The 72,089-nt window shown below is 41.2% G+C and overlaps 1 protein-coding gene across 1 annotated transcript; it reads right to left on the reverse strand.

Moving 5' to 3' along the window:
• Window positions 1-1,488: 1,488 nt before the first annotated feature.
• SH3BGRL2 (SH3 domain binding glutamate rich protein like 2) lies at window positions 1,489-49,910 on the reverse strand. The gene is made up of 4 exons (XM_024194662.3): window positions 49,655-49,910; window positions 24,917-25,102; window positions 4,559-4,639; window positions 1,489-3,025 (listed from the first exon to the last, which is right to left on the reverse strand). The coding sequence occupies exons 1-4, from the start codon at window positions 49,697-49,699 to the stop codon at window positions 3,011-3,013; spliced, it is 327 nt and encodes a 108-aa protein (XP_024050430.2). The 5' UTR covers window positions 49,700-49,910; the 3' UTR covers window positions 1,489-3,010.
• Between the last annotated feature and the right edge of the window lie 22,179 nt (window positions 49,911-72,089).

A 72,089-nucleotide genomic window follows, 5' to 3' on the forward strand; every position in this document is an offset into this window, starting at 1 on the left:
CGGGTCAGATTCTAGCCCATTGTTTCTTTGATGTAACTTTTTATGCTATTTTAAAAAATTAATAACTTGGCATTTGTTTCAGCTACTGCATCTACCTTCAACAAAGCTTTCCAGTTAAAACTAATTAGTTTTTTAACAAATTTCATAACTATAAAACCGGTTAAAAAGAAATCCAGGTCAATTTTTGTAACAAACTAAAAGGCTACATAATAATTAAAAAAAATAAGGCTGTTAATCAATGAAAAAACTCAAATTCAAGCAACTTATAGCTTTAAAAAAGATCAAAAGAAAATTTCTTCTCTAAATGGATTTATAATGCCAATCTGTGCAAGCAAAATGGACATTTTTGGAGTTATTCTTGTCTTCCAGATAAACAGTGTCCACAACTAATCTTTTTAAAGAAGCCCTTTTACCTAACAGTAATAATGATACTGGTTTTCTGTTCAATTATAATTTTAGACCTAAAACCTGTGGACATTTAAACGCAGAAGGAGTTCTGTTAAACTCAATGAGTGAAATTCTCGCCTCAGTGAAATCAACAGAAGTTTTGTCATTGACTTTAATGGGGCTGGGATTTCACCCAATGATGTTAATCATATGCATAAACTTCCTCAGAATTGGGACCTTGGGTAATTCTCTAAATGTACAACAAATCAAGTATGTGCTTAATCCAGGATGGCTTCTCTCTGTTTTACTGTGTAACTATGTAAATTTCATTTACTTAACATTGCAAGGGGATGAAAATTTCTTGCACTCAGATTAACAGTTGTCCAGAATTTTGTTAACTTTAACAAAATGGATCTCTGGCTCAGATCCGATTTGCCAAATCCATTTGTACAGTGAAGTTAAGACCCCATAAAATATGTGATTATAAAACTATGAACACAACTTTTATCATAGGCAACATATTACTATTTTAAAAAATATATTTCTATTTGAACATCTTGGCTACAGCACCCCCAGGAGAGGAATCCAGAGCAGGGGCTGATGAAAATAAAGACAGAACCAAATTGTGCTCAGTGTATGCGTGTGGCTCCTTTTACTTCAATAGGAGCAGCATGAGAAGATCAAAAGCAGAATTCGGTTCACAAAATTCCTCTCATGTAATTTTTAGCATTTTCTTTTTAATACAAACACGGCCAGCAGAGTTCTCAGTGGAGTATGTGTAAATGGAGACAATGCTAATGAAGTGAAGGGAAACCACCTCTCTTCACAAAGCAGTAACAGTTGACAGAGCTATGGATGTCAGTCCTGCAGAACTATCCCTGTGCCTCTTTATTCGCATCTGACCTGAGTCAGCAATCTTCCAATTTCACAAACTACTGCACTTGTTATTGTAGCATATGGAAATTGTCACACGTAGGAGAGTCACTATATCGAGAGTGGGTCACCTTTGTGCTCACTTGCATGCTTACAAGCAAAAACAGTCTTCCAGCACACAGGTATCTGACAGGCGTCTTAGCCACTACCAAATATAGCCCAGGTGACTGCAGGAAAGCTGCCCTCCACACTTAGCGGCCATATGCCATTTGCCCAGCAAAGCCAGAATACTTACTGGAATAGCACAGTCAAATGACCATCAAATTGTTTTGGAAGAAAGCTCCCACAGTTGAGCAGAAGCTACATTTATGAAGTTCAATAGCTGTTATTTTAACAGGGCAAAGGGTTTCCCATTGCTAAACGCAATTAGACTAGATTACAGACAATCCATTTGCTAAGCAGTCTACTCTCAAATTTCAATTTTTTAAAAATGGTTAAGTCATACATGGCCAAACTGGGCTCTGCTACATCAGGGTAATCCCCAGGGGCAGTTTCTGCTTCCCTTATTCACATTGAATAGTAACTGATGCTTCTTTGATCCTGCAAGGGGTCAGATACTGTGGCCTTATCCAGCAAAGCATTTATACACAAGCTTTACTTTAAGCATGTGAGCAATCCCATTGTCTAACAGATTTCACCTTCAAATCATGAGGACAACTGCTGTGTTTAAGTTATTTGCAAGATCGAGCCCTACCTCTAGAAGTAGTTCTACCAACATCAATGGGGCTAATGGTGGAGTTGAATTCTATTGAAAGTGATTAAGGGAAGCAGAATTAGCCCCATAACTTTGGAAATCTTTTAAAACAGCCAAATGATGAGCTCTAAAATTTGAGGTGGAAAGTCATACCCAAATAACAGATATTATGTAATGGCTTTGTATGATGTCTTTTCAACTGCTATACGCGCGAGTTTGACACGCACCTCACATGTTAAAGTGTACTTGCCAACAAAACAATTGTTTTCAAACACATCAACAGACCAATTTTATTGCAGTGTATGTGGGGGGAGGGGGGACCCATGGATGTCAAGACAGCATCAGTTTGAGTTCTCTCCCCTCCCCATTAACCACTGTTTTTTAACAGCCAATCGTAATGTGATTTTTTTATGAGAGAGCTTAGTAGCCCACATATATTGCAATAAACATGTTCTAGCATAGACAGCACAGTAAATATACTGAGCAGAAATCTGCAGTTTTTGGCATAAACCAAGTTCTTCATGCTGTTTTTCATCTTCTGTATCGTAACTAGCACCACTTTCTATTAACCATCAAAACTATAACTGTCATGATAAACTAATTTTATCCAGACTGCAGTAGCTGAAGACTTATAAAGGATTCACATTCTTGCCAGATCCCCTTCCATGACCATACAGATTTTACACTTCCATTCCTCAACATCCTGGAGTTAAATAGATTATTTGCTAGAATACCAAAGCCAGTGAAAATGTAATCGATAGACAAATGTGAAACATCAAGAGTGGGCATTTTTTTAAAAAAAGGAGTATCATCTCACCCTTTATCCCATTTTGTGTACACATTAATTTCACACCTTTGGAAAGCACCTCTTCCATGGCAAGCAAAATATTGATGATTCGCATTGGCTTTTTATCACAGTGATCCATTAGGAAAGCAGTCATGTGCTGAACAAGGTTTTTCATCCAGATGTGCTTGTTGAATCTTCAAAGAATTTTTCTAGGGTTCTGACTCCTGTTTAAAAGAGGGAGGGGGGGGCAAAAATCAACTAACTGTGTAGTTCTTTATTCTTCTTTGGGTCTGGGGATACTTATTACAGCTTGAACTCATATTTGTTCATACAAGTATAACTGGATGAACAAATATACCTTCCAAATATAAAGTTAGAGGACTGTGCATTTGCAATTACAACTGAAATTTTCCACACCAAATACAGTACCTGAACATTCCCATGCAATATCTAAGGGACAGCAACAACTGGAAGATCACACTTCTGTCTGAAATCGTTACCCACTTTTATTATAAGTAACACCCAAGATCACTGTATAACTGCAAGAACCTAGCAACACCATAACATTAATGTTCGGTTACTTTGTGTGCTTGCCAGCCTGTCTGGTCATTTTAAAAGTTTAGTCGATGGCCAGCTGCACTTCTTGCCTCACGTTTTAAAACTAGATCATTCCCATACTGTTCGGGGACAATTCACATGCACACTCTTCTCCAGGCCTGCAACAGGGTGCTTTCCAATAACACAGCAACAAGCAGCTGCTGTTTCTGATTTGGGGGCCAGAAGGGAATCTTTTTCCTGGGACCCTGGCTTGAAGGTAGAGAGCAAGGAAAAGGAAAGAGGTGGCTGCCAGAGGAATCTCCTTCTGCACGTCCTCACCCCCTGCACAGTGCACAGTATTCAGGAATAACAAGTCTCTAGAAGAAAGGAATCCTCCTTTATGGAGATTTATTTATTCATAGAAAGCCATGGGCCAGGATTTGGCCCTGACATAGCACTTGTGGCAAGAGGATAATAAATTCAAAGGATCCGAGGGGGAAAGAAACTTGCCCAGCAGTTTGGCCCATTGCACAAAGGATCCTCATACAGTGAGACAATGAGATAGTCCAGGATCACAACAGGTAAAGCAGTACTATATCAGGAATTATATTGTCTATTCAATAGAGAAGCTAACTGCAACTGACTGGTGCCTGCTACATACATACTTCCTCCAAGTTTTAACTGTCCCATAAGGAATTGCTATAATCAAGTGGTTTCACCAACATCCTGAATCAGTTAAGTGATTTTTTTAAACACCTACTGACCAAATGTTGACCAATGTTAGCTATTTTCCCAGACTAATATTTCCAAAGCAAGACAAAGATGTTTTTGCATCCTTAACTGCACTTACGTCATTGATTAAGGGCCAAGTTCTGCTGATACACCAGTGTAAATCCAGAACAGCCCCTCTGAAATCAATGGAGTCACTTTGGATTTACACTGGCGTAACAACAGCAGAATTTTGCCCTTAATGTGCAATTGGCAGAAGATAATTATAGCTTCTATTATATATCAGAAATTAAAACAGGTAAGATTTTGTTTGGTCTAAAATGCTTTTCTGTTTATTGTTCCAATTTCACATAGCTCACTAGTATAATATTGGCAAGGAAAGAGAGAGAGGAGCATCAGCATGAACATGCTGACCTCTCAACTTCTCTCAAAGCAAATTCAAGCTGAAGATCGCAAGAGGAGTCATAAAGGTCTGTAAATGCAATATTCACCTTTGATGCCAACGTAGGTTTCAGCCCTAGAAAGGAGAAGACCGTGTTGCTTTCCTTTGCTTCAAAAAAGCAATCATAATCCTAGAGAAAAGAGAGGAGAAAAGATTAATTAACATTTCAAAAGGTGTTTTTCCACATTATATTTTTATATTCTATGCTATCAAAGCTCTGGTTGATATGTAGCTATGCTTGGGAAAACAGTCAAATACTTGCTCATGTTCTGCTGTATAATCTTGACAATTATTCTAAATGTAATTAGAATTCCAGACCCAGTGGAAGAGTTCAATTTCTCATTTAGGTTCTCTGTAGTTTTCCATTTCCTTCAGATATCAACTAAAGCCTCCAGCATCTGAATGGCCAAATGAATGATCCATCCAGTGCAGTATCCTGCCTCTGACAGTGGACAGTACCAGATGTTTCAGAGGGAATGAACAGAAAGGCGTAATTTTGAGTGATCCATTCCTGTAGTCCAGTCCCAATTTCTGGCATTTGGAGGTTTAGGGACACCTGGAGCATGGGGTTGCATTCCTGACTATCTTGGCTAATAGCCATTGATGGACCTATCCTCCATGAAAGGATCAAATTCTTTTTTGAACCCATTTATGATTTATGCTTTTGGACTTCAAACATCCCCTGGCAACAAGATCCACAGGCTGACTCTGTGTTATGTGAAGAAGTACTTCCTTATGTTTGTTTGTTTTTTAAAATCAGTATTAATTTGCATATACAAGAAATGTCTGAAAGGTTCTTGGGGCCAGCTTTTTAAAGATATATAAGCACCTAAAGATGCTGATAGGTTCCTAGTGGGATTTTCAATCTGCATCTTGAGGCACCTAAATCCTTTTAAAAATTGGCCCTTACTGAGTTTCATATTTATCAGCTCAACTCCTTGAACAATCCTTTTCTCATGGAACAAATACCTCTACCCTTTGAAACCAGCAATCATTAGCCAGTAATTTAGACAGTATGAAATTACTGTATCCTTTTAGAAAAATAAGTGATAACATATTTTCAGACTTGGCCAGTGAACAAGTTTCTACTATAGCACAGATCTATTCCTTAGGTCATTATGGTTTTCCCTATGTACAAGTTGAAACTACAGGGGAACCATTCATGAACTGTCTTGTGGTGCCTTTGATCTTGTTTAGGTTAAATATCTTGTTTAGGCAATAGAACAAAGACAGATCTGAAGAACAGTAAGTAGGGTTGCCAACAGTCCCTTATTACAAGGGATGTCCCTTATTTTTTCATTTCTATACAAGATCTGGAGTTGCTGAGTGCTGCAAAAAGCAGCAAGAAATAGCCCTGGCAAACGTGGGCGAGTACTAATTATTATTAATAATAAATGATAACATCAGGAGCAGGAGTGGAGCGGGGTTGCTAAGGAAACAGTCCCTTATTTTTGAAATACAATGTTGGCAACCCTAGCAATAAGTAAAGAGCCAGGGGATTTAAAGCAGACTTACAAAGACAACTGTGCTGATTTAAAATGGTTCTGCAGATTTATGAAAATTGAAGTTATGGGTGTGTGATAAATCAACACGTGGTGTATAACTCACTCTTTAACCTATTAAGTTAAATTAATTTTTTAGTAGGTCAAAGGCCGAGCACTTCTTGAGCTCCTGATGAATGCACAGCTCTCCACTCTTGTCTATCCACCACTTAGCTCTTGCCCTCACCTTAAAAGCTGTGGGTGGTCTAGCTAACAGATTTGGCACAAGACTGGGAGTCAGGAAGTTCTGTGGCTCTGTTCCGGAGCTGCAGTGTGACCGAGGGCAATCAACATAATATCTTGTACAGCTTCCTTCCCTCCCACCTAAATCTAGAAAATGGGAATACCAATGTTTATCTAACGACTTATGAGTTGGACACAAGGCTGGTAGAATACCTAATGTCTATACATCCATCATATTTCAAAAATAAAGCACAATGCATGCGCCAAGAAGAATTTACTATTAATTCTCATATTTCTTAGCTACCAATTACTCCAAAAATCAAAAGTATAAACACAGTAGGAGTTGGGATAAATCCCTTTATGATACTGAATGATCACAAATACACACTGCATTGTTTACTTAGCTCAGCTTTGAAGGATTCTCCAAAAACTTCTCAGCCCAGATAAAAAAAAATCTACTAGCCCACCTCTAACACCGAATGCTAACATGCACAGCATCCATGTCTCCATACACCCACGTCTCAGCCACTCAACATACTCATCTTCAGTTCTCTCACTTGAGCACCATATTCATCACTTCTCTTCACCCTGAGGGGTGGATGTGGCCCAGAGGCACCTATTACATGGGTGCATCAAGTCTGTTCCGACATTGGACTCTTGGCCCATCAAGCCCTTGCGGCTGCACAGAAACGGACCAAATGGCAAATGATCACTCCAGCCGACCATTCGGCTAATTGCTGAAGAAGACTCCTTCAGAACCCTTCTGACAGCATTCCACTGACTTTTTATAATCCTGTATTTATGAGCATCCAGTTAACCCCTTCCTTGCTTCACCATAGTAGCTGTTAATGTATCTTCCCCAGTTTCCTCCAACACCCCCAAAACAAATAAAGCAAACAAAGGTCAAACAAAAAACTTAAGTATTTTCACAGCAAGGCCAACAAAACAAATTTGGAGCTTTTAGGTCATCATCTGGAGATATTGGCCCTGATGCAGCAAAACATGAACATGCTTAGATTTAAACACATTGGTAGTCCAATTTATTTCAAAAAGCCTTCTCAGGTGCTTAGAGTTAAGCATGTGCTTGAATGCTTTGCTGGATTGCAACCATTATGAGCCAAACTATGTCACATTTCTCCCAAAAGAGAACTTCACCTCAATTTTCAAGACACCCTAACTTTAAAATTCCATTTCTGATTTTTACAAAACTTCCCATATAGATTGCCTGGGATGAGGGCATGCAAAATTCAATTATTTTTCAAGGAATTTAGATGGGGGGAGGTGTTAAAATCAGGTCCATAACAATTAGCTAGCTTCATCCTGAATTACAGATCAGCTAAGGCCACTGCATAACTTGTTTCTATTTTTTTTTCTACCAAATCTGTAGGCATCTAGGAGTCTGCTGTCTTCAGAGGGCAGCTGCCATTTTGTGAGATAGATTTGGGGAAGCATTTTAGAGGAAATGTAATTTGTTATCTCATGAAGACTTTACTTCTGCCATTTCTTGTTTGTTCTTTCCCTTCATCTAAAATAAAAATGTATTCTGACTGAACATATATAGCTACTGTTATATATAGATAGAGAGAGAGATAGAGAGAGAGAGAGAGAGAGAACATAACACCACTGAAGTTAATGGTCATTGTACAGCTGTGTGAAAGTGCAGAATTTTATCCAGATGCTCTCTGGTACAAGAGACTCGAACACATGACTGGTGTAGGCGGAAAGCTTTGGGCTGTGGTAAAGAATGTTTTCTGCAATGCTGTAGGCCGAGGTAATTCAATATTCTATAACTAAACTTTATGTCTAGTGACACTTTCCATTTATTCAGGATCCATGTAAGCATGCTTCTTTATTTCTACTCATCTCTCAATTCAATGTTTTTCTTTATTTGTGATGTACAATTTCTAATAAATTATTTCATTTAAGTTTGGCTAATGTGAAGTTATCTAGGACAGTTGTTTGCTTTCACCCTCAGGAGGAATTAAAGTACTAAAAGACAGCAAAGGAGTACTGTAAGATCAGGGATCGGCAACCTTTGGCAGGCGGCTCATCAGGGAATCTGCTGGCGGGCCAGGATGGTTTGTTTACCTGCAGCGTCCGCAGGTTTGGCCGATCACAGCTCCCACTGGCTGTGGTTCGCTGTTCCAGGCTAATGGGGGCTGCAGGAAGCGGCGCGGGCGAAGGGATGTGCTGGCCGCTGCTTCCCGCTGCTTCCCGCAGCCCCCATTGGTCTGAAATGGCGAACTGTGGCCAGTGGGAGCTGCGATTGGCCAAACCTGCGGATGCTGCAGGTAAATAAACCATCCCAGCCTGCCAGCGGATTTCCCTGATGGGCCATGTGTCAAAGGTTGCCGATCCCTGCTGTAGATAAACAGCTGGCCACTTGCTCTATGGCACAGAGGAAGATGTGTTCTCTCTCAAATAGTGCCACAAGTGCACTGCTGAGGACTTTTATGTGCACAGGGATTGCTTAAGCATCTATGGCACCAAGCACTGTTACAATTACGTTTTAAAATGATAGTGTGTTCAAAAACTACAATTTTCAGTTCTTTATTTTAGGGGTAGGACTAGTTTTACCTAATTTTGAAACAAAGTATATATCATAACTGAATGGCTCACCAAAATAAATTTTACAACTAACTTGGTTTTGAGACAAACCAATCTGAGGTAAGTAAACAATCTAGTTTTGGACCTAGTTACAAACTCATGGTCAATAGCCAAACTGGTGTATCTAAATAAAATTGATACATGTGGCACAGTAGAACATGGCAGAAATTGATTGTGCTTAAGGAAGTCATGTCAATATCCCTGATAGAAAGAGGATTGTTTAATAATTAATTATTTTTAGACTTAAACATCCAAAGGGAAAAGAAATTGTACAGCAGTTTCACATATGGATATAAGCCATTGAGTTCTGAGAGCTTGATTGGAGAATCTACATAAAATCGGCTATAGGTTCAGCTTGGCTGTATTAAACAGATAAACTATAAGTATTTTGTTTTGTTTTTTTTGAAAGGGTGGCTTATTACCAATATCCACATCCCTATTACTTCAGTAGAAAACATTTCCAGGACTGGCTTTGAGACCACTATCGTGTTATATTACTTGTCTTGCTTTCCTCCTACTTCAGCAGGAAAGTGTAGGTTGATCCAGGAGTCAGAGTCTGTGAATGGAATTCAGAACAACAGGGGTTTACTCCCACCTCTGACTAACTTGCTGTGTAACCTTGGGAAAGTCACTTAACTTTTGTAAAGTGCTTTGACATCTTCAGATCAAAAAGCATTCTTTAAGTGCTAATTATTATAAAATGACCCAGGGCTGATTTAATATGTTGCCACCCCTTGCCCTGCAGAAGAATTTGGAATTATCCATTTTGGTTCTGAAAAGTATTTTCCAGGTTAAAAACAATGGGCAAGACCAAACTAGCAGATGTTTGAAAGAAAATAAAATCAGCTTACATAGTTAACTAGTTATTCATCTAACACAGGGCAAAACACTTTGAGCCATGAAAAATAATTAGCCAACGACATGCTTCTCACTATATAATTACGTTAAAAGCTATAAAGATGCTATGACACTTTTATACTGAGTTGAAGAAATCGTCATTGCTTAATAACAGAGCTGGTCAAAAAAATTCGGAAAGACAAGTTTTGTTGGAAAATGCAGGAAAGTTTTAAATCTGATTTCGTTCTAATTTGGGATGAAAGAAATTTTGAAGTATCAGATTTTGAGTTTTGACCAGTTCTATTTAATAGTATACAAGTGGTAACTTTGTAAACTACTGCTGACCATAAATACATTTAAAAGGATATTATCGAGGTTGACAAAATTTGGCCTGCCTAAATAAATAAATATAACCCCATAATAATTATTTTGTGTGCACAAAAATAATATAAAGTATGTTATATGTGCCTCTACAATATTAACATTACTAATATGAGAAGACCAATGCAGTTTTGGGTTGCTTACACAAAGGTATCACATAATAGACCAGGGAAGGGATAATCCTGTCTAGATAACACTGAGGGGACCACACTGTATGCATTGCATGTATAAATATAGCATTGATAATATCCCTTTCAATGTATTTATGTTCATTAGTATTTTACAAAGTTACTAATTATGTCCTGTTAATGCAGAAAATTCTGGAGACTTCAGTGGCAGGCAAATGTCAATAAAACTCAGTGAATAGAGAAGACCAACAAGAATGATCAATGAACTGAGCAGACTGACTTACGAAGAAAGACTTAAACAAAATATATGTAACATCTAAGGCGGCTAGGAAAACGGTCTACAAGTAACTGAAGAGGCAGGTCAGAGGAAAGAGTGATTGTTTAGGATGGTTTAAAGGGGATAAAAGAATAATGAGATGAAAGTAAGCTAAGGAAAAAGCAAATTCACTGTTGCAGGGGTAACATTTCCTAAATATGGAATGAATCTTCTTAAGCTCTGACTTTTTGCTACTGACTTCATTTAAAACTAGACTAGATGGAGCATTAAAAAATATGCGGTAGGAACAGTCAAGGAATGGACCAGATGACTTAATAATCTGTATCTCTCTCTGTTTTATTTTTAATATAAAAGAATGAAAACAGCTCTGAGGCTGCAGTAACTTGAACCCTGGCTGGCCTCAGAAAAGGAGAAGTACAGAGGCCTCATAAAGCCATATTTCCCCTACTGTCTACTTCTGTAGAGTGAGAGTGAGCCAGAATGGAGAAACAGGCCCTATCCAAAGAGATTGTCATATGCAGGGTCTCTGCAAATACTCCTCCATGGTTGTAATTAAATTAATGGAATGTCAGGGTAGGAAGGGACCTCAGGAGGTCATCTAGTCCAACCCCCTGCTCAAAGCAGGACCAATCCCCAGACAGATTTTTGCCCCAGATCCCTAAATGGTCCCCTCAAGGATTGAACTCACAACCCTGGGTTTAGCAGGCTAATGCTCAAACCCCGAGCTATCCCCCCACCCCTTTACAAATTGTTGGTTTGTAAGATCCACTGCAATGTGTAGTGACAGCTAAGTATCAATTATGTTAAAACCTGTTAATAGCCTCATTTTCACGGGTCTGAGCACTTGCAGTTCCCACTGAAGCCAATGGCTGCTGCGGTTGCCGCGCAGCGCATAAAAATAAAAATAATGCAATAAAGGCATGATAATTATATTAATGTTTACATTAGCCAGAAACTGCCAGAGTGTTATGAGAGGAAGCATGTTCTACCAGACTTGAGAAATGTGGGTTCAGTTCTTGGCTACACCACAGACTTCTTATGCCAGTTTCAGTACATCCGTGTACATCCTACCCCCACCCACTTCAACATGAGAACTGCTGACAATTGGGAGGTTGAAGGGTGACTTTGCCTCCTCTGTAAAGTCCCAATTCCATGGTTCCTCACTCAGTTACTTGTTTTTTTCTGCCACATACAACCACCACAGCTAGTATCCAGAGGGAGGTATGTACGAATGGGTGCTCTGAACTCTGATCCCAGTGCCAAGAGATGGGATCACAAATGATGTGATTATGAACACAGGCATAATTAATTTGCCTCGGCATTGTGTTAAGTCTTTGGAAGTGGGTACGCTGAAGTGCATTTAAATAGATATAACTTAGAGAATATTTTTTCACTTCAAGGTCCCAGAAGCAAAGACAAGGTTTTCATCTCAAGGCCAAAAGACCAAAAACATCAAGACATTTGATCACAGCCTTGGATAGACCAAGAGACTACCTACTTGACCAGAGCTTGGAGAGCTGAGAAGCGAGAACTGATTTTTCTCTGCACAAAAAGCTAAGCAGTATTGCAGTTCAGTGTCGTTAAAAATAGATGCTATGCAGCAAAAGACAAGTTACAGACGACCATTCACACATTTTATGGGCACCAGATCAAAGCAAACATTTTCAGTAGGTTCCATTTATGAATACCAACTAAATATGTGTCTGCTTATTAACAATAAATGTGTTATAAAGGGCACTGTAGAGGCTGTAAATTGTAGCTGTAAATAAGTTTTCCCAATATATTTATTTTAAAACAAAAATACATTTTTTATTTTTTGTTTTTTTGGTTTTTTCTTTGTAGTAAACAAAAGAAGCCCACTTACCATTTGATTAACAAATCTGCAGCAGTTATCTGGTGTTTAGCTTTACTTACCAGGATGCAAGAAAAGTTTTTTTAAAAAATCTAGCTTCCCCATGTATTATAATAGAGAGACTTAAAAAAACAGCATATGCATAATTATAAGAGCACTTAAAAGGGAAACCTATTCCAATGCCTTATTTTGTAAAGGGTCTCACTTTGGCAACCATTTATTTGCATTAAAAATGATTGTCATATCAGAACTCTAACAAAAGGGACAACGCAACTGATCTTACACAAATAGTAAAAGACAAAGGGGGGGGGGACTCTTAATTGAAATAAACCAAATCAGCAGTCTGCTTCTCACTGAGTTAATACTGTATGTCACTGAGAATGAGACATCAGCATCCTGACTGAAAGAGCAATTCAGTTCTGTGGGACAGATGACACACACATATTGATCTGATTAGGGTTACAATGGAAACTCTTATTCAGCACAGCTCTCTCAGGAGACTGAGTTGATATAAAAAAAAAAAGATTCTGTCTGTACAACACAGAGCAGTCTAAAAACAAGTCTCCAATTAGCCAACCTTCTGATAAGATCTCTAGGCTAGGATTCTTAAGAGATAATGTAACATAAGCAATCTACTACTCACACAAAGGTTAGACATTTTTCACTAATTTCCTTTATTTGGTAAGCTTCCCAAAACAAAGCCTTTATTAAATGCTTGGGGATAGATGTTAGAAATAACTCTGCTACATGGACAATAGATAACACACTCTGACTTAGGGTACATCTACACTACAAAATTATGTCGACATAAGTTACAGCAACTTACAGCCACTGCAGTAATTAAATGGCTTTTGCACATCCATGCTGTGCTTGTGTTGGGGTGCACGTCCTCACCAGGAGCACTTGCACCAATTTAACTGTCAGTGTGGGGCATTGTGGGACAGGTTCTGAAAGGCAGCAACAGTCGACGTAAGCAACACCTCTACACTGACACTGCGTTGACATAACTACGTCGGCATTGACACTACGCCTCTCGTGGAGATGGATTTATTAAATTGGTGTAGTGGGTAAGTTCATTGGCGGGAGTGACATTTTAGTGTAGACACTTACAGAGTTAGGTCAACGTAAGCTGTAGTCCTGTGGCACCTTATAGACTAACAGATGCATTGGAGCATGTGTCTGACAAAGTGGGTATTCACCCACGAAAACTTATGCTCCAATACATCTGTTAGTCTATAAGGTGCCACAGGACTCTTTGTTGCTTTTTACAGATCCAGACTAACACGGCTACCCCTCTGATACGTAAGCTGTAGTGTAGACCAGGCCTTACTGATGTCCACCAATAACATATTCAGCAACAACAAAACATTATCTAGCAGACTTCAAATATCACAGCACTTAATGACCAACGAAGAAGTATCATTATTCCCCATCTATAATATGGGGATCTGAAGCACAAAGAGGCTGTGCAAGATCAAACAATAAGGCCCCAATCTTGCAATGGATTCAGCACAGTGCCCCCCGTGACTTCAACGTGGGGCTCAGGAGGCCACTGATGCAGAATGTATTGCGGGCCTGCATCAGTGGAAGTGCCAGGAATACCATGGGTCTCTTGACTCCCAGCTCTCTGCAGCTCTCCAATGCATCCTGCTGCCACTTTAGGGAGAATTTGTTTTGATAAGATTATTACTGAATTAAAATTACAAGTGCAAAGCCTGTGTCTTTTGGGAAGGTGGTGGTTGTCTTGTTTTAAAGATAGGTGATGAATGACGAACTATGGTAACCTTCCTCTTACCCAAGACTGCTGTTAAAGATATGTTACCTATAGTACTAGCGTGTCTGCACACATTTGAAATGATGACTACTTCCCTAAAAGTATATAATTTGAATACACTAGCTGTAACTTTAAAAGAGATGAATTAAAAAAAAAAAAAAAAAAAAAACGTCACCACCAACAAAATCCAGACTTTTTCTTAGAACATTTTACCTAATATTGGTGTAAGTTACTTCAGAGCACTATAAAAGGAAAAGGGATTTTTTTCCAGTTTGTTTACTTTATGACTGATGGTTCCCCTGGATAATCTCTTCTCTGTTTGTGTGGGTCTTTCACACAGACACAGGGAAAGTATTTAAAGAATAGAAAAATGTGATTATAAAACCACAAAAACTGGCTAAGGAAATGAGGGGCAGGAATAGTACCTGAAACTGTATTAACTCCTTCATAATTTTTAAACAGAGTAGATCTCTTTGGTCTAGGATAACCCTTAGAAAATACTTTTTCCTCTTCTTGTCTTTACATTAAAGTAAACAGAAATGGAATTATGCTGTACTGAAATATGTAGGGCATACAGTGTACCATCTTCTAATAATTCCATCACTCTGACAGTGTTTTCTGGAAACTGATCAATGACTGCCATGGTTTCCTAGTATTATACTAGTACACTATTAGGCCCATATCTTGTGCAGTACTGAGTGTCCTCAATTGCCACTGTCATATAGTCAATGGGCTCATCCGTTCTAGCACTATACTGTACTCCCCTAAGATAATACTATGCCACTGAAGTAGTCATAACCCTGCAAGTATTTTTTTTTTTTGAAAGATGTATGGTCTTTTTTAAGCATCCTCTAGGGCAACGATTCCCAAACTGTATTGATTTATGTGCCACCTTCTTAAAAACTGTTGTGAAGTGCATTGATGGAACATCAAACATACACATACCACACTTTGGGAACCTCTGCCTTAGGGATACTGACAAGAATTTATTTTCCATTTAAGAAAAGAGAATCTGGGGCTCCTACCTGGAAAGTGCAGTGAACTGCTTGTAATTGGGTACTGAATATCCATTTACAGTTCTGGACTTTTGTGCTTAAGATGATATACTTGTGTTAAACATCAAAAATAATCTGAACAAGACAAAATCTAGATTAACAAACTAACAAATTATGCAAAATGTATTTTCAAATATACTACTTCAAATGATCTTTTGCAACTATATTTTAAAATAAAGAGCCTAAATTATTTCACATAGCACAGTGCCCTCATCTAAATATAAGAGCAGTATACAAGAGTTTCTCCTGCTTCTGTGTTTTTAATTCAACAGAATGTAAAGTTACTTCTGTAGGGACTCAATTCTTTTGCCAGAAGAAGCTGGTTTACGAGGTATAAAAAGCTAAGGAGCAGCAGAAAAACTCATTCCTTGATTTTGTGCTTTTGCTGAAGGAAGCAAAATGATGGAACTGAGCAATAGCAAACTGAGCCAGATTGCAAAAAATATAGCAGAGTCTATAGAGTAAAGCACATGCCATTTTCATCTCCAAACCACATGATTCACTACTGTTTATAAAAAAAACCCCTCTCTTCTCCCTCCCCCCACAAATAATGGCATTAAATTGGAATATATTTCCTGTATAAACATCCACATTAATACAATACTGATCTCAATAATAAGTGCTCTGGGGAAGGAAAAGTCCTCAGATTATTTTTGTAGCATTTTTCTGTTTAACTGATTTGTTGAAAGATTCTCTCTACTTTAAGGCCAGATATGTTGGTTGTCAAATAGTTCACTTAAGGGCCTGTGCTCCTCTCCATGAAACAGAAAGGGGAAACATGGGGCTGAAGGTCTCTGAAAGCAACCCATGGGCTGAGGGAGTAGCAGAGGGAAGGAATGTGATAGCTCCGTGGAGCCCACAGCTGCTCTCTCTGCACTCACCCCCGTTTTTGGAGCTCCAGGAGCTTTGGGGTGAATGGTATCCTGCCAGCATGGAGAAGAGGCAGAGCTGGGGAGCAGCTGCTTTGTGCAGCATTGTAGCGATGCTGGTTCTGGCGGGACCCAACTGAGAGTGCCAATTCAGGACAAATTGCTTAAAGCAGGACAGTTACAGCCCAAGGCTGGAGTTTTTCCACCTCTAAGGCAAACCAAACCAGCCAGACAAAGAGGACTTTGGTCTCACCCCACTGGCTAACCACAAGTCACACAAGCAATTCCCTTAGACACTCGTTTCCCAGTATCACCACCAGTGCCACTCATTATGAGGACGAATGGTTATGAAAACCAACACCCCAGTAAAAGAAAAAAGGTTCTCTCGATCCCAAAGGACCAAGCCCCAGACCCAGGTCAATATACAAATCAGATCTTACCCACAAAGCATGCTGTTGCCAATCCTTTAGAATCTAAAATCTAAAGGTTTATTCATAAAAGGAAAAAGATATAGAATTGGTTAAATGGAATCAATTACATACAGTAATGGCAAAGTTCTTGGTTCAGGCTTGCAGCAGTGATAGAATAAACTGCAGGTTCAAATCAAGTCTCTGGAGTACATCCACAGCTGGGATGGGTCATCAGTCCTTTGTGTAAAGCTTCCGTTTGTAGCCAAGTCCCTCCAGAGGTTACTGTATTAGATGAAATTTATTGTAGCCTTGAGGGCTGAGAACAGGGGTGGCTGTGGTGCTTTTATGGGTATATCTTAAGAAAGGACTGCTACTTGGAAGTTATGCTTCCCTACATTAACAGACAAGATGGAGATTTTCTGATTTTTATAATAATGCAAATTTAGATTGCAGTCCAAGGATAGTGGGTACTATGTGCCTCTCACACTAGCAAAAAGTAGTTAAAATGCAGATCTCCATTACCTGTTTTTTATCCTTTTAATCTGAAGTGTCCCATGCTTAGTCTCATGCCAGCAGTTTATGTCTGTTTTACTGAAAGCTAATTGTTAAATTTATTTTTGAATTATGGGAGACCATTTTTGCTTACCCTTAATTCAAAAGTGGCAGAACAAAAGAACTTCAGAGAATGCAGCTGGTTAGCCTCTCAGACAAAATGAGTTAGTTACGCATGAAAGATTAAAACCTGAAATGACTGTATGGCTTATTTTAATAGCTTTATTTTCAAGGATGGTCAGTGGGCATCTGCCATAACTTTAGCACTATCCAGTGAAACCTTTCCTTCTCTAGAACATTGTAAAGACTGCAGGATTAGTTACAAACTCTCCTTGTCTGGCCTGAAAGGGGCAGCGTGCTGCTGGCACAGCTTGCATAAGAGATTGTTCAATGAGACATTTACAAATAAAGTACTTAAAAAAAAAAAAAAGGGGGGGGGGGGGGGGGGCAAAAAAAGCCTTAGTCAACAATAGGAAAAGCATTGCAGGTTTTGATCCCACACAGAAAACTAATGTTGTGCCAATACTGAAAGAAATAAATGGGATGAGCTAGATAATTATAGACCTGACAGCCTGACATCAATCCCAAGATGATGCAGAAGCATTGTGAATCCCAGTGATTTTTCTAGGTGCCTAAAAGTTAGGCATGGCACCACTCAGCGTCACCACGCCTAAGTTCCCTTGTGAATTTAGCCCAAAGTCACATAGGAAGTCTGTGGTGGAGTGGGTAACCTGAAACTCCCAAGTCCCAGGCTAGTGCCCTAACCACTAGAACATCCTCCCACACCAGTTCCCGGGGCAGAGTGGCTCAGCAGAAGTGAGGAGGTGGTGCATAGACATATATGCAAAGACAGTCCTTCTCCTTGGATGCCCCGAGCTCTAAAGGGATGGAGCTTGCTTTCCTTGCAGATCTTCTAGCTCTGTAGGGTTTGACAATCTCATACCCTGTCTCCTATGCAAGTCCACTAATCTCAGTCCCTGTGGAAAGAAAAGGGCAAAAACTCTGAGGGGGATTCTTGAAGTTTTCCAAAGTCCTCTTTCCACCTCTGACATGTAACACCAACGCGGGTTTATTGATTTGGTTATTGAAATACTTCTAAATAAGGAAGAAAAACACAATTCTGACAGACAGAATTTATCTGTCAAATCTGTCTTAAACGTATGAAGCTTTCTAAGTTCATTCAAACATACCAAAATGAGATTTTCAAGTTAATAATGAGCTAGGAAGATTAGTGCCACAGTGATTGTTTGTGTCCTGACTGATTTCTCCTCTGGCAAATACTGTATTTTGGCAAATACTCTATTTTATTTCTTTCTCTAGTATAAATGTACACAGCCTGATGGAGCTGATTCTAGAGCTGGTCAAAACTCAGAATTTCTGGTTTGTGGAAAATTATGACATTTTGACATTTGTTTTTGGTCCTAATGATATTTAAAATAAAAATTGAATATTTCAACTACAATGTCAGTTTCAGCAGTAGCATAAAAAAATGTAAAAGAAAATATTTTAAAAAATTTCAAAACAAAATGTTGGAAATCCCCAAAATGAAGTCTTTCCAAGATGAAATATCTTTCATTTTGGGAAAAAAAAATCCGCAGATGTTGGTCAAAATTGACACTTTTCAAAATGTTTCAAATTTCAACAAAAGTGGTATTTTGTTGAAAAAACACATTTTGATGAAAAATTTCTGGCCAGGTCTAGCTGAAACTTATGTGATAAACTGAAGAGCCAGGTGATAAAAAAAATACATCCATTGACAATAGGACAAGAAGTAATGGGCTTAATTTGCAGCAAGAAAGATTTAGGTTAGATATTAGGCAAAAACTTTCTAACTCTAACGGTAGTTAAGCTCTGGAATAGGCTTCCAAGGGAGACAGTGGAATCTGCATTGTTGGCAGTTTTTAAGAACAGGTTGAACAAACAGCAGTTGGGGACAGGGCCGCCCAGAGGATTCAGGGGGCCTGGGGCAAAGCAATTTCGGGGGCCCTTCCATAAAAAAAAGTTGCAATACTATAGAATACTATATTCTCGTGGGGGCCCCTGTGGGGCCCGGGGCAATTTTCCCCACTTGCCCCCCCCTCTGGGCAGCCCTAGTTGGGGATGGCCTAGTTTTACTTGCCCTCAGGACAGGAGGCTGGATCCGATGACCTTTCAAGGTCCCATCCAGCCCTACATTTCTATGAATCTTTATCATGCATTTATGATTGCCTCCATTGCTCTCTGCCTGGCAATCATTTCCTCAGGACTTACTCCATACTAACCCTCCTCAGCAGCTTCCAAGAAACAACTCTGTTTGTTTGTTAGTTTTTTTAAAAGGAACAACCTGCCATAAAAACATTTCCTCCTCAGCTCCCACTCCCCCCAGGAAAAAGGAAAAGATGCTTCCACTTGAGACATACAACAAGCAAGATTCATTCCTGCACCAGTAACAGGTTTTCTGTACTGTACGTTAAAATGTCATTACTTCAAAGTTTTAATTTGCAGCCCTGCAGTTAGAAAATGGAGTTTTATTTCATTGGGAAAGGGAAGATGTCCAGCTTCCCAGTACAATCCAAAATTCTAGCCCTAAGAGGGCCTGGTGTCTGATTTTAAAGTCATGACATTTTTAGGTATAGAAGAGTAATTTTAGGTCATTTCTGGAGGTTTTTATGGCTCTCTATCAGCCCTGAACAGTTGGTTTCATGATAACCAAGGCTCCATTCCTACAATGAACTCTGCATAGATAGATCTCTCCACCCATAGGGAGTTCAAAGGACTGGGGAAGAAGACTGTACAGCAAGTGGGATAGATATAGATAGATATACTTTAAATTATTTAAATTGCTACCATAGCAGAATACCTGATAGTGTGGTATACAATAAAGGCTTACCAGCAATCATAACTACAAAGTGGTTTCACTTTTATACTACCACACCACAGCATTCCGTGTGTGTATATAATAGTGATACACACTATGAATTATAGAATCATGAAAGTTTTCTATAATCAATTAATTTTGTTTTGGAGCTCATGAACACTATATTCAACTTTCTGAATTTTTATCTTGCTGTTAAAACAACATTTTCTTCAGGAGATTTATTATCTTCCTGCACTGTCTTCTTACTCCACTGGAGCTCAGTAATGTTTGGAGACATTACAGGCATAACCTTAAAATGTGACATACTGAACAAGTAGATTTACGGAATCCTCTTGCCTTCACTTGGATCATCAGAACATTTGCTCCTTGAGCAGGCAGAAACAGAGAGCCCAGAAAAAATTGTGACGTCTTCTGTTGCACAGGTGTGTGCTGATAAATCAAGGACAGCCAAGTAACATGCTGACAGCCAATGGTAATGTTGGGGGCCTCTAGGCATAGCTACCAGGTAACTCGGGAGAGTGGAAGGCCAAAGTGTCGATGAAGCTCTTTTGCTCTGGGCCTATCTGAACCCCCAGACTCCATCTTGTGAACTCTCACCTACTTTTAGGCTAAACTGCTTACAGGCTGAAGTAGAAATGTAAGGGTCAGCTTTTCTAGCAGGCAGCTGCTGTAAACAGGCCTTGCAAGGCCGAAAGATAAGCAGGCGTATGGGAACTTTTCTAATTGTAACGGCTAAAGAAGGGAGGGGTGGGAGTAGTGAGAGGGAGTAATAGACAAAGGCTTACACAGAAACAGCTTGGGGTATAAAAGGCAAAAGTTATTTGTATTTGTTGCACTGGATTTGAGACATGCTGGTCTCCTAGTGTCATTTCAGAGCTCTGAAATAAACTTGGCTTGCTTTCTCCCCTCGGTGTCTTTATTGGTGCTAAGCACGCCGGGCCAACGGACCATTTGAAGTCCGCCTCAAGCCCCTCAGGCGGTAACAGTAAGAATAATGTAATTATACAGATCAGTATTTCAGGAGCCAACAGACTGGCAACTAAGGCCTGGCCCACTTAGCAGGAACATTTTATTGCTCAAATAAAAGCAACGCTGGTCTGTTTTAATCAGGGATTAAAATATGAAGCACCATTGAAGTTTTAAGTATTATAATCCTTGTTCTAAAACTTCTATATTGACCAATTTAGAGACTTGTCTCTGCGACTGATTTTTTGCTAAATGCAAAAAAGTTTATAGAATTGCTTTAAAAGGTGTTTTTAGTTACTTAACTTTCCCCCTAGAATGGTTGGGAGGGGGAGACAGGCACAGCGAGAAGTGTTCAAAGCCTGCTCTTCTTTAGGTAACCGAACACAGTGGAATTCCCTATTTTAAAATGTTTTTGTTTTGTTTTGTTTTTTTCAAAAAACCTAATCAGATCAATGAAAGTCTCATTTAAAGCATGAGCACTAGTGCTACATCAGACAAATGAGTAATCCTGAACACAAAAGGCTTTAGACTGGGTAGGTCATTTCCAGTCAACTGAATCCTGTTCACTCACCTACGTAAGCATTGAGCTGAAATTTAAAATGATCCTTCTAGCTCTGAAGTTCTCCCACTGATACCAAGCACCCCATCTGGGGAAAATGGCTGTATATTATTGCAACTGTGGTGCTCTACTCACCTTTCTTCCCTCAAATGTCTCTGTTTTTAACCTTTCTTTATGCAACATCAAACAGATTGTAAATTCCTTTGGGAAGGGACCATGTGCCAACTTCTCTCATTTACATGGTGTAAGCTAGAGTAACTACACTGAAGTAGTTACACATTTAAACCAGTGTAAATGAAAGGCGCTGGTCCTCATGTCTCTGTTTTGTCTCAAGTGCCACACACATTTATGATGCTATAATAATGTCCCTGGAACGAGGCAACACATTCCAATGGCATACAAATGACTACAATATTAAGAAGCACTGGCACCAAAATTGGACTGTTAAATTATTCATGTTGATGTGGGTTTGCGGATGCCGTCAGTCTGAGAATTTTACTTTCAGACTATAGGTACTGTTATTATTGCAACATCCCACTAATGGAGCTCACTACTGAGCAATTGTGAGGCAGAGATTGCAGAAAGACTGAAACAGCACTAGGCAGATCTATGAGGACATCTGCAGTTAAACTAGCTCAGACACAATTACCAGGGCTTGGAGTCTTCACACTTCAGGGCAGGAGCTAATCAGCAGGTGGTGGTACAGTAGTGTACTGCGCAATTAGGTGTGTTATGTTTGTTTTGCATCTTGTGAACCATTCAGCATTAGATATGGTTAGAGACAGCATACCAGAACAGATCATTCATTGGTTTGCTTCAGCCACTTTAATCTCCAAGCTATCAAATGTAAACACTGAATAATATTCCCTTTACAGAGCAATTATACTCTGAAAAGTGACTACTTCAAAAGCCACCTTCCTACTTAGCAGGTCTAGTTCCAGTGTGTATTCACAGGTTTCAGAGTAGCAGCCGTGTTAGTCTGTATCTGTAAAAACGAACAGGAGTACTTGTGGCACCAAATTTGTTAGTCTCTAAGGTGCCACAAGTACTCCTTTTGTGTATTCATAGTCGTATCTGCTGATTTTTACCAAGGGGCGGGGGGTGGGGGGGAAGCCTTCATTACTTTTTACTAATTATCACTATAGAACCTACACTTCTATGCAAGTGACCTTGTGTCTATAGTGGCTTATACATCAGCAGTTGGATCCAATTGTAGGACCGTGCCCACCTGTGCAACCCTAGTGAATCAATCTAAAAAAAACCTGCATCTGGTTAGCTTTTTTCCTCTCACCCAAATGCATAAAGAAAAAAGACAATCCAAGGAATCAGATAAGAGGGTTGCACAGCTAACCACAAGCAGATCTGGCCTATATAGTTTTTATTGCTGGTGATAATGCCTAAGCTAGAGGAAAAAATACCCAGGTTAGCTTCCTGATGCCATGTTGAATTTGCAGACCTGGCAGTTGGAAAAATAAGCAGACCTTTGTAAGCTGAGCACATTGGATTTAGAAATCACGATGACACAAAAAACACTGAACCCTACACACTGCCATTTTCACTAAGACTTTGTCTTCACTGACATTAAAGTGTGTGTGTTTTGACAGCAAGAAAACTAAACACACAACAGCTAGCTCACTATAAAATCCCAAGTGGAGAAAGACACTTATAGTGTTTACTGGGAAGTTGCTAGGCAAGGTCAGCACTATACACGTCCCTTCCCCCCCACCCCTTGATCTTGCCTACTTTATCTCCCCGTAAAACTAAAGTGGCTTGTCTCCATTATGTTTTTACAGCAGCATTGCTAATGTGTGTTAGTTATCTTATGATGTAAACATCTTTTTGTCAGGAAAGACATAGTCCAAGTCTCTTTTCAAAGTAAAGCCGCTCTTTAAAGCTGTTCACAGATTGTGCAGTCTAGCAACAGTAACAGAATTAGGTCTCCTCAATCAAAACAGATATCAACTGCACAGATATAGTAACAAGATGATTTTCGTGACACATGGGAGACTCTTTCCATCTAGTTAAACACAACTTGTGTTTGGAATTAGCTAGTTATTATAAAACATGCTTAAATGCACTAATAAAAGGAACCCAAAAAAAGATGCAAAATTGGCATCCCCAAAAATTTCAGATCCCTTCCCCAAATTAACCAAATTTTGTACACTTGTGGAAGTTCCACTGTACATAAGTGAGAGGGCCACAAGTATCCCCTCATGTCTTAGGAACATGCTTATCCCATCCAATGGACCTGTTGCACACCGCACTGCTTGGACACAATTCGCACAGTTGGGATTAGAGCTACCCCACTGCAAATAAATAGGAACAGACAACGAGCCACACATGGTATGGCTGAAGAGCAACTGCTGTTACCCTTCTTCCCCATACAATAAAACTCACCCATCTATCAACTGCAACAAACCTTTCCACCACCCCATCTGTTAGATTAAGGGTTGAATCATCTCCCAGATACTGTACAGACCCGCTTGTTACCCACCTCCACCAGACAGCCACCTGCCTTAACCCATTGCACGCTATAAACAAGACATCAACTCCAACCTATCCACCCATCTCACCTTCCTGCTGCATCAACCCATAAACACAACCCCTGTCTGCCTCCAGTTATGTTCCTGGGGCATGTCATCCAACAGTCAAACCTACTGATCTCCCAACCAGCCAATATGCACACCCCATCTCCCAAAGGATTCACTGGTCAAGGGATTGAAGAAGCAAGAGATGAAGAGCTGCTATATTATATATATAAACAAGCCCCAACTCTCCACTTTTTGAACTAGTTTGATACTGATGACTTTGTATTTCAATGGTAGGGTTACCATATTCAAACATTTAAAAAAGAGGACACTCCACGGGGCCCCGGCCCCGCCCCTGCCCCAACTCCGCCCCTTCCCCGCCCCCGGCCCCAACCCCACCCCTTCTCCGCCCCCATTCCAACCCCTTCCCCAAAGTCCCTGCCCCAACTCTGCCCCCTCCTCTGAGCACCCCGCATTCCCCCTCCTCCCTCCCGCTCTGATCTTGGTTGGGGGTTGCTAAGTGCTTCCCTGCTCCCCACTCGCCCTGCAGCCCCTATGCCCATGCCTGCCCTGCTCCGCCTCACCCTGCAGCCTCTGCGCCCCCCCGCCTCTGCAGCCTCTGCTCCCCCCCGCCTGCCCTGCCCCTGCAGCCTCTGCACACACACCCCCGCCTGCCCCCCTCCCCTGCTCACCCGGCAGAGGGAGAACTGTGAGCTCCACGTGGATTCCAACACTGCCGGCTGCTCTGTGGGGGAGGAAGGGGAGGGAGCGGGGGAAGGGGAGGGACTCTGGCTGCTAGAGGCCCTAGTGGCTGCGAGCGGCTTTCCATCAGGCCAGGCGTCCAATCAGCCGCGCCGCACTCCGCAGGAGGGGAAATCCCGGACATTTCTACTTAATTAGAAATCCCCCCCCGGACGGCCATTTAAGGCTGAAAAACCCGGACATGTCCGGGGAAACCCAGACGGATGGTAACCCTATTCAATGGTCAACACTAACTTAATGTAACCAGTCTGGACCTCAAAGCTACTTACTCCACAGTACTGATCATCATTAAATATCTGGGGTGGCAGTGGATTGCCCTGTGCAGGCTGTCTTTCCTCAGGAATATTTTTATACATCCATTGTCTTTGTTCCTCCGACATTGTGATATCCACCTCTTCAAAATCTATCCTGTTGGCTTCCAGAAATCGTACCACATCTTGCTGCCTCTTCTTTATCTGAGAGAGAGACAGAGAGAAAGAAAGAAATACATCACAGCTAGCCCATCATTACTAAAGATATGTTTACAAGCCTGAATATGCTTGTCTATTTTTTACTCAAAGCTCAAAAAGTTCAATAAGAACATCAAATATTTCTAAGTTAAAATTATGTGACTTAACACTGCAGTTTCTTTATGTACAAGTTACGAAAGTCTACAAACTTCTGCCTCATTTCTAGGCGGTTGGCTGTTGTTTTTTGGGGAGGGGGTAGTTTTGGGTTTGTTTTTTTCTTTAAAAAGATGCCTGTGATAGAGGAACACCTGGCTTGTACTCCAAATAAGTCAAAGATAAAAGGGTAGCTGGTTTGCAGATTCACCATGCATTACTGGCCACATTTTAAAGGTATTTAGGCACCTAAAGATGCAGATAGGCACCTAGTAAGATTTTCCAAAGTGTCTACCTTTTAAAATGTGGCTGTGAGTTTCCTGAACACAGTTTATACATTTCTTAGGTTCATACAGAACGTGTGCACGTGCTCTGAGATGGGGATGGTCTTGTCTCACACCAGCTTTGTCTTCACTGAAAAAAAGGGGGGAGGTGCATTGTGGGGGGCTTGTTTTGGGGGGGGAGGGTTTAATAGAACTTGTTATCTTGACATAAATTCCTAGCAGAAACAGCACACAGGTAGTTTTTACCCTGATGTAGCTAGTCAAAGTCAACTCTATACCACCGCGCACACACTCCTCCCAGTGTTTACCTTGACTAGTTACATTGGGGTTAAAAACCTGCCTGTGCCCTGTCTTCACTAGGCATTTTGTATAAAAGGGATAACTGTAAAAACACACCTTTTTGCAGTGAAGACATAGCCATAGAGTCTTCGAGATTGAGGGAAAGCCTCGGGCTTACTAATTCGGCCAGGATCGGTTCTGCAATACAACCCGCTTCACGCTATTTCTAGCACGTCCCAGATCCTTCTACTAAGGCACATTCCACCTAAAAGGGGCTACACACTGTGTTCACTATGACTACTCAAACATGTTTCCCAGCCATACTGTTTGGAGATAAACTTATATTTAAGAATTTTACAGTATAAAAATACTGTGGAACAAGATCTATCCACTTGCCCATTGGTTTAAATTACGGGTGGATGGATGTTACCTTTGGGTATCATAGGACCCAGACAGTATTTAAAAACCATTAGTTTTTCAAGTGCGTGTACTAGCTGTATTTGTCACACCACTCTTCATATTGGATCCATTTGATACATCAGATCACAAAAATAATAATCTCCAGTGACATTTATTACAGATTACAGTAAAAATTCATATTCAGATGACTTCCAATGGTGAAATAATTATGTCCTCTTTGAAACAAAGACCATGGATATCTCCAAGAGGGTTTGGTCCAATTTCTGCAAAACAACGTAGTTCTAAAATGTCTGAACATTTATGTGCTCTGCTGCAGAAGGAAACTGATTGGCTCTTAAATGTGTATTCCTTGTAACTTAACCAGTTATTCAATAAATTTGTGTTTCTTTCAGTGGTTGGTTCCTTCTTTTACGTATGCCATACTGATTTTTCAAACAATGCACATTATGAAAGATCAATCACTCTCATACCAAATTTATCTTCTAAAACTGTATGCAGAAAATACAAGTAGTAGCTCAATTACCATCATTACCACCATTTTTCTGCTAATCAAAGCACAATGCTGAAAGTAAAATGACTTCTTGTACTAGGACATTAAACTCATAAAGGAATCATATTGTGATTGTAGAAGTGAGAGAAACAGTTCTTATCCTCAGTAACTTACAACAGAAGATGAGAGACAACTTCAATCTGAAATGGAGATTGAGATTTTCTTAATACTGGCCATTTTATTAAATATTTGTTCAAGTAAAGATGTGCAGACTAGGATGATATTGCAGGAGGGTTTTCCTTGGAAATTCTGCATGTGCAATGGAAGATTTTTAAAAATAAAATTCCTTCCCATTCCACAATGTTCATTCTGCCTGACAATTTCCATTAGTCTTGGATGCTGGCCTGTTAGACTACTGACAATTGCAACTTAGATTTAATCAGATCCTCAACTGCTGTATTGATCACACAAAGTGAAAATTCTTGGATTTCCTTTACCTTTTATGTAGCATGATCCTAATCTGCCTTTAACATAGTAAAAAAGTCATCACAATTTAATACGGTATTAATCTTTAGAGCTCAGTGCTTGACTCCTATATTATACATGCTGATCATTTAGAACATATGCACTTTGTCTTTGGTTTTATTGTTAATCCATACTGCAAGTCACAAAAATAAAACTGAAAAACAGAAATCCCCATCTACACCAGATGTAGACTTCATTTTTGGAGCTGGTCTCCCTATCAGGGTTACAAAACAGCAACAAACAGTGTGTCATGTAAATATGTACAGAACTGCTGTAATTATGTAGTTTGTCACTCATCTGTTGGTGAAATTGCTCATCTGATAGATGGGGCTTTTGCAATGGGGAATTGAAACATCAAGATTCTTATTTCTTGTTCATGTTTTTTATCGATTTACTCCAGCAAATGAGAAGGCATCCACTGCTAAATCACATGTACTGTTTCTAAAAGATACTTCAAAGAGGGTCTAACAAAATGAATATGTACAAGCTATTTAGATCCATGTGAAAGTTTCGTTAACCCAAAACACGGTCAGATTCACCCAATGATTCAGCAAAACCCAACAAGAACCAGGCTAGGTCACCCCCGTCCTCACAGGAACTTGTCATTTCCAACAAGTCCAGCCTATCCTCTACTTTGCCCTCCCCTGTGTTTACTGAAATGGGAATGGAGAAAGATGGCCTAGTGACTTGGCTCCTATTGTCTTCAGTGGAATGGATGGCTTGTTCCCACCTCCGGATTTCCAGGAGGCAGAGAACTTACCTCCTTTCCTTATTCTGATTTTGTAGGATAAAGGAGAGTTAACTGGGTTAGCAGGGAATACATGTAGAGGTTTCCCCAATAGCCTGGTGCATCCTGAGACATCTCTCAGTGCAGAGTGTTAGAGTAGTATTGACAGCTGTCAGACTTGATGAGCCTAGCTTGTGATCCTACAACATCAGGATGATGATAAAGCTTCATACTTCTGCACCATCTTTGATCCAAGGACCTCAATATGCTGCACACAAAATTAGTTAATTTAATGTCATGACACCTCTCTGGGATAGATCAGAATTACTATCCCCATGCTATATAGGTGATTAGACTCAGAGAGAAATATTAATGCAATTTTTCCCTCAGGGAGAACTGCAAGACACTAAAATTTACTCACCCTTGAACTTAAACGATTCTTAAAATACACTCAACTCTGCTCTGCGCTGCCCACCTGTTTAGCCGAAGTTCCAAGAACAAATCAGTTTTCTTTATAACATGGAAAAAACATTGAGACCATGCAGATGCATCAAACAAGACATTCTGGTTTTGAGATAGCATGACAACCTTAATACTTGCATGTTTTGCAGAGATGCTGCAAGGATTGATACAGTTAACGTGTAACAAACTTGGAATATTTAGAATGTGACAAATGCTATGTATTAAATTTACATTTCTGATATAAACAGACAAAGATACACTATCAAAAGTTATCTGATATTCCCTAGGCCATATGATGGAACAACACAGATTGTCAAGCAGAATTAATGGCCATTGCATACTACTATAAGTACCTTTTAAACCATGTTATATATCACTGTTGTAGTATATTCATTCTGATTCTAAGATTCTTATCAAAGATAAATTAATTTGCCAAATTTCATAGCACTTGCTGCAGCAATGCTGTGGGCTCCAACTAAGGACAATATAAAAATTAGCCCTGGAGTGCCACAGGATTCTAGTGACCTCTGTTATATTGATCAAAGAGAGAAATATTGTAATATGTAATCTTTACATTTAATTTTAGACAATTTAGAAATGTCGAAGAGTTTGGGATTTATGAAGAAATTAGCTAGATAACATACCTTTTTGTCCTATAAACATAGGATCAATATGTCTTTAGAAATCTGAGTGCAAGTGAAATGTAAAGAATTGGGACTATGACTAGAAACCTATGCTGTAATGTTTTTCAGGCAGATATAATAACTGTTTCATCAGCTTGACCCAAGGGAACTACCATCTTCAGGGGATCAGACTCCATAATGAAATACCATGCCCTTTTATTTTGCATGCACAATGAAAGTCTTCATGGAAATAATGGATATGTGAGGACTACTATTTTTTTGTTCAAATGGAAGTCTAAGTCTATTTGTCTTGACACAGATATTGTATGTTTGTCTCCAGAAAGTGGTGATCAGTTACCAATACTTTCTTTACATAAGCTTTTTCCCCCCACTCTTCCAAAGTAAAAATAGGTCAGCAACATGTTGTGGATATAAAATTATTAAATCAGCATCTTCTGTTACCATGTTAGTGTTCAGACAGTGTTTTTACAAAAGATAGGTAAATGTTTTGTAAATCTCTTAAATGTGAGCAATTTACCTTTGAGGGGAAAAATAGATTTGGTAGCTGTGCATTATAAGGTGTGACTGTTGATCGAAATGCTATTAAAATGATAACAACCTGCAGTAAATTGTACCCAAGAGCCATTCAGTCCCTCTGGAGCCACTAGATTTTTTTCTGAACCGTCTCTCCTAGGATTTCTGTATTATTTCATCACCACCCATGAGGTGGGCAGATAGACAAGTTCATGAACTTAAATAACTGTTTACTTCCATCTCTAAAAACAGACACTAGATTAACTTCAGTGGGACTCATGAGTAAAGTGAACAGGATTTGGCCTGATACTTAGAGAGGAATCAAAGTGATCTGGTGAACTCTAGCCATTTCTGAACTGGGGGTGTCTGAAGGAGCACAGGAAGTGTGGACACGTCCTTTCATATAGCATTTGTTCTTTGGTAGGGAGTCATGGTTACAGGGCTAGCTGCACCTCTGTTCCCCATCTGGTCTCTCTGAGTGCAACCCTCCCTCCTCAGATATTCTGCCCTTACTGGTCCCAGGGTGGAATCTCCCAGTTCTTCCATTCTTAGACCAGGACCCAGATACACCACCTTGTGGGAAGTGGTTGGTATACACACTGCAGGCCTGACTGGGTTTCAGGCACTTGCAGGAGAGACAGAGAGACCCCAGATTATCCAGTAGCCTGATAGTTAGGTCACTTACCTAGTATGCGGGAGACCTAGGATCAAGTCCCCTAAATTAGGCAGAGGAGCCATTTGAACCTTGCTTTGCCTAAGTCCAGGGACTTGATCCTGGGTCTCTCACATCCCATATGAGTTGTCCTAACTACTGGGCTATAGAGTTAGTCTCTCTCTGGTCCAATGAATATTTTATTATACAAAAATGGAACAGCTCCAATGAGAGGGAGAGAGAGACTGTATGACACAGCGATTAGGGCACTCAACTACAATGTGGGAGACCCAGGTTCAGGTCCCTTTGCCAAAAAAGGCAGAGGACGGATTTGAACCTGGGTCTCCCCCATCCCAGGTGAGTGCCCTAACCACTGGTCTTCTCGTTCTCTTCTATCATATATTCCACTTTGGAATGAAAACAAGTATCAAAACAGAAATATTGTTTTCCAGCCAGCCCCAATAGTTATTTCCTTTCCCATACAAGTGTAAGCACATTTATACCAATATTACTGAGCTCTCACTAAGGGAATTGTATTGCTTTAAACTATACTAGAGTTAAAGTGGTACAATTTGTCTGTAGAAGTCAAGCATGTAAATCCAATTCTGAATATACATCTAAATATGCAATTAATACAGTTATTTATGGTCATTGTCCCACAGGGTTAATTAATTCTTATTAATAAGAAATTATCTTGCAAACATGCACCACCATCATTCACAAGTGCAAACACTGCCCCCCCCCCACACCCATAGACAAACCAATAGCATTCCTAGCCAAGCACAACAATCGGTCACATGAAAAAGTACTGTTAGGAAAGAATTATTAGGAAAGAATTATTATTGCAGTAGAACCTCAGAGTTATGAACACCAGAGTTACAAACTGACCAGTCAACCACACACCTCATTTGGAACTGGAAGTGCACAAATAACCAGCAGCAGAGCCAAAAAATAAAAAAAGCAAATACAGTATAGCACTGTGTTAAATGTAAACTACTAAAACAAATGAAAGTTTTAAAAGAAGGATTTGACAAAGTAAGGAAACTGCTTCTGTGCTTTTTTCACTTAAATTAAGATGGTTCAAAACAGCGTTTTTCTTCTGCATAGCAAAGTTTCAAAGCTGTATTAAGTCAATGTTCAGTTATAAACTTTTGAAAGAAAAACCATAACACTTTGTTCAGACTTACGAACTTTTCAGAGTTACAAACAACGTCCATTCCTGAGGTGTCCGTAACTCTGAGGTTCTACTGAATCTGAGAGACAAGGTGGGTGAGGTACTCTCTCTTATTGGGCCAACTTCTGTTGGTGAAAGAGACATGCTTTTGAACTACACACAGTTCTTCTTTGTGTAGCTTGAAAGCTCGTCTCCTTCACCAACAGAAGTGGGTCCAATAAAAATATATTAACTCACCCACGTTGTCTCTCTAATATCCTGGGACCAACACAGCTACAATAGCACTGCAAACAATAATTACTATCTGTAATCCAGCACAAAAGACCCAGTTACGATTGGAAGTGCATTGTACTAAGCACAGTTACTGCCCCCCCCCCCAAATCCACAAACAAACAAACAAAAACTGTCACAGACTCAATGAATTTACAATTTAAGGGCCCAGTCTTGTACCACTAAAATCAATGAGTTTTGCCATCACTTTATAGAGAGCAAACAAAGTCAAGCCCCAACAGGCAAGACAGAGGAAGAGTGGGAGGGAGGAGGGAGATGCAATATAAACTAAAGGGGTCAGAGCAAGTAGAAGCCACCGTCATGTTGGTTCTGTGGGTTTTTTAATGATCTATGCACAAACGTACACAGTGCTGTCTTCCAACGAAACTACACGTAGCAGCTGAAGACAGGAAAGAGAAACTGCATTGTATGAGCAGCAAACACTCACCAGACCACAGTTTGAGAACCATTGTTCTACTGTGCTTATTGTTTATATGCTCATTGCAGATGCTGATAAATATTCCTCTTGGACTTTGGTTGTTTACTTTTACAGAAGACAGAATTTTATTACTTCCTTTTTATATGTAGATTGTATGAATTCATAGATTAATAAAGCCATTGTGATAATTTAGTCTGACCTGCATATCGCTGGGCATAGGAAAGCCCGGAATTAATTCCTTCTAGAGCTAGAGCATCATTTTCAGAAAAACAGCCAGTCTTGAGTTAAAAATTTCTAGTGATGGAGCATCCACCACAACCCTCGCAATTGGTTTCCCTGAGACTTCGACGTGTGGCACTGTACGATATTGGCTACTGAGTATGCTATTAAATGTTTGTTATTCATAATCACAGACAGACAATTTAGTAGTAACCTCACAAAGAGACTATAAATCAGGCTATAGATCATGGGAGGAAGGGCTCAGAGCCTTGAGGCAGGCATTAATGCTGCTCTGAAAATCTGCCACTCTGCTAGGGAACAATGCTGTTTGGAGCGCCATTCGGGCTCCAGTACTCTCCTCAGCCAGCCATTGCTTTGAAAATGTATAGCGCTCCAGTGAGACTTGGCTAGATCCTGGGCCACACCACCTGAGAAACAAAGCACAAAAGGGGCAGCACTACGGGAAGGGGTGGGGCAAAGGTGGTTTTATGCCATGTTGTAGCACCTGGATTCTGAGTTGGAGCCAATATGTAACAGGCAGGACTAAATCATGTTTACTTAACATTTCACAGGGACTGTTACTTACCAATATCTTCCTTCTATGATAGTACTTAGTATGCTCCTACACCACTTGGTTTTGCTGCCTTAAATTACACGAGGGGGGAAGAAACAGTGCAGAGAAACCTATTCCCATGTCTCATTTGCAGTAAATACTCAGGAGTGAGGGGAGGTGCTTTATTCAGAGCAAGCATTCTGAGCTAATGCTATGTGCTTTATCAGTCAAAGGATTCTGTAGCAATGTTTTGCTGACACACACTCTGGCCATGAATTTTGTTAAATGTGGTCTGTGCTTGCAGTTTTACAGTGTAACTGATGAATAAATTCCAGGGCTTGCAGCACATTCACTGTTTGTTTTGAGAGCACCAGCAATTGTTTTAATTTTTAAAAAGTTGTGAAGACACTAGGAAGTAGCAGCTCCTTGCTTTTTAAAAGCTGCTACGAAATCTGCTTCAACTAGCTACAGGTTAGCAAACGCTGAGTAACTGATACTTGTGCCCACATCTTGAGAAAATTACAAAACAGAAATATAACTGTCACGACTAATTGCAAATTTAAACATATTGGATCTGTATCCAGTACCACATGTGCCAGTGTCATAGTCAGGCTCACTGTCTTCACACAGTTTATTTTTTCAGGGTAGAATTCTTTGGTGGCTTCAAACATACCTGCCAACACTGAATAGGTGTAGGTGGGGCTGCATGGGAAGAAAAAGTGGAGACTAGGAGAGCTTTTTGAAAGTAAAGGAGTGGGAAGAGTTAAATATCTTGCTATAAAAGAGGGACTGTCCTGTACTAAAAGGAAACATTTTTTAAAGTTACTGCCCCCATACAATAAAGAATTTTAACGGATGATAAAAATAAATGGCATCCCTCCTCCTGCTTCATGAAAAGCTCTTCAGGCCCTATGCTAAGACCTTGACTCAGGCAAAGCTCCCATTGACCAATAGTAGGAGCTCTGAGTGAGGATTTTAGCATTGGCTCCTTAATAACCAGGATGGTAAAGTGCTTAGTTTATTTAATAACCTCACATTTAATAAAAAAAACAACAACACAAACTTGTAAAACATTCTACTCTTTAATACCATCTAAATCATGTAACAGTGGTTTTGTCTTGCAGCCCTTACATTAGCAGAGCTATTGGCCTTAGCATAATCCTGCTCATTAATGTAATGGCAACACACCCACTGACTTAAACTAGAGCAGGATCGAGCCCCCACAAGGAGGACAGGTTGCGCCCACGTAATCCTGTAAAGTTTGCCAGGAATATTCAGGGATCAGTCCTCTCAGTACATTGCAGGATCAGGGATTTAGTTTTCAGTTCCCCAACTTTCGAAACATTCAGTTACCTTATTGAATGGAGGCTTTACTGGAGAAGAAGCGTATTCCTTGAAATGAAAACAACAAAATAGAAGGATAATACACATTAGTAAATATTATGCCACGTGTAGATTAGAGAACAAATTACATTAATTAGGAGAAAAACCTTCCTGTCAATTAGGAGTAACTGAATTAAGGGTTGTGATTGCACAGTATATGTACAAAATACATTTTGATGGGGAAGGTAGACTTTGCTAGATTCAATTTTTTTGTCAACATGCAAAATGCTTGTTAAAAATGTGACATTTTAACAAAGGAGAGTGGTATCAGAGGGAGTTAAATGTAGAGTACTAAATAAAGGATTCAGATTATCCTCTGACAAGCTTGAGAAATCTTGTATTGGAGACATACAAGAAAATAATACCTGCTTTTCAGCCATTTTCTTGAAAATTACTTAACCATCTGCTAGATTACAAATGAAATAGTCTCCAACACTAGAAATAATGGATATAATTTAGCTGTCATCAGGGTTTGGAAACATACACATTTATTAATCCCTGGAGTTGCAAAATAGTATGCACATTTTTCCAGTACTAGCATAGCTAGGCAAATGACAGGTGCTGGGCACAAAGATGCGTTCAGTCTTCTCAGCTGCTTTGATTTCTTGAACGAACTGTAGCCTTGCCTCCATACTTTTATCTTCCCAGCAACCTGTATGCACAGATTTGGCTTCAAATGCACTGTTACAGCTCTAGTTAAGCTCCTCCTGCTGGATGCTCACCAGACTGCTGTGTTTGGACTCAGATGCTGAGCCTGTGTGCTTTCCAGCTTTCCTTCATCTGAGTAGGCACCAGCATGGACTATGGCTATGACATCTCTGGCACACTTCCTGGGCATGGCCTCTCTGTCTGATACCCCTTATGGAATTGGGACCCCCATAGCCAGCTGCCCTAGGTCCCAAGGACTAGTGCTGACTCCCCCCACACCCCAAGAGCTCAAGCACATCCTTTCCCAGAACTAGGGTTGTCAGGTGTCCAGTTTTCTACCAGAACCCCTGGTCAAAAAGGGACTCTGATGGCGACCAGGCCATTACAAGTCCAGTTGGCACAGGACGGGCAGGTTCCCTACTCAGCTCCGCACGGCTCCCAGAAAGTTGCCAGCATGTCCCTCCGTCTCCTAGGTGTAGGAATGGCCATGGGAGCTCCGCGCGCTGCCCCTGCCCTGAGCGCTGGCTCTGCAGCTCCCATTGGCCAGGAGGGGCATCTTGCCACTTCCTGGGAGCCCACAGAGGTAAGCGCTGCCCAGAGCCCGCACTCCCTCCTGCACCCCAACTCCCTGCCCCAGCCTGGATCCACCTCCCGTACCCCAAACCCCTCATCCCTGGCCCCACCCCAGAGCCCACACCCCCAACCAGAGCCCTAACCCTCCCCCCCCCACACACCCTAACCACCTGCCCCAGCCCTGAGTCCCCTCCCACACCCAAACTCCTTCTTGGAGCCTGCACACCCTCTTCAGGACCATTCTCCTCCAGCTCATGGCTTATCCTCTAAATCATGGAGTCTCTCTGACCTTCACAGTCAGTTTCCTTCAGTGCTGGCTGGTCTTCAGTCAGCAGGTCCTCCTTGGCTCCTAAAGCCTGACCCTTCTGTTCCTCTCTGTGACTCCCTCTCTGTTTTTAACCAACACCTCAGTCTCTTTGTTCCCTTTCTGGGGAAATTCCACTGCTCCTCTTCCTCTCCCCCCCCGCTTATCTTCAGTGAGAACTGGTTCTCCTAGCCTTCAGCCATCCCAGTGTCCTAAAGTGCTTCCATCTGAATGGAAGCATGCAGGTTAATGAATGTCCATTGTCTGAGAGAGGCATGATACCAGCTCTGAGAGCAGATAGAGGATTCCACATACACTGAGGCACTCAGTGATACAGCAATTTCATAAAATCAACCAGAATTCATAAGTTGTACATAGACAGGTTCTCCAAATCATCACATGTGCCTCTTCCTTAGAGTACAGTAGCTCCTCACTTAAAGTTGTCCCGGTTAACGTTGTTTTGTTGCTGACCAATTAGGGAACATGCTCGTTTAAAGTTGTGCAATGCTCCCTTTTAACATCGTTTGGCAGCCACCTGCTTTGTCCACTGCTTGCAGGAAGAGCAGCCCGTTGGAGCTAGCTGGTGGGGGCTTGGAATCAGGGTGGACTGGCAGCTCCCCGCTCCCCTAAGTTCCCTGTGCAGCAGCTGCCCAGCAGGCTACCAATTGCCGGCATTCAGCTGTCCCTTCCCCCCACTGCCATGTGCTGCTCCTGCCCTCAGCCTTGGAGCTGCTCCGGGGAGCCTCCTGCTTGCTGTACGGGGGGAGGGAGGAAGTGGGGGGGCTGTCAGGGTTTCCCCCTTCCCCCTGCTCCTGCACCCCGCTTACCCCATTTCCATAGAGCAGGGGGTACACACGACAGGGTTCAGGACGGAGGGAGCTACCAGGCAGTAGCTGCGGTCTCAGCAAGCTGATCTAATTAACAAGGCAGTGTACTTAAGACTGGAGTCAGCTACCTAAAGGGGAAATGTGCATCTCTCGCTCTCACACACACAGTGTGTGTCTCTGTCTGCGATTCTCTCTCCCCTCCCTCCATGCCTGCTGTCTTGTAGAGTGAGGCTACATTAACAACGAGTTAACCCTTGAGGGCTCAGCCGAATGTTAGTTCATCATTTAGCAGTAAGGCATTCCCTGTGAAATATCCCACCCTCTGACTCCTCCACCTCAACCCAGCTTCACAATCATCATCGCTGTGTACCAGTATTAAATTGTTTGTTTAAAACTTATACTGTGTGTGTATGTATATATCTCACACACAGTATATATGTCTTTTGTCTGATGAAAAAAATTTCCCTGGAACCTAACCCCCTCATTTACATTAAGTCTTATGGGGAAATTGGATTTGCTTAACATCGTTTCGCTTAAAGTCACATTTTTCAGGAACATAACTACAATGTTAAGTGAGGAGTTACTGTACTTTCTATTGAAAGCAATTCAAACATAGAGAATCATAGAATATCAGGGTGGGAAGGGACCTCAGGAGGTCATCTAGTCCAACCCCCTGCTCAAAGCAGGACCAATTCCCAGACAGATTTTTGTCCCAAATCCCTAAATGGCCCCCTCAGGGATTGAACTCACAACGCTGGGTTTAGCAGGCCAATGCTCAAACCACTGAGCTGTCCCTCCCCCCATAACCTGAGCTCTTAAAAAGATAGATAGATACTGGAGTAATAAGCACATTAGAAATCGCTAAGGAAGAGAGCTAACTGTACGCACTATGCTATGGCAAACTGCCTGGCTAAGTGACACTGCAACAGCTTTCTGGGAGTCAAAAGCCTATTTAGAATAAAAATGGAAAGACTGCTGCCCCATACCATATGGGGCCTCCTAAGGTCGCACCTCTGTATTAAAGATTAGATAGTGGAAAGTGGAGCATCATATTTTTCCTTAAACTCTGAAATGTCCAAGGTGTTTCAAGCTATTTGGATGTCTGTTTTGAAAAGAGTGCCTCTCTCCTGTGGCATACGTAGTGCAGCAGTTGCTATGGCAAGTAACCATTGGTTTAGCTAGGTAGTGAATGGTTATATAATACTGCTGGGGTGGGGGGGTGTTTTTTAGCTTCTCATGTCTCTTTTTTCCTAAGATGCACATAGGTGAGTGGTGTTGTCTTGCACTTACAACAGGGGACTGGGAGTCAATGCAACTGGCTTTGGTAAAATTACACTTCTGTCACATAAAAGCCCCAGTATGGGTATAGAAATTGCCTTGAATCAGACAATGCTTTCCTTACCTAAGAAATGCAGTAGAAGCAAAAATAGGTAGAGTGCCTCTGTCACTGCAGGCTCAAATGTAACAAGAGCATCAGGAATTTGCATGGCTTTACGATGGACTCTGCAATGGTTTCTTTTCTGTGCTTATATCAAAATAGCAATGCAACAAAATAGGAGACGAATGAATGCAAATGCCACCTGGAGTGCCGGGACTGTCACCTCCTGTCATTTTATAAATCTGAATAAAGAAAAGTGAGGTGGGTCTGCAGTTAATCAGTATTAAACTAGAGATATGTTCATCTGATTCTGCTAAGGCTTCATCACATCTCCTGTTATGGCTTAATATTTTCACAGCAAGATGTAACTGGGAATGTGATTTAATCATCATCAATATGAGAAACAGAGATAATAATCCAGTGTATTAACTAGTTATTATGGCTCCTGTAGTACAACAGATTCCCTTTGCATTACTTTGCAAGACTAATGATATTTTTGATGTGCATGGAGGGGGAGGGGGAAGCATTTCAAAGAGATGCTGTCTAGATGACTCAGATTCCAAATAGCCAGAGCCGTTCATCCTTCAGCTTTTCATGAGACAGACAGACAGACACACACACACACACACACACCTTTTAAATTTCAAATGATCAAAAGCTAGTTCATAGCCTGTAACATTACTTATCGGGATTTTACAAGGGGAACACAGATGTAGAAAAGCTACCTGATTTGCCCAAAGCCATGTGAAAAATTAGTGAAAAATCCAGAATTGGAAATGGAGTTGTTGGTTCCTAATCCCATTCTAAGACTTCACTTGCCCTCTTAATAATTGTCTTGCTGTAAATTTGATTCTCTTTGCTGGACCTGGACCTCTGATTTTGTAACCCACATTTACTTGGTGTGGTTTGCTGGACCACCAAGGCTTATGAGTCTCCTACATCCTTTTTTCCTAACAGAGCTGAGTGTTTTAGCTCAGACAGTACAGGGTTCAACTTTTCTATCTGGTTCAATCCCCACTACTGACCCCCGGGGCATTATATTACATTTATAAATTACATCAATAGGGTGCTTTCAGGCTGGAGCCTAGAACATTGCACAAGTTTCACACTTCGAAATAGCAATATAAAACATTAGCAAAAATACAAACTGAAGATATTTTGTTTTTTGAAGAACACTCAAGTTTTCAACTCGTCCCCCCCCCATTGCCAAACAAACACACACAAATAAGATACCTTAAGGTTTAATTACTAGGCACAGAAAGCTGCAATGCAATATTGTGAACATTGTATTTAGTCAATTGGGGCCTGATTCAAAGCCCACTGAATTCATCAAGGATCTTTGTATCGGGGCCTTTCTGTATCTGGTACAGCAGCTGTTACACCATCTTTTGCTAACACGACTGTCAAGACGCTGCTGCAGTAAGGAGGAAATCAAGATAAAATCTGATGTGGATACTTAACACAGTAAAACATTGCAGCCCAGAAGGTCTGACATTAACTTGATATTTTCCTTTAACAAAATGTCTGCACTCTGCATTCAATGTAATTCATGCCTACAATTTGTTTTAGAATAATTTGTTTCAATAATTAAAATATTGAAACTAGGTAAAGGAAAAATGCTGAAGTTTTGTGCTGCTTAGAATGCTTTGCCCAAATAGGCACTTTGGCTAATAGATCCTCTGAGCCAGTAAATGCCTTTAAATAGGATTGCCTAGGTGTAGCTGATAAGAACTTTCACACAATCCTATTGATCCATGAAATAGAATGGAATTCAACTCACTCTCTTGGTTGTGTTGGCTTTGCAGGGGTAATAGGAGTAAAACCAGACATCTAAGACCAAAGCCTGCAGTGAGCTGCATGTGGATAGACTCTTGTACCCAAACAAAGCAGCACTGAAGTCTTTCAGGATCAAAGCCTAAGTTTCTGTCACTATAGTAAGTAAACCTGATGCTGAATACAAACACAGCTACAGGTTCTCTTACCTCTTTGGGTTTTAGTTGGATTACACAGCTGCTTTCTAACAAATGAAATGTGTTATGGATTATTTTTTAATTTCCAAAACAAATGTGATTTGCATATCTTAATTTTGCTTTTCCTTGATTTTTCACATTTGCATTGTGGATGCTAAATGTCAGTAACCTTAACTGTTTTAATCCAATTTTGTGTTACTCATTGAAATCAAATTCAGTTAGCAGACATGGTGATTTATAGATTAAGGATATTCTACAAACAGTGCCAGTAGTGACAATAAAGAATGAAGTAAGTGTCTAGACTTATATGACACAGCTGGTCGATAAAGGGGCCAAGGTGATCACTAGTGGAAAAAAAGGTCTATTCATGGGCTAGGCCATTGTCTCATGGAACTGTTAGTTCTACCGGCTAAAGAAACAATCTTTAAAAATGTATAAATTGTTCTTTATCATTTCATAATCATGCCAGAGTGAGTGAATTCAGAGAAAAGGGCTAACCTTGAAAGCACATATTGTTGTACAATTGCTAGAGATTGGAGTCATATCTGAATATAAAGCAGTTTAGCAGACTAGAAGTCACAGCAAAACAGATGTTCAAAAGGACTTTTGGGAACACGATCAGAACAGAACAGTGCCTCCTTGAAGCATTATTACAGCTACTACTGTTACTTTTACTGACCTTTGCTTACAAGGATAAGCAAAGATCATAGATTATATATCCTCATGTAGATTTTGCTGTGTTCTTTAGTTACCCACAGGAGTCTATCCACTTTATTAAAAAAAAAAAAAAAAAAAAAAAAAGATTCTGACAGAAAGGAATACTACAGACTGAGAAGAAACTGAACAAATATCGGAGAGGTACAATTTAATATTAAATTATCAAAATGTGGCAATAGTTAAGCACTTAGGGTACGTCTACACAGCAAAGAAAAAAGCCACAGCTAGCCCGTGCCCGCTGACTTAGGCTCACAGGTTCAGACTGCGGGGCTGTTTCATTGCTATATAGATTTCCAGGCTTGGGCTGGAGCCTGGGTTCTAGCACCGTGGGAGGTTCCCACAGCTCGGGCTAGAGCCCGGAAGCTACACAGCAATGAAACAGCCCCATAGCCCGAGCCCAAAGGCACGGGCCAGCTGCAGTGCAGACACACCTTTAGTGGTTGACCCAAAGCCTGCTAACATTAATGGAAAGATGCCCTTAAATTAAAATGTTCAATGCATATGAACTTTACTGATTCAACTATAAGCCCAGAATGCTCCCAATATTCTGGGGGCTTAATAATAAGTCAGTGGAGTGATTTGTGTAAATTGTTGTCTCTTCCTGATTTTAATATTGCAGAACTGTTACTTGCTAGGTGGGTGAGGTAATATCTTTTATTGGACCAACTTCTGTTGGTGAGAAGCTTGTCTCCCCCATCAATAGAAGTTAGTCCAATAAAAGGTATTACCTCACCCACCTTGTATCTCTATATACTTTATATATATATCACAATTGTTTTTTAGGATCAATTGTATTTGTGTAATAAGTTGTAGATGTCTCCAAATTATTAGGGTAACCAATGAAATCTTATCAAGCACTAAAGAATAAATCATTTTTTATTTTGACTATTCTGTTTCTAGGATAGAAAGATGCACAAAAGCATTAATATCATCTCTGGAAAGTAAATAGTAAAACCTCTCAGACCATTTGCATGATTTTTCAATAAAAACTATTCTGTGATCAAAAAAAATTGGGGTACAATGTTTTGGAGAAATTAGGGAGGAGGTGAAAATCCAGGTTTATCACGAGAAACTAACTTCAGCCTTAATATGGAGAGATTATGTGTTTCTTCATAATACACAATATTGTCTAAATCATTTGGAGCAAGTTGGGTCAAATTTCATTGTAAAATACTAGAATATCCACTTTGTTAAAAATCCAACTCAGGAAACGGAAAAAAATTCCAGTCAATCTGCACTTAAAACTTATATGTAAAACTGCAACAAGCTGAAACTTAATAGCTAAGATAGCAATCTCTCCAAACCAGTCTTTACAACAGAAAAAAACACAATGGTAATACTGTAATTACTACAGTGCTATCAGGTTTCCTAATAAAAAAAATCCATAATTATCTTAATTACACATTGGTAAAAAAAATCAAAGTCCAGCTTGTTATCAAAGCCTATTCTTTTTTCATGTTGGTGTCATTCCATTCCCCTCCCCAAAGCGTTGATAGCCCATGTGGCTGAATGGAGCTTGTAATTTAGCAGATACAATTCATTTTCAACACAGTGGTTTTCGCAACGCATGAAAGCATACAAAATTCCAAAGTGAGAAGTTATTTTTAAATGTTGTATTGCACACCAGGTGGAATAAATCTCTGGATTCCATTATTTTAATAATTTCACTTTAATATCATTTTGCTTAATTTAAAAAGAAGTAGTGAAAGAACATGGCTCTATTACAATAAATTGTTATCACAGAGGAGAATTACATCAGTTTAAATAATTGTTAAAATTTTCTCCAACATTTTGGAATCTGTTTAATGAAATCCTACCAACTTGAGGCCCAATCTTGCAACTCCTCTGTGCATGTTGTCAGTGGGCATCCCAGACACAGAGGGTACATGGAACCAGGTTTCTGATTAGTCCAAGGTAACTAAAGCTGTGAAGAATGTTAGATTGTTTACATCTTCAAATCTTCAACTAAATTTTCATTGTACTACAAGCAACATGTGGACAAAAATATAGGTTTTTCATAAAAGTAAAGCAAAAGAAAGATCAAATTCTAGTCCTCTAGAATTATTTGGTGAAAAGTCAGAACAGGTGTTTTCTGGCACACAGACACAAACCACTGCTGGGGAAAAATAAAAACTTTTTTACAATAGCAACCGTCACCTTTTCTTCTATTGATAAAAATACACACAAAGGTAAAACTCACTGCCTCAGGCCTGTAAATTAGCACACTAAGTTCAGGACATCTTCCCCTGAAGGGACAGAAGTATAGGGTGAAGAAGCAAGAGGTGGCAGGGCCAGAAAAAACCTGCTAGGCTGTCTTTACGATGTTTCCCATTGGGTTTCAACTGCACCAGCTCAAACGTGTTAAACTACAACTTGCCCTGTCTACACTAGGGTATTCTTTAAAACTTTTATTTTAGTCTGGCCAAGGCCTTAGGGTTTCCTATAGTGCCCACAAGCACTGATACGGGACTGTGTGGTGCAAACATTGAAAGCAATATTTACATTCCAAGTAAAGGTGTTTTACTGGATATTTTTAAATTCATGAAGCATTTGCATCTACAGGTTTTGTAATAAAATAAAGCCATCAGAGCTATTACAGTTCATCATCAACCATACGCAGGGCTAGAAACAGTGATGTGCTCGAGAAGTCTTGGGATTCTAACACCAAAATTGAGTGTTGAGGTATTTTCTCTGCTGCTTCTGGTGCTCAACCTCTCGCTGGATACCATTTCACCATCCCTCCCCAAGAGGGCTTATCCCTCGAACTCCTACATATATTTATAGACAGACCATTTTTCTTTTCTTTGGATTAGGTCAGATTGCACATGTCAGGGATTTAAAAAGAAAGAAAGAAAAAAACAGTGAGGATACACCTAAACAAAGGGAACACTGTGCTAGCAATGGTTAGTATATTTTTCAGAGACATTTCCAGCTCATTGCACTTAATTCAACCTGGGTATAATGCTGGAGATTTCAAAGGAATTATACTGGAGTAAACTTGGACCATTATACTTGCCAAGCAATGTCACCACTCCTTGTGGTTAGCATACAGGGGGTTCGTTTAAATGAAAATAAGATGATTGATTCCCCTGTCCTTCACCCTGCCTTCCATGCAAGCACATTCACACCAGACTTATCACAGGCTAAAGAGGAAGAAGGTTTGTTAAATCTCCCTGTTAGAGTATTGACAACACATTGCTGGGTAGGGTAGATAAAGAAACCAAGCCCAGTATTGGAGGCTCGCTGAATCTTTATTTAAAAAAAAAAACTAGTAATTTAACCAAAATACCAGTAGTGAGGTTAAGAAATGAAAAACAAAACAGTCATACCACACGCCTTGTTACAGAACATTGATCTACATGTTATAAATATAGCTACAATGGGCCAGATTCTGATACCATGTAAATCTATTTGACATCAGTGGAGTTATTCCCGATTTACAGAGCTCAGAATTTTGCCTCTGGTACAAAGCAGTGCACTGTTAAGGAACAGGTAGTAAAGGTATAAATTTCTTAAACAAATCACACACATTTAAAAATGATGGTATATCAGAATTCAGCCCTTGGATTTTGCATAACTGTTAAAAAAACTATTTTATTTTTATATCTGCAAATACCAACTAGTCATAATGTTTTGCATTTTCAAAAACTGCCCATCCCCTAGTCAGTACTACAACACAGGCATGGAAACATCCACATTACATTATATTTGTATGCAGCATCTTTGCTCCAAATCAAGTGCCAGTCAAGGAAGAGAGAGTACATTTCAATCTAAGGTACTTCTAAGGAATCAGTCACTAATTTAAGTCTCAATGTCTAAAGATATTTCTTTGTAACTTCTTATGCTGGCATATTTCCTTTTGTTGACACTCCTATTTCAGATATGCATTATGAAAATTGCAAATATAACAAAAAAAAAAAATCTTAATTTGCTCACATTGTAAATAGAACTCAATCAATGGCACCATCGCTCTTTACAGAACATAGTGTATGCGCCAATGAGTTCTTTGATGGCTGCTGAGTCCGATGCATGAGTGACAGTCCCGTCCACAGATAGGCCACACCCACACACTAACGATGCTCTCAATCCGAGCAGCAGATTCTTTCCTCCTCTGACGCTGGTCATCACAAACCCCAATCCAGTCTGCTTCGCAACGCTTTGCTCCAACTATCTACATACAAGCTGACGCCGCTAGCCAGAGTGATATTCTTCACTCCTTTCCCAATCATCCAAAGGATTCCAAAGGATACTAAATCATCTTTGCAAGCATCCTGAAATCTGCACAGTGGTCTGCCTCTATTTTAAATACTTCTCGAGCTTCAGAGTATAGCACATGCTTTGGGATCCTGTAATCCAGCATTCACTTGATATGTCCAAGCCATCTGAGTCTTTTCTTACTAATCAACGTTCCGATGAATGACATACTAGCATGATTTAATATTAAATAGAACTAGTTTATCTACAAACAATGGAACAGAAAGAGAAGGTAGTACACCTCTACCCAGATATAACGCTGTCCTCGGGAGCTTAAAAAAAAAATCTTACCACGTTATAGGTGAAACCGCGTTATATCGAACTTGCTTTGATCCACCGGAGTGCGCAGCCCCGCCCCCCGGAGCGCTGCTTTACCGCGTTATATCCAAATACGTGTTATATCGGGTCACGTTATATCAGGGTAGAGGTGTACATCCACAGCAGAACAGAAGGGCAGTAATAATTTCCTAGGCAGAATGGTGGAAGAAGCATTGCCTAAGACATTTAAAACTTGATTGGACAAAGCACTAGCAAATGCACTTGAGAGAACAGTCCTACACGTATGGATATCCTACAGCTTCACCCAAGCTGTCATAAGGAGTGGAAATCAAACCGTCAGTTCCTTCCAGACCTGTTGGTATGGGGTTCTGGAGATGTGTTGTTTCATTATTTTCTAATGCCCCTGGCAAACAGGGAGATAATGCTGTGTCCTGAATTGCACAGGAGAAGATGCAGGCTAAGCTTTCCATGCACTTGGAAGATGATGGACATGACCTAGCTCAGGGGTCGGCAACCTCTGGCACGTGGCTCACCAGGGTAAGCACCCTGGCAGGCCGGGCCAGTTTGTTTAGCTGCCGCGTCGGCAGGTTCTGGGCTCCAGGCCAATGGGGGCTGCGGGAAGCGGCGCTGTGCTGGCAAGGGATGTGCTGGCCCCGGCTTCCCGCAGCCCCCATTGGCCTGGAGCGGCGAACCGTGGCCAGTGGGAGCTGCGATCGGCCGAACCTGCCGACGCAGCAGGTAAACAAACTGGCCTGGCCCACCAGGGTGCTTACCCTGGCGAGCCGCGTGCCAGAGTTTGCCGACCCCTGCCCTAGCTGGTCTTTCCCTTCTCCGATACCTGATTCTACAGTGGTCTTCTCAAACATCAAGAAATAAGTTTTAAAACTTCACTGTTTTAGAGTACAGTATTACTAATGCAGGGAATTGGTAATGGGTTGTACTGCCTTTCCCCTCTATGTCACCTATTCTATTCTGGCCAAGGATAGTAACAAATGAAAGTCTTTCCTCTCAGATGGCTGTACAATAGCCTATATGAAGTGAGTTGGTGGTCTCAGTCCAGTACTAATGGTCCATGTCATCTAAGTCAGTGGTCTCCAAACTTTTTTGACCGCGCAACCCTATCAGTAAAAAAATTTTGAGCAAGCACCCCTGCCGCGCCGACTCTACCATTTTTGCCAAAGCAAAAAAAAAAAAAAAGCTCCTCCTGCCGAGACCACTGATCTAAGTCACCATCACAATTGGCCCTACTGCTGGCAGCCAAAGCAGAAAAGCCAGTGGATGAATTGACATGAAAATTAAACTACACTTCAACTACAGAACTGGGATGGCAGGGTAATGGTAGGGAATCTCTAACTGCTGCTGATCTTGGTGTAAAAATTAACTTGTTTGTCAGTCAGGTAATAACTACCGGTAGCTAGATTAGCCCATCCATCCCTACCCTGTTTGCCTGAAACTGGGAATAGGTGACAGGGGATGGATCACTTGATGATTATCTGTTCTGTTCATTGCCTCTGAAGCACCTAACAGTGGCCAATGCCAGAAGACAGGATACTGAACTAGATGGACCTTTAGCCATATTCTTATTCTTAACTATTCTAGCTGGTGATTACTGGATCAAGCTTCTCCTCCTCTAGCCCCCCCAAAAGCTCAAATAGGTCATTATTGTTTGAAATAAATATGAGAAACTACAATATGAACTGACTGCCAGTTAATGGGAGGGAGTGTTTCTATGATGAATGCTCAGTGAACATGTTCTGTTAAAGTTCTCAAGAGATTCTGTATTTTCTAAATATGCTACTGAAATGGATAATTAGTTTTTATTAGCTGTAAGTATGCAACTACTAAGCATTCCAAGCACTTCATGCCAAACTGTATCAGACGACAAACCTGTCACCATGCCACTGACCTGAACACAAACAGTGCACAATAAAAGACCAAAGGAAGAGAATACACAAACCTTCAGTCGGGAACAAAGTCCACTGTCTCTCTACAAACAAACAAAAAATAAGAATGCCAGTAATAGCACTGCTCAAGCATAAAGTATACCAATTATATCTGAAGCCCTCTGATGTTTCTCATTAAAGAACACATTCAGATGAGCATTTACATTCAGATTGTCTTTATGGAAATATAAGCTGTCACTTTAAATAGGAATATGGATATTTATAGGTCACATGCATAATTAATTAACCAAGAGAAAACTAAGGACTTCAGCTACTATCAAAGGACATAATGATTGATCCCCTTCAAAATTTAATTCAAGGAAAGAGTTGTGCCCACTTCAAAATACTTGTTAACTTGCAGATATGCCTTTATCCTGAGGTTGGTCTGTGGGTTTTTTTTAAAAGACTCCAGTAATTTGTAATTATCAGTAGAATTTATTTTGTTTGTTACAGTGCCCTGAGGAAAAATACATATTTCAGACTAAAGCAATGCTGTTTCAAGACTCCCCTTCTCTATCCATGGGACGTGACTAACCGTGGTAAAACTAGGCTACTTTACTCAAGAAATCTCATCAGTAACTTAAGGAAGAGTTAAGATAATGTTTTTTAAGTGTCAGCTCACCAATTTTGTTATACTTTCTTTAGTCATTTTATTTTTTTCCAAGCACACACACGGCCCCAGACCCCCCTGCACATTTTAGATACCTTTTATTTTAAAGCAGGCAGGCTGATTTTAAAAAACAAAAAACAAGTGGGACAGCATAAATAAATTTTCTCTCACAGTAAAGTTTTTGTATGCCAGTGCTAGATGAAGACTGACTACAACCAAGTATAATAATGTTGGAAGCAATGCTACAGTTAATGCTAATGCATTCTAGTCTAAATCAAGTTTAGCATGGAAATGGTGGAATAACAACAGGCAGGGCTGTTCCATGATAAGAACTTGTGCTAGGAAAGAGGAAACAATCGATCACAGCAATACTCTTATAATAAAACTAGGAAATGCACTTTGTTTTTAAAAAAAAAAAAAAACACCAAGCAGGTATCCTGCTCTGCTTGCTTTTAAACTAAATTATGGGAATCATAGAATGGTAGGACTGGAAGGGACCTCGAGAGGTCTTCGACTCCAATTTATTTCAGTGCTTAAACACCCTGACAGGAAGTTTTTCCCTAATGACCAACCTAAACCACCCTTACTGCAATTAAAGACCATTGCTTCTTGTCCTATCCTCAGAGGTTAAAAAGAACAATAATTCTTGTATGAGGCAGTTCCTCAGATACTGTAGTTTCGCAAATAAACAAGGAATTTATAGCTCAAATTTGAGACCTCTTTTTTTACTCCACCCCACCAAATCTCATCAACAAACCTGGAAAATGATCCCTCACTCTCACAGACTTTGGGAGGCCGGCCAGTCCTCGCTTACAGACAACCCCCCAACCTGAAGCAAATACTCACCAGCAACTACACACCACACCACAGAAACACCAACCCAGGAACCAATCCCTGTAGCAAACCTCGTTGCCTACTCTGTCCCCATATCTACTCTGGCGACACCATCAGAGGACCCAACCACATCAGCCACACCATTAAGGGCTCATTCACCTGCACATCCACTAATGTTATATATGCCATCATGTGCCGGCAATGCCCCTCTGCCATGTACATTGGCCAAACCGGACAGTCCCGCCGCAAAAGAATAAATGGACACAAATCGGACATCAGGAATGGTAACATACATAAGCCAGTAAGTGAACACTTCCATCTCCCTGGTCATTCTATTACAGATTTAAAAGTCACTATCATTGAACAAAAAAACTTCAGAAACAGACTTCAAAGAGAAACAGCAGAACTAAAATTCATTTGCAAATTTAACACCATTAATCTGGGCTTGAATAGGGACTGGGAGTGGCTGGCTCATTACAGAAGCAGCTTTTCCTCTCCTGGAATTGACACCTCCTCATCTATTATTGGGAGTGGACTACATCCACCCTGATTGAATTGGCCCTGTCAACACTGGTTCTCCACTTGCGAAGTAACTCCCTGCTCTCCATGTGTCAGTATATAATGCCTGCATCTGTAACTTTCACTCTATGCATCTGAAGAAGTGAGATTTTTACCCACGAAAGCTTATGCCCAAATAAATCTGTTAGTCTTTAAGGTGCCACCAGACTCCTTGTTGTCTCATCAACAAAGGCACCCCTGTTCACCATGAACTATTATCTGAAATGTAGGTCCCCTAAGCAATTAGCAGCACCCAAATCCAAGTGGTTCCTTGGAATTTCCAAACACTTGATGAGCGGCAGAGTTGTGTGTTTCTCTCCTGCGCTGAATGTTTGTAGCCGGGAAAAGTCAACCCCCAGCCAGCTTTAGCGATAGCAGCGTGGGTGGCTCGGGATCCCAAGCAGCCAGCTGACCTCAGCTATCGCCTGCCCCTCTGCACCTCCAGGTGCGCCTCCCACCACGCCCCCATCACTCACCGCCACCGAGCCAGAGGAGGATGCGATGAACACCCGGATAACCATCCTCACTTCATTCGCCGCTTCTCTCCAGCCAAGGGGAGGCGTGAAAGGGTTAAGGGAGCTCCCACTCCTGCTGCTGCGAGCTGGGGGGTTGCTTGCAGGACCTAGCCCGCCTTGCTCACCCCGCTGAAGCCCAGACGCTCTAGCAGCTACAGCACAGCGTTCGCCTGGGGACTCCCGCTTCGCCTGGGCAGCGGCAGCGCAGCTCAGACACCCAGAGCTTAGCGGGAGGCAGGAGATGAAAGCAGAAGGGGGGAAAGGGAGGGTGCGCAATGATGGCTGGGAATTGTAGTGCCGCGGCTCTGCCAGCTGGTGGATGTGTTTCCAGGGGGCAACCTGCACCTCCCAGCTGTGTGCGCGGGCGGGGGCGACAGGTCAAGTAGATTAATGAGGAACAACCTACTTACTAGTAGCCTCTAATTCTGGCTGTCTTCAAATTCTGGTGGCCCCCCAGAGGGGACACTGATTCCCAGGGATCATGTAGCACACCCACAGCTCCCATTGACTTGGGCCTGAGTTGGGAGGCTCAGTACCACAGTGTGCCAGGCATGCTGGTCACCCCAGTTATTTATGGCCAATGATCTAGATACCCTAGCAAATCAACAGTGGAACAGAGACAAGTAAGGACCATTTTTGAAGATACAGGCCACAGTGCCTAACAGCTTGTTTTAATACGCAGCATTTTTAAAGTACATCCGTAATAAGGGCTTCTTTCACGCTGAGTTTTGCCTACATGCCAAGTGTACTGCTGAACTAGAATTACTTTGCAAACTTGATACCATTAACTTGGGCTTGAATAGAGACTGGGAGTGGCTGGGTCATTACACAAATTTCCCCATGTTAAGTATCCTCACACCTTCTTGTCAACTGTCTGGAATGGGCCATCTTGATTATCACTACAAAAGTTTTTTTTCCTCCTGCTGATAATAGCTCATCGTAATTAATTAGCCTCTTAGAGTTAGTATGGCAACTTCCACCTTTTCATGTTCTCTGTATGTATATATATCTTCTTACTATATGTTCCATTCTATGCATCTGATGAAGTGGGCTGTAGCCCATGAAAGCTTATGCTCAAATAAATTTGCCGGTCTCTAAGGTGCCACAAGTACTCCTGTTCTTTTTGCGGATACAGACTAACACGGCTTCTACTCTGAAACCCATCACACAACAGTTACTGGGTAACTGCTGTTGAAGAGCCAGCAGAGGGCCCAAAGGAGCCAAAACTTTAATTATGGTTAGTTGTTGTATAACCAGGAACAATTTGTTAAAATTTCTTGATGGCAGGGTGGTGGTCATAAGAATCTGATGGACATTACCCATTACATAGATTAGACCACTCTCCTTTCAATGCAGGATTGTTTCCTACATTCTGTCTTCCAGTGGTGTTCCAGACTGGTTTTAACGGTGGAACTTCTATGTCTTCCCACCTGATTCTACAATCTACTAGATTTCACTTTGGGAAATTATTTAGCTTAATATCTCACCTAAATGTTCTCTATTCAGTATTTTATCCTGATATTCCTAGTCTAGCCATACTAAATATTTATTGGTAAAGTACAACAGGCCAAATCAGGCCTAATGAATACAGCATCTTCCATTTGAAGATCTCATAATGTTTTACAAATATTAGTGACGCTGCTGTGAGGGAGAGAAGTATTATTAATCTCATTTTACAGATAGGGAAACTGAGGTACAGAGAGATTAAGAGTCCAATTCTGTGGGGTGCTGAGTGCTCTTAACTCTGATTTGAGTAAACTGAAGCTGAGGTCACTCAGCGCCTCTCACGAACAGTCCTAATATGTGCTCAGTCAGATTGTTTAACAGAGTCAGGAATTGAATCCAATTAAACTATTGTATATTTGGAAAGAATGCAGTACGGAAATAGAAAATTTTAAAATGCTAACATGCTACTAAAGTCTGGCAGCACAAATACTGTAAGATTTTTCTCTTATATTAAGGTTTCTTCTATTATTTGCTAAATTCCAAAGCCACATATCTCATATCCATTATTTTTTTCCTCCAGTTTCATGTCTGTCTTTTAAAATATATCAAAGAGTTCATGTTGCATCATTGCATTACAGAGCTGCAATAAACTCACCATGGGAAGAGAAGCCACGGGAAGAGAAAAGCTTGTTCTATTTGTTTAGGTAGCCTCAGGCAACATTACTAAGAAGTTAGAGGACTTTCCACATAAAATATTCTTGAGTACTTTAAGGCTCTTAAAACCTTTTAAATGCTGTATTCAAATATTCTGAAAGTGCATCTGGATTATTGCTGACATTTTGGTTTTTATAGTCAGCATTTTCTTTCTATTTTTAGGGATATTAATTATAAATCATGGTATTGTATTGTGAGCTGGTTTAAATTGCATAGATTTTTTTTTAACATCTTACTGTAAATAGAGTTGGGCTCAAGTAAGTTTGGACAACCCCAATATCTGAGCGGGGGTTAGACGTGGAGATTTTGTCTGGGCCCATCTTCTGATGTTAAACAAATGCTGCCTTTATCGTCCATTTAAAATGAATACTTTGATGTGTGCCTACAGCAATGAGAGAAAGCTAAAAAGAAATCTGTGTTTCATGTACAACTTCAGATAAAAATAACATTTTTCTTGGGACTTGAATTCAGCTATTGAAAAGAAGTGAGGGATGTGATCAGGCAGGCAATGAACGGGAACAGTAGTCTTATGTCTGCTCTGCCACAAATACTTTTGACAAGAGATCAAACAATTCCTGACAGTTCATCCCCCTTTATTCTCTCTCTTATTATTCATCTGCATCACTAGCCCTGAAAGTTTTGTAATATACACACTGGAATATCTCTCCCATGTTTTGCTCTCTTCTGATTAAGAGCATGCCTCATTTCAATGTGTTTCTATTGTCACATTCTCAATTTTTGCAATCAGTTTCTATTAGTTTGGGCCCACTCACAGGGCTTGTGTCTGTAATTTCTCAGTATAAAATTTTACAAGCCATAGGTTGAAAACTATTGCAAATCCAGATTGCTTTTTATTTCTCTTTATAGTCCATGCATATGAAACATCCAATCCTGCAAGGGACCAAGAACATTCAACTCCCAATGGTTAAGTATAAGAAATTTTATACTGAGAAATTACAGAGACATAATCGTGTAGATCTGCATTTTAGCCTGTGTGTACACTATACAGAGATACTATGAACTCTCTAGAGAGAAACAGCTAGCAGCCATGTGAAATTTTACACCAAGAAATCATATAAATGCAGACCCTTTGCATGACTAGCCCTTAAAGTCAGTTTCTGCAGCCACTCCTGTCCATATCCTGTAGCCAGACTCTCATTCCATGTACAACATTAGATGCTTGGAAACCAAATGGCAGAAACATTTGGTCGAATGTAAGAAACTTGCCATAAAAGAAAATATTGTTCAAATGATTTATGAGCAGTTTTTCATGTTTACAGGGAAGGCTGAAATATTTGCATTCTGAGACAAGCTGAAAATGTAAACTATGATTTTTTTTAAAAAGGTTTCATGGTAAAAATAATTCATTGTTATACCAGTACTTTATGGAAGATTAAACAAAACTGTGCTGCTACAAATGTAATAGAGGGCACAAAAATAAATATCTGGGAAACAGAGGATGGTAGAAGTGTGTGTGCAGATGTGTAGCTGATGAGCCAATTCCAGTTGTGGTTGAAGATTGTTTGTACAGGCCAATGCTGTAGAGAAGGGGAAATGAAGACATCTCTCTCTCTTCATCCCAAAACATCTTTGCAGAAACCTGGAGCAGAACAGCATCACCTTTCATTCCTGTCCATAGCTTCTTCTTCCCTTAAACCCAGCCTGGTCATGTCCCTGCATACGGTGTCCCACCATCTAATCAGTGGTCAGTCGCTAGGTCTGATTGACCTTAACTGTGTTTGCATTATTTTCTTTGGCATCCTATCATCTGTTTGTCTGCAGTGTATTCATCATCTTAATCTTTTTTGTTGTAGCCAATCCTATATCCTGATTTCACATCCCACTCTCCTTCTAACTTCTTCATTTGTCTTAAAATCATTCCACCTTATGCCTGCCATTTTTTGAAGAACTCTCATCTCTACTGACTCCAGCATTCTGATGTCTATTTCATGTAATGCAACTGTTTCCAGACCATATAGCAATACTGTTAGTACACTGTTTTGATAAATTTTTATTTTGGTGCCAAATGTAATGTTTTTATCAGTCTCTAATTTCATTGGTTTCTGTGCAGCACTGGTGGCTAAGGTGTATCTTCTTTTAACCTTTTTCTTGAAGGAACTGTTGGCACTGATCAAACTTCCTAGGTACATGTAAGAGGCAGCTTGTTTTACAACTTAGAATATCAGGGTTGGAAGGGACCCTCAGGAGATCATCTAGTCCAACCTACTGCTCAAAGTAGGACCAATCCCCAGACAGATTTTTGCCCCAGATCCCTAAATGGCCCCCTCAAGGATTGAACTCATAACCCTAAGTTTAACAGGCCAATGCTCAAACCACTGAGCTATCCCGCCCCCTCAACTTCACTGCTGCTGCATTTCAATACTTTACCTATTGTCTCTTTTCCAAGCTGCAACCACTTCGTCTTTTTGGCATTTATTGAAATCCAAATAGAAAACACCAATTTCCCAAGCTCGTAAATACTATCATAATTAATTCAAATGTGCGTCATAGCTGTACAATGTTATCTGCATAAACCAAGGAGCCTAATTCTAGATCATCCAATGTCACACCTTTCAACTTGTCTAACATTCTTAAGGTCCAGTTTCAGAACATGATGAAAAGTGATGGCGATTCCATTTCCCCTTGTCTTTCACAAAACTTTGACTTGAAACAGTTGCTTTATTTTCCACCATTTTTTATGGCAGTTGCAGGAATCTTCGTACATAACTTTTGTAATTGCAATTATCTTATCTGGAAAGCCATATGATTTTGCTTCTTTCCATAATGCTTCCCTCCAAACCGAATCAAATGCCTTGTAAAGTCCATGAAAACAGTAAACATCTTTAATTCCCATTCTTGCTTTTTTTCCCCATCAACTGTCAGAATGTGAATATCCGATAAATGCGACTTTGGCCTGGTCAGAAGTTGCACACTTCCTCTAAAACTGGCCTTAATCTGTTGACAATTACTTTCATCATACTGGCAATAAGCTTATACCTCTATAATTATTTGGATCAGCACGGTCTCCTTTCTTCAAGATTAGTACAACTATTGCCTTTAGCCAGTCATCTGATACCTCCTCTTGCTATACCTTCTTGTATATTTTTTCCTGTTACTTTGATAGCACTTGTCCTGCAGGCTTTTAGCAACTCAGCTGTTATATTGTCTAATCCTTCAGCTTTCCCAATTTTTTACTGCTTCTCTGCTCTTTCTATTTCTTCTTCAGATGGTGGTTCAGTGCTGATATCCATTCTGCCTTGCAAGCTGCCCTGTTCATCTAGCGTGTGTAGAATGCTTGCATCTGGATGAAAGACAGGATTCGGCACTTTGTCAAAATGCCCCGTCTATAATACCAGCACCTCTTTGGCATTTGTTGTCAATTCATTGGTATCCTTTTTTACCACCGGCTTTGTTGGCCTAATTCTGTTTCCATACAATGTAACCTTTTTTTGGTATATTGCTTTCATATTTTGTTTTCTTGACACCTCTAATTGTTGCACCTCTTTTTTCCAAATCTTATGTTTGTCTGATCTTTGTGAAGAAATAATAAACCAAAAACCTGCAGAAATGGAACCTCTATCCTAGGGCTGAGTAAGATGGATGACAATAAAAAGGAGGCTGTGCCCTCCACCTTGGTTGGAAAGGAGTGGCTTGCATTAATCCGCAGCAATAGTATTTGTACATTTAAGAGGGGCATTAATGGGCTGTGAGCATCCTGACCAGTCTTCTCTGGGTGGAAATGTGGCTACAATGCTGGACCTCACAGAGTGAAATAGATAAGAAACAAAGAAAAAGGACCAGTATGGCTCCAGCAGGGATATGGAGGACTACTCCCCGCCTCTCAATCCAAGAAAAGGGAGGGATAAAATAAAGGCACTAAACCATATTAAGAAGGTTGGGGGTGATGTATGGTAAATGATTAGATTCATTCAATTATCTAATAATGGCACCTATATAATATTAGCTAGAAAGAGAGAGTGCACATTATTAGAAATGGATAAGATGCAGATTTTGGAGCTGATGGTGAATACACTTCCCAGAAGCCCCAGTATATTTTAAGATTTAAATTTAATCTCTTCAGGAGACTCAGGGTTCACTTATTAAATGGTGCAGCCATGTATTGTGCACAATATCCCAACTTCATTGTTGCACACACAACAGGTCAAACAACTCATCATTCAAGATCATCCTACAGTTTGCAAGAAAGCACTGAAGTTTATATATAATACACTGGAGTCCTCCAATAGCAAACTCAGCTTCATAGAGGATTCTGTTCTTCAAGGCAGCTCAGACTATAACCAGAGAGTTACGTTCCAAACACTTCATAACCTTTCCCACAGTTCAGTGTTAGCGATAATGTCCAAGATAAAGTTTCCCCTGCTTTGGTCTGAAATACCCTGAACCTGTCTATCACCTGGGCCCACTGCAAAAGACAAGACATTTGAGTAAGCAGTTGTGGAGGGCTGAGGCTAAGGTGACCAGATCACACAGGTGAAATACCGGGACGCGGGGGGGGGCGGAGCAATAAAAAAAGGGGAAAAAAACGGCCGCCGGAGCTCCACGACCCCCCCGCACCAGCATGCCTCTGCTCCGTCTCCACCTCCCCCCTCCCTCCAGCGCTTGCGCCGCCATACAGCTGATCAGTGGAAGCCTGGGAGGGAGGGGGGAGGAGGAGGAATGTGGCGTGCTTGGGGAAGAGGCGGGGGTAGGGCGGGGATTTGGGGAGGGATCCAATGGGGGAAGAAGGGGGCGGAGTCGGGGCGGGGGGGTGCGAGCCCCCTCCGGGCTCCGCCCCGCCTGTGAGCGGAGGCAAAATATCGGGACAATTCGCGTCCCGACCGAAGGTAGGTCGGGACGCGGGACAAATAAGCAAATATCGGGACAGTCCCGATAAAATCGGGATGTCTGGTCACCCTAGCTGAGGCTGGTGGAGGTGGAATAATTTTGAGGGAGACTGGCAGCATGTGGGGAAGGGGAGAAAGGTGCTGCTGTTTTGGTTTTGGCTATGATTTGTGTTGTATTTTTAATTGGTGGCAAAAGCACGTGGAGCCTGGGATAGGCCTTCTTTTAGGCTATTGTATTCAAATCTAAATAAGTACGGTACATCTCTTGATAATGCCAAAACACTTATCAAAAGTAATTTCAGCTTTTGTTTTTAAAGCAGGTATCCCAGATCCCATGACAATGTTTCATTCCGTTAATTTTATTTCTATTATACCACGCACCTGATGGGTGTCCATTTAACATGAGGGATGTCAATGAAATTCAGTGGTAATTGTTTACTCTGCTATTACAGAATAAATGTTTTCTGATTGGCTTAGAGAAGAGTGTTGTTGTACTTACGCCAATACAAGAGCTTATGCATTTTTTAAAAGTATACTTAAGTAATAACACCCCCACAATATGCGTTACTGGCTACTAATGTGCACAAAGCCATAGACCAACTACTGTGAACAATCTTATTTATGGCCATTAATGACCAACACTCAGTGTCCTCCTGTAATTATAAAATTTAGTGTTTACCATTAAATTAAAAGAAACTGGAAGAGAACTGGTCTATCTGGACCCACCACTTAATATAAAAATTTTGCCCTTTCCAGCTGCTGCCCTTTAGCTGAAGCTATGGTTAGCAGTGGGTAGTCATGGTTGCCTTTTCCCAATCCGTAAACTCTTCATACTAAGGACTTTTAAAAGAGACAACAATGAAAACATTTTCCAAATATGTTCACAGTCTGACAAATCCCCGGCATTTGATTTGTAATAAATGAAACTGGAGAGGAAAGCATTATTCAGACATTGTGTGCTTTTAATTATTCATACTTCCTTAAATGTACATACTGCTGAAGCTTAGGAGTTCAGTTTGCACTCTTGTGTTTAAAAATCCACTGCAGCACTTACACAGCTACCTGCTCCTCAAAGCCTACACTCTTATTTTTGTGGTTTTTTTAAGATATTCAACAGGTTCTATATTTTCAGCTGCACACTGTACAAAATGCCCAGCTCCCAGTTTAGCCCATGCAATTCAGTCTTCAGATTCTACCCTCATGAAATGCCACTACTCCCTGTGACACTGACACTTCTCAGGCACTGAAGTTATTTGTGATGATTACTGCAAAACTGCAAAATCAAGTTCTTTTAATAATGAAGACCATTTGGTGGAAACTCCTCACTTCTGCAGCCCTTACTAACCAATGTCACTGGAGAAGGAATGAAGAGTAAAGTTAACAGTGGAGAATCACAATAATATCATCCCCCCATTTACAGGCCCAAATGAAATCTAAATTATGAACTAACATCTTGTTTCAAGATACCACAGTCATCCTCCTAGAAGTCATGCTAAAATCTATTTTTACTAAATCATATCTCCCCAACCCCTTTCCACTCTGCAAATGATGCATGTTTTGATACTCCATTTGTCCGCTTCTCTCCCAGACATCTTTTTTCCATGCCTCCCTCTGCACATGGAATGCCCTTCCAATTCTGCTGTCAAGCCACTACAGAAGACTAATTTCTTCCATGAGTCACATAAAAAGTGAGTCAGCAATAATATATGTATAATGTGGACAACGAGTGAGTCATCTTATACAGAACAAGAAACTTAGTTGAATAAATATTGGCAACTTTTGTAAAATGCTCATGCCAAGGAATCTGAGAAGTCTACCTTATTTATTATTATTACAGAGTTCAGAAGTTTCTTAGGTGCTTTATATACAGGGCAGATAGAAGAAAATGATCTCCCTTCCAAAGAGGAGTTTGCCAGACAAATGTGTACATGATGTGACAATTGGGGGTAACAAGACGGTATGTGTGTTTTTGAGGGGGAGAAATGAGTGAAGATGGACTATTGTTAAGCAAAAAAAAATCACATGGTTACTCAATATAGATATGAGTGGTTATGTAGAAAGTAGAAATAAATGCAAAAGCCAGACAAATTAAAATAATTATAAGAGCAATATACCTAATATGTAGCTCTACTGAATCATAACTTATTTTATTCAGCCATTAATTGATCAAGAGAAGGATAGGCCATGAAAAAATATGTTATGGAGTCTTTTGTCTTAGAAAATAGTAATAATCATAGAATCATAGAACTGGAAGGGACCTTGAGAGGTCATCTAGTCCAGTCCCCTGCACTCATGTCAGGACTAAGTATTATCTAGACCATTCCTGGCAGGTGTTTGTGTAACCTGCTCTTAAAAATCTCCAATGATGGAGATTCCACAACCTCCCTATGCAATGTATTCTAGTGCTTACCACCCTGACAGTTAGCAAGTTTTTCCTAATGTCCAACCTAAACTTCCCTTGCAATTTAAGCCCATTGCTTCTTGTCCTATCCTCAGAGGTTAAGAAAAACAATTTTTCTTCCTCCTCCTTGTAGCAACCTTTTACATACTTGAAAACTGTTATGTCCCCTCTCAGTCTTTTCTTTTCCAGAGTAAACAAACCCAATTTTTTCAATTTTCCCTCATAGGTCATGTTTTCTAGACCTTTAATCATTTTTGTCCCTCTTCTCTGGACTCTCTCCAAACATGGCTTGTGCATAAAGAGCTAAAGGAAATCTTGAAAGGACAAAACTTGGAGAGATGGAAATAGGAAGCATTTCAGTTACCAAAGGCCAAATTCCACCCTTGGTGACAGATATGTGGCTCTCATTGACTTCAATCCAGGATAATATCTGGCCCTATGGTTTTTGTTTCAGATACTATGTGAGATGTGATGGAAGCGATTTTCTGTGTTGGTTAGTTGACAACTTAAAAAGCATGAAATACTAAATTGAAAATTAGTCTTTGACCCAAGCTGAAAAGTTTTTTTCCTGTTCAATTCCCAATACTTGACATTTTTGGGGATGCAGACCAGCGTCAGTGTATGAGGAAATGTAAAATGATTTTTTCCATTCTCCATACCTCTCCTAGCTTCCACACTCCCAATGGAGAAAGGACAAGTTTATTCTCATAAACACATCATATGTACAAAAGAGGTTAAACAACACCACATACATTTATGGGCCAAATTTAGACCTGATGTAGGTGAGTGCAGTTCCATAGATGTGCATAGCGCTGCACTCACTTAATGACCATATCTGAATTTGTCATTAAATCTGCAACAGGGTGGAACTGAACTTGCAAAAATCGATGCTTTTTTAGGAAATTCACCTCTGTGCAGAAGACCCACACAAGGTCTAGGCACCACCTAGGTTAAAATAAGATTTAAGTGGGACTTAAGTGATACACAAGCCTGTAAGGATCATCTGTACAGGGGTAAATGTCACTCTTTTTATGCATATACACTCCAATAAGAAACAGTACTATGTTTTTGCTACATTCATGCTTCCACGGTGTTTGTTTTCCCAGAATGTTCCAGTGAAGTAACTGTGGCACACAGTGGCAACTGTGGTGCATGGGTTTGGGGGTGTTTTTTAATATTAGAGAATATTCCTAGAGAGCAATTTTTTAACTTGTAAACACAAACAGTACTATCACATACCTAATTTGAAAAGTTAGGCTTATCCAGTGATATATATATATACACACAAACAAACAAGCCTTCCCCCCCCCCAAAAAAAACCAATCTATGTGTCCAACTAAAACTATAAAATGTAGCTAGAACTTGGAATACTCTGTGACACTCTGTGCCCCAAAGCAACACTCTGGCACCCGCATATTCACCCCTGTCATATAATTATATGTTTTGTACAAAGTATCCTTTGTGAGGTATTGTTCTAAAAGTCTTGATCTGCTAAACATTAATATCTTGTGAGATTGTATTTGTTATCATTGTATGTGAAGTTATGAAGTTTTTCTATGTATGTGAAAACACCCACAACTAACCTTTCAGGAACAACAATGAAGAAGCTAAACAGTGCTAATCGCCCATCAGCAAAGACAATGGACCATGGAAAAGGTTTGTCCTCACCTGGGAAAGCTTCAGCCAGCCTATGAATAATGGCTGCTCTGACTCAGACAGGCAGGCAAGGGCATGTAACCAGACAACATGACACTGAACTCCATTTTGGTACCTATATTTTTCCACAAACTGGGCTGGGAACTTAGCCTGGAACAAAGGGTTCCCGCCATATGGAGAAACTATATAAAGTGGGGAGCGACGTCATGATTTGTCTTCACTCCCCCACAACTCAACACCTTCCCTTGTCTGGAAGACAAAGGACTTGGAACGCAGGAGGGGAACCCAGGCTACACAACAAATGCAGCCTGTGCCTCAAGAATCTGTGATAGCTGTGGGTAAATATTAACTTTTTAATGGTGACCACTGCAGGTGATACGTTTCGGTCGTGTTGGTCTCAAATTTACTGGCCCAGTGGATGCGTTCATATCAACAAAACAATACAGAACAATAATTTTTACACAGAATGTAGATAAAATACCCAATCAGTTAGCACCTATAGGATCTGGAACCTTTCCAAAATGCCTTGCCAGATACTAATATATTTGTACTGATACATTTAAGGTGGAATTTGATTGATTAAGCAAGGAGTTTACATTCTGGGTAAGTCCTTCAACCACAGCCCACTGAAGTCCCTGGGATGCCTTCCGTTAACTTTGATGGGCTTTGGATCAGGCCTAGCTGAGAAGGATTTAAAAGCTTGCAGAGTTTAAGAGCAAACTTACCTGAGCCGCTGACACAAATAAATACTACAAAAATGATAAATATATATAAAAATACGCTCCAGTTAGTGGTATTTTGGAAGAGAGAGATGCATGTGTTCTAAATAATATTGGGAACATTCATTGATATACAAAATTATTTCCTAAACTGGTTCTTAAGTGACCTATCTGAAAAACTGTAATATGGAAGTTGTACTTCTAAGCAGAATTCCAACTCCCTGAAACCTCCATCTGTTTCTCCAGGATCGCAATATGATTTGGCTTAGAGTAACTGCCCATTAATGAACTTTTTTGTGAGAACCAGATCAATGAATTACATTTCTTTTGGTTAGAGGCACAAGATGGAAGACAGAAAACAGTCTTTTGGAAAGACAATAGCCAGCTAACTTCATGAAAGAAGATCAAATGTAAGGGGACACTATCAAGTAATTGTATGTCCCTCATCACCACCAAAATAAGCTGAACCTATTTGTCAGAAGATTCACAGCTAGAATAACAGTATTAGAGATAGAAATAAAGACCCAATAAGTGTTGAGATTTCCCTTCACAGAATAGTTGCCTTGCTTTCTTTCCAGTCCAGTTATTTAGAGTCCAAGTCTGGAGCTCTCATGCATGCTGAATAGTGCTTACTCATGCAAGTAGCAACCTGTGAAGTAAATAGGACTAGTCACACAAGTAAGTGCTATTCAGTGTTAAGGGTTCCAGAATCAGGCCCAAGACAGCTATAGCAAAATGTGAGATAGCAAAGTTATAGTGAGGATATGTAGACAGGTCACCTCTGACCAACTCTGAATTTTTGCCCTTCATAAATAAGACATGGCAAGCTGTGTGATCCAGTGGCTAGGGCACTAGCCTGAGCTTCAAGACAGGTGGGTTCTATTCCCAGCTTTGCAACTGACCTGCTGTGTAGCCTCACCTTGGACAAGTAATTTCACCTCTCTTTGCCTCTGTTTCCCCTCCAACCCTTTTTGTCTGTCTAGTTTATTAAGTCTGTGTACTCTGCAGAGCAGGCATTGTCACTTGCTACGTGAGTACAGTAGAGCCCCAGTCTCACTTGTGGTCTGTACACACTGTGGAAGAGCACTGCCTTATCAGTCTCAGCATTTCTCCCTTGGGCAGTAGAGGGCCTGGAGTAAAGAAATCCAACTCCAGAGGGTTTTTCTGTTCACTCAAGTTTTATTTTCCTTTATTTACATGGTGGGCCTCAGGGTAGGCCCAAGAAGTTCTCTGAAGCAAAACAAAACAAAACCCAAACTCATCATACAAACAGAAATACTTTCCCCTACCCCATCTTCTGGGGTGTTAACCTACTACACTGGCTCCTAGTTGCCAATGTTTCCCCAAGCAGTTGTTATCTATGTGACACCTAGAGCAAATATGCACTGTGACAAGTAGAGCAAATAACACAGAGACACTCTCTCTCAGACTATTATGTATTTATCCACAGTAGAACAGTCAATTGGCCAGAGAGAGAGACACTCTGTAATCCCGTGCTTAGGGCACCCGTCTGGGAATTGGGAGATCCCAGGTCCTGGCCCACTGCTCTAATCACTTTTTCATTAATTGTCCACAGCGGAACAACTTCAACAGCAGAGACTCCTACATCAGGATATGCTGCAGCTCAACGGTTAGAGTATGCTCCTGAGAGGTAGGAAATCACTATTCAAATCCTGTCTCCTCTCAAGCTGAAAGGATGGGAATTGAACCTAGTTCTCCCACATCCCAGGCAAGTGTGCTAACTACTGGGTTATAAGGTGTCTGCCTCCTCTTCTAGCTGTTTTGCATAGAGAGAAGCGGGTGCCTAATTCATTCACACAAGAAACATCTTAGGCACCTAAGCAGACTGACTCCAGGCAGCTGCTTCCATTCATAGGCACCGATTTCCCCTCTTCCCGGTGGGTGCTCAAGCCCCCCTGCCCCTGGCCCCACCCCTGCACCATCCTCGCCTCCACCCCTTCCCCAAAGTCCCCACCCCCTTCCCTCAGGTTCAGGGGATCTGGATACACAGGGACTCGTTGGGGTGGGATTCCAGATGCAGGGGCAATGGCGCTCTGTAGAGGGGTCCAGGTGAAGGTAGTTGGGGCTCAGCATGGGGGGGGGTCTGGGTGTGGGGACATGGGACTCAACGGGGAGTCTGGGTGTAGGGGGCTCAGTGGGGGGATCCAGGTGCTGGGGAAGTTGGACATGGTGGGTTGGGGGTTCAAGTGCAGCTGGTTGGATCTCAGTGGAGTGGGGGTCCAGGTGCAGGCTTGTTGGGGTGCACCAGGTACATAGGGTCTCGGATTGTTGGGGGAACAGGTTCGAGTGTAGAGGGCTCAGTGGAGGGTGGTTTGGGTGCAGGGATGGGGATACAAATGTAGAGGTGTGGGGATCACTAAGGGTTCCAGGTGCAGTGGGTGAGGCTTGGCAGAGGGTCTGGGCAAGGGGGGAGTCCGGATGCATGGGGGTTGGGTGAATGGAAGAGCAGCTGGGTGGGTGTGGAGCTGGGAGAGGTTTTTAGGGGTGGGTCTGGCCCCGGCCACTCCACACAGGTGAAGTGCGCTCCTCCTCCTCCCCCAACCCAGTTGGGACTAGCAGCTGAGCCTGGCACAGGAAAGGAGCCACCAGCCAGGGTTCCCCACCTCTGGGGAGGGCCAGGTGCAGGGAGGTGAGACTCAATGGAGAGGCGTGGGCGGGTCCAGATGCACAAGGGTTGGCCAGACAGGGGTGGGGTGGGTCTGACATGGCACTGACCAGGGCATTCCCAGCCCTCCCACCAGTGATTTGCCTCTCCACCAGCTGCTCCAGGTGCCTGAAACAATATGCCTGCGCTGCTCGGGAGGGGTATTTGACGGCCCTTGCAGCTTCCCTTTGCTTTCCTGTCAGAAAGTCATTTTTCTGCAGGGAAGCAAATAAATCTGTGGGGAACATGAATTCTGCATGTGTGCAATGGCACAGAATTCCCCCAGGAGTAACCTGCAGCTGCAGTCCACCCGTTTGACTCTTAATTCATGGAGAGACCCAAGCTGAGAGCTTTATCCAAGAGCCCTCATGGACACGAATGAGACAAACAGGTTCTGCCACAACTAGCTCAGTTCTGACTAGCCCCTCCTAAATGAATATGTTGCCCTAGAAGTGATACAATGCGATTTCTCTCTATTGTCAGGATTGGGACCTGTGGACTCATTCTCTGTATATTAGGCACACCCTCTCTGCAGTGCTGTGCTGAGAACTACCCTTGAAGACTCTTACATAGCACCTGTGTGTGAAGTAGCTTTCTGCAAGCTCACTGATGTCTAGCATTCTAGTGTAACTGGATTATGGCATTTCTTCTATGTTTGGGTTTTATGCCATTGGTGAATTCCACCCAAGATTTGACTCTTCTTCCTTTGTGTGATGGGGCGGACTGGCCCCTCACTGGGACTGAGAGGATTAACCCTTCCCTGCTGGCAGAAGAAGCCAAGCCCCTGAGGCTCCGCTGGGCATGCTCCAACTGGGAGTCAAGTATAAAAGCCTGCATAGCTGCTCAGTCAGGGGTGGCAGCTGAGGAAGGAGGATGCTCAGCGGAGGTGCCAGCCCAGGAGCAGTTGCAACCCTTACCAGAGACAGCTGAGGAGCTGGGGACCGGGACCGGAGGCCGGCAGCTGTTGGAACCCCAGGGAGCGCCAGGTGCTGAAGAACCTGGAGACCCTGATGCCACAGGGACTGCTATGTTTAGAGAACTGGTAGGAAGTGACCCAGGGAAGGGAAGGCAGTGGTATCTCCCACCACTCTGAGGGCAGCATGTTGCAGTAGGATTCATGGGCGGCAGGTTTGTATCATTTTTGGTGGTGCCCAAATGGATCCGTCCCATCCATAGGAAGGACCGGGGCAACTGACCCAGGCCCTGCACTTTGGGAGGCCCTGTGATTCAGGGGGACGTGGGGTCCAGGGTGGCCTGGGGGGTTAGCAGGGTGCCTGGCGCCGACAGCAGCAAGCAACCCTGCTCCGCCTCGCCTCTTCCCACCCCACCTCCACTCCACCTCTTCCCCGAAGCCCCTACCCCTGAGCAATGTCGGGAGAGACAAACCAGAGTGTGTTTTAGTTGTTAGGGATTATTCAGAAACCCTGCCAATCATTCAGTGACTCCATTTATGCTTAATGAATGAAATATAATGCTAAAAAAATGAGATGTCTGAAAACCTACAATGATGCCTCTGAAGTTAGATCTTTGGTAGGTGGTCAGTGACAGCTTTCAGAAAATCTCTCTATGTAAATATATATTCCTATATTTTATTTTCCAGAGTTTATTTTTTCCTTTTTGGGTTCACCAGGGGTGCAGGTAGCTTCTATTTCTGTAATTTCAGAACATTGTACTGAATGTTCTGAAACATCCTTAGCCTCGTACCCCTAAGGCTGGGAGGTCTGCTGCCACCACTGCGAATAGGAAACGTAGGGTAGTGGTGGTCGGAGACTCTCTGCTGAGGGGGACGGAGGCGCCCATCTGTCGCCCTGACATTTCATCTCGGGAGGTATGCTGCCTGCCGGGAGCCCGTATCCGAGACGTTACGGAGGCATTGTCGAGGATTATCCAGCCCTCTGACTACTACCCCATGCTACTCATCCATGTGGGCACAAATGATACTGCGCGGTGTGACACTGAGCGGATCAAGAGTGACTACAGGGCTCTGGGAGTACGGGTGAAGGAGTTTGGAGCGCAGGTGGTATTCTCTTCGATTCTTCCTGTCAAAGGTAGGGGCCCGGGCAGAGACAGATGCATCATGGAGGTGAATGCCTGGCTGCGAAGATGGTGTCGCCAGGAGGGCTTTGGCTTCCTAGACCACGGGATGCTATTTGAGGAAGGACTGCTAGGCAGAGATGGTGTTCACCTTTCGAGGAGGGGAAAGACCCTATTTGGACACAGACTGGCTAACCTAGTGAGAAGGGCTTTAAACTAGGTTCGACGGGGACAGGTGAGCAAAGCCCGCAGGTAAGTGGGGAACATGGAGACCTGGGAGATGGGTCGGAGACGAGAGGGAGTGTGGGCTATATTGGCAGAGAGAAAGGAGGGTCAGGACAAAACCGGGAGGAAAGATCAAACCAGTATTTTAGATGCCTATATACAAATGCGAGAAGTATGGGTAATAAGCAGGAAGAACTGGAAGTGCTAATAAATAAATACAACTATGACATTGTTGGCATCACTGAAACTTGGTGGGATAATACACGATTGGAATGTTGGTGTGGATGGGTACAGCTTGCTCAGGAAGGATAGACAGGTGGAAAAGGGAGGAGGTGTTGCCTTATATATTAAAAATGTACACACTTGGACTGAGGTGGAGATGGACATAGGAGACGGAACTGTTGAGAGTCTCTGGGTTAGGCTAAAAGGGGTAAAAAACAAGGGTGATGTCATGCTAGGAGTCTACTACAGGCCACCTAACCAGGTGGAAGAGGTGGATGAGGCTTTTTTTAAACAACTAACAAAATCATCCAAAGCCCAAGATTTGGTAGTGATGGGGGACTTCAACTATCCAAATATATGTTGGGAAAATAACACAGCGGGGCACAGACTATCCAACAAATTCTTGGTCTGTAATTGCAGACAACTTTTTATTTCAGAAGGTTGAAAAAGCTACTGGGGGGAAGCTGTTCTAGACTTGATTTTAACAAATAGGGAGGAACTCGTTGAGAATTTGAAAGTAGAAGGCAGCTTGGGTGAAAGTGATCATGAAATCATAGAGTTTGAAATTCTAAGGAAGGGTAGAAGGGAGTACAGCAAAATAGAGACAATGGATTTCAGGAAGGCAGATTTTGGTAAGCTCAGAGAGCTGATAGGTAAGGTCCCATGGGAATCAAGACTGAGGGGAAAAACGACTGAGGAGAGTTGGCAGTTTTTCAAAGGGACACTATTAAGGGCCCAAAAGCAAGCTATTCCACTGGTTAGGAAAGATAGAAAATGTGGCAAAAGGCCACCTTGGCTTAACCACGAGATCTTGCATGATCTAAAAAATAAAAAGGAGTCACATAAAAAATGGAAACTAGGACAGATTACAAAGGATGAATATAGGCAAACAACACAGGAATACAGGGGCAAGATTAGAAAGGCAAAGGCACAAAATGAGCTCAAATTAGCTACGGGAATAAAGGGAAACAAGAAGACTTTTTATCAATACATTAGAAGCAAGAGGAAGACCAAAGACAGGGTGGGCCCATTGCTCAGTGAAGAGGGAGAAACAGTAACAGGAAACTTGGAAATGGCAGAGATGCTTAATGACTTCTTTGTTTCGGTCTTCACCGAGAAGTCTGAAGGAATGCCTATCCTAGTGAATGCTAATGGGAAGGGGGTAGGTTTAGCAGATAAAATAAAAAAAGAACAAGTTAAAAATCACTTAGAAAAGTTAGATGCCTGCAAGTCACTAGGGCCTGATGAAATGCATCCTAGAATACTCAAGGAGCTAATAGAGGAGGTATCTGAGCCTCTAGCTATTATCTTTGGAAAATCATGGGAGACGGGAGAGATTCCAGAAGACTGGAAAAGGGCAAATATAGTGCCCATCTATAAAAAGGGAAATAAAAACAACCCAGGAAACTACAGACCAGTTAGTTTAACTTCTGTGCCAGGGAAGATAATGGAGCAAGTAATTAAGGAAATCATCTGCAAACGCTTGGAAGGTGGTAAGGTGATAGGGAACAGCCAGCATGGATTTGTAAAGAACAAATCATGTCAAACCAATCTGATAGCTTTCTTCGATAGGATAACGAGTCTTGTGGATAAGGGAGAAGCTGTGGATGTGGTATACCTAGACTTTAGTAAGGCATTTGATACGGTCTCGCATGATATTCTTATCGACAAACTAGGCAAATACAATTTAGATGGGGCTACTATAAGGTGGGTGCATAACTGGCTGGATAACCGTACTCAGAGAGTTGTTATTAATGGTTCCCAATCCTGCTGGAAAGGCATAACGAGTGGGGTTCCGCAGGGGTCTGTTTTGGGACCGGCTCTGTTCAATATCTTCATTAACGACTTAGATATTGGTATAGAAAGTACGATTATTAAGTTTGCGGATGATACCAAACTGGGAGGGATTGCAACTGCTTTGGACGACAGGGTCATAATTTAAAATGATCTGGACAAATTGGAGAAATGGTCTGAGTTAAACAGGATGAAGTTTAACAAAGACAAATGCAAAGTGCTCCACTTAGGAAGAAAAAATCAGTTTCACACATACAGAATGGGAAGAGACTGTCTAGGAAGGAGTACGGCAGAAAGGGATCTAGGGGTTATAGTGGACCACAAGCTAAATATGAGTCAACAGTGTGATGCTGTTGCAAAAAAAGCAAACGTGATTCTGGGATGTATTAACAGGTGTGTTGTGAGCAAGACACGAGAAGTCATTCTTCCGCTCTACTCTGCTCTGGTTAGGCCTCAGCTGGAGTATTGTGTCCAGTTCTGGGCACCGCATTTCAAGAAAGATGTGGAGAAATTGGAAAGGGTCCAGAGAAGAGCAACAAGAATGATTAAAGGTCTTGAGAACATGACCTATGAAGCAAGGCTGAAAGAATTGGGTTTGTTTAGTTTGAAAAAGAGAAGACTGAGAGGGGACATGATAGCAGTTTTCAGGTATCTAAAAGGGTGTCATAAGGAGGAGGGAGAAAACTTGTTCACCTTAGCCTCTGAGGATAGAACAAGAAGCAATGGGCTTAAACTGCAGCAAGGGAGGTCTAGGTTGGACATTAGGAAAAAGTTCCTAACTGTCAGGGTGGTTAAACACTGGAATAAATTGCCTAGGGAGGTTGTGGAATCTCCATCTCTGGAGATATTTAAGAGTAGGTTAGATAAATGTCTATCAGGGATGGTCTAGACAGTATTTGGTCCTGCCATGCGGGCAGGGGACTGGACTCGATGACCTCTCGAGGTCCCTTCCAGTCCTAGAATCTATGAATCTATGAATCTATTGCAAGATGTTCCAGCAAGATGACAGGTCTTCAGTAATTTAACTAAACATATTTTTAATGCATATTTTTACTCATTCTTAACCTCCAGTGATGTGGAAAGCAAATGGCTTGAAATGGTATATTTAGAGTCTGATATATTGGATTAGAAATGTAAGCCAGTTATGTAATGAGGTTAATCTTAAATACTGTAGAAATTGTACACCTCTGTTCAGTTTACTGTATAGTGGCAGCCATTTTGTTTGGGGTCACATGATCTAACTGTCATGTCAGATCTAACTTTTCTCAAATAGAAAATGAACATCCCTTTCAAAAAAAAAAAAAAAGAATGTTATTAAATTTTAAAATCTTAATGGATTAGAAGCATGAGCAGTTTTATTAAAAGCTGCTGATCTGATGGCTGTGATTGTTTTATAAGCAGAAGGGATAGAAAAGTTAAGAATTACAACAATAATATTGTGTTCTTTCCCTTTTCTCCTCGTCTGGCACACTTTGGCCAATATAATATTTTAAAATATCTATTTAATATCCATGTTGAGCCTCTCCAACTTTCCCCCCACCCCCGTATCCATCTCCAGAAAAAAAGCTAAATACTTTAAAAAGATGTTTTTATTTTTAAAAAAATCAGTGCCATTTTCCCATCACTATCTGTCTAGATATCACATTCATCACCCTAGAATCCAAGCACCAAACCCATATATATGCACGGAGTAAAATTTGACCAGCACCAGTTCATCTGCACCTGTGCTGAGTTGTAGTAGAGCACCCACACAAATGGGCTGTCTGACTCCTGTCTGTAAAGGGGGTCTACATGCTAGCCCACCAGAGGTTGAAATCAGGAAGGGGTCAGGGTTTACAGGCTCCATGATTACACAGATTCAGTGGCCTTGATACCTCACAGAGGTGTCAAAGAAGGGCTGAGACTTTATTTAACCCTAAAAAATTAGAGTAGGAGCTGCAGGTAGAGTCACAGGGCGGAGGTTACAATCTATCCTTACACCCTGGCTCTGGGCTGGGGAGTCAATATTACTCCTGCACATCCAATTATTCAGGCTTTATGCAGGTGATATAAATTTTAGGCATCATACAGGAGGAAACATTAATAAAGGAAATAGATTTAATTGGTAACTTCCAGTAAGCTATTTTAAACATAGTAAAATATTTTTTTTAAATATAAAAAACACCTTGACAAGAATTCTTTCTAAAATGTTCTTTTAACTGGTACTCACGGAAAAGGGCATTAAGGCTGCTCCATTATAACCTGCTAACTTCTGCATGATTCACCAAAGGGATATTTTTATTTTCTAGGACATGGATTGACTTGAATGTTTTATTTCCTAAGTGGATGAATAGGAGCTGAAAAAAAGGATTTAGAAAAACAGGATGAATCAGGCAAGTCAGATCCAAATTCTTTTTCTGGAAGGCTCTGATTATCACAGGCCCTATACCTGTGCAGAACTACAATGACTTTAGTAGGACTTGAGGTGGGTATAAGGATCTGCCTTAGTGGAACACTTGCAGAATGGAGCTTTAGTGGTTAAAACCAAATATATTTAGTATGATAATGGACAACTAAGTTGCTAATCAATATATTACTCCTGGGGGAATTCTGCGCCACTACACACATGCAGAATTCATGGGCCCTGCAGATTTCTTTGCTTCCCCGCAGAAAAATGACTTTCTGACGGGGAAGCAAAGGGAAGCTGCAAGAGCAGTCACGTACCCTTCCCCAGCAGCACAGGCACATCGTTTCAGGCACCTGGGGCAGCCGGCGGAGAGGTAAACCACTGGTGATGGGGCTAGGGACTCCCCAACCGGTGCCAGGTCACACACCCCCTGGTCTGCCTAACTCCCATGTATCCAGACTCTTCCAAGCCCCATGCTCCTCCGCTGAGCTTCATCCCCTACACGTGGCCATCCCCAGCCCCCCCGATTGAAAAAAGAACTAGACAAATTCATGGAGGTTAAGTCCATCAATGGTTATTAGCCAGGATGGGCAAGGATGGTGTCCCTTGCCTCTGTTTGCCAGAAGCTGGGAATGGGTGACAGGGGATGGATCACTTGATGATTACCTGTTCTGTTCATTCCCTCTGGGGAACCTGGCATTGGCCACTGTTGGAAGACAGGATACTGGGCTAGATGGACCTTTGGTATGACACAGTATAGCCGTTCTTATGTTCTTATGTATTCTGCTAGGCCCTACAAACACAGAATAAACAGAGTTCCTGCCCCATAGAACTTATAGTCTATTTTGAGGCCCTAGTCTTGGACTGATCTCTGTGCAGACAGCCTACTGGCACAGAATACAGTACAGATTAGGACATATTTTTAAAATATAAGGTTGAGATTTTCAAAACAGTTTAGGGGATTTAGACACACCTCTTCCATTAAATGGCTAAATCTCTGCACTGCTTTGAAAACTTCCACCTATAATTTTATTTTGGAAAGTGTTCCCTACTGTTTGGTGGCAATAAACACATTTTAAGAGATGAGTAAGTAGCCCCAATAAAAAGTTGGTCTTATTAAATAAAATGAAAAGGAAATAGCCAACAAATAAACTACACAGAAATATGTTCATTGGATCAAAAGTGAAAGAAAAGGGCTCATAAGAAAGGAAAAACTAGTTCAATTCCTACTTCTCTAAATGGTTCTTTTGTTTGGTTGTACATAGCTGGAGAGAATTAGGTAGAAATGCA

Source organism: Terrapene carolina, unplaced genomic scaffold (genome assembly GCF_002925995.2).
Source record: "Terrapene carolina triunguis isolate 2854851 unplaced genomic scaffold, T_m_triunguis-2.0 Scaffold42, whole genome shotgun sequence".
Taxonomy (NCBI): Eukaryota; Metazoa; Chordata; order Testudines; family Emydidae; genus Terrapene; species Terrapene triunguis.

Bases quoted from the DNA above. Each gene is read 5' to 3' on its own strand.
- SH3BGRL2 (XM_024194662.3), bottom strand. From the start codon at position 49,699: ATGGTTATCCGGGTGTTCATCGCATCCTCCTCTGGCTCGGTGGCG. The intron at 25,103-49,654 runs GTGAGTGATGGG...TCTCTCTCTCAG, and splicing joins CCTCCTCTGGCTCGGTGGCG to ATAAAGAAGAGGCAGCAAGA. The intron at 4,640-24,916 runs GTAAGTAGCTTT...TCTTTTCTCTAG, and splicing joins ATGATGATCAGTACTGTGGA to GATTATGATTGCTTTTTTGA.